General features: G+C 50.9%; 3 protein-coding genes across 3 annotated transcripts; 1 reads left to right on the top strand and 2 right to left on the bottom strand.

Annotated features, from left to right (window-relative positions):
- Positions 1 to 1,255: 1,255 nt before the first annotated feature.
- On the bottom strand, positions 1,256 to 6,093 carry LOC122384226. Its single transcript, XM_043371370.1, has 3 exons — positions 5,824 to 6,093; positions 5,026 to 5,141; positions 1,256 to 2,230 (listed from the first exon to the last, which is right to left on the bottom strand). Exons 1-3 carry the CDS (start codon positions 5,911 to 5,913, stop codon positions 1,795 to 1,797), a joined length of 642 nt encoding a protein of 213 aa, XP_043227305.1. The 5' UTR covers positions 5,914 to 6,093; the 3' UTR covers positions 1,256 to 1,794.
- Positions 6,094 to 31,310: 25,217 nt separating this feature from the next.
- LOC122384227 (flap endonuclease GEN homolog 1-like) lies at positions 31,311 to 34,887 on the bottom strand. Its single transcript, XM_043371371.1, has 3 exons — positions 34,837 to 34,887; positions 32,778 to 34,382; positions 31,311 to 32,177 (listed from the first exon to the last, which is right to left on the bottom strand). Exons 2-3 carry the CDS (start codon positions 34,324 to 34,326, stop codon positions 31,519 to 31,521), a joined length of 2,208 nt encoding a protein of 735 aa, XP_043227306.1. The 5' UTR covers positions 34,327 to 34,382; positions 34,837 to 34,887; the 3' UTR covers positions 31,311 to 31,518.
- A 4,189-nt stretch (positions 34,888 to 39,076) lies between these two features.
- On the top strand, positions 39,077 to 69,254 carry LOC122384225 (plectin-like; the record flags this gene model as incomplete). Its single annotated transcript, XM_043371369.1, has 11 exons — positions 39,077 to 39,183; positions 41,566 to 41,901; positions 44,291 to 44,434; positions 44,861 to 45,031; positions 45,424 to 45,582; positions 56,266 to 56,414; positions 56,719 to 61,537; positions 62,730 to 62,894; positions 67,508 to 67,633; positions 67,912 to 68,067; positions 69,128 to 69,254. Coding segments are annotated over exons 2-11 (6,277 nt in total), but the record flags the coding sequence as incomplete, so codon positions are not given.
- Positions 69,255 to 71,555: the final 2,301 nt, after the last annotated feature.

Genomic DNA, 71,555 nt, shown 5'->3' with positions numbered 1-71,555 from the left:
CATTCCCACCTGTCAGTTCATCGTCATATGCATTTTACGATAAAAAAATGGACCAACTCATGCAGCCTCAGAAATTACAAAAACACACTCAAATAACAGAATATCCGTCAAACAAATCTTATTTATGACGACACGAGCCAATGCTAACAACGCTTGCCAGTTGCGCTAGATATTTGAATGGAGACGTCAGAGAAAAAAAGTCTTTAGATAGATTTCTTCCATTTCCCCACGTAACGTTGAACGGCCGTTGCGGCCTTATCTGGCATGCGACGGCCTTATCTGGCATACAAAATGTCTCTAGAAGTCTCTAGCTAGTGTTAAAGCCTATGGACGTCTAGGGAAATGTATCCAAGTACTTGGTACTGCCTCCCCCAAGTACTGGCTGGCAGACGGATCAACTTTGGAGGCCCACCATTTGGAACTTAGGCAATTTTGAGACGAATGACTTTGGATTGGGGCCTCGGCCACCTTCTTCTACACGTTTTACTGAGTAACTCCGAAATTTCGGAAAAAAACCCTGATAATACCTTTAAAGCGTCACAGGTAGGTATATGGGTGTCTAAGCATTGGATAATTGATTCACAGCCTAAAGAAGGGCACCACTTAAGATACATTGAACTTTGAAGTCAGTCAAAGACCCGACTTTATTACTTCAGCAAAGGAATATCTGTATGACCTCAGCAAAAGTGACATCATTATTGCGTCTAACTTCTCGCTCTCGCTCAACAATTCCGTAACGAGCACAATTAAAAAATATTGACGGGGCGGTCCTCTCGATCTCGTCAACACTCCGCAGTAACGCCAACTGGTTCGACATTCGCAGTTGAAGGCCCACCTACGCAATAATCGCCCAAAAATAGGCACCGAGATCTGACGGCCACCTGTGTTTTGCTAGAGTTAGTTACCTGCTTTGATGATTTCATTGCTCGTTCCTTCTCAAACGTCTCACTTCAAAACATTCGCTGCAGTCAGACAAAGGTATGATGACATCTCGTCTGGCTGGGTTTCTCAATCGTAATGTCACATTGAAGCGGCCCTTGCAGAGGCTATTTATGACGCCGCATTGTTGGTGGCTAGCTGCTCCCCCTCTCGCTATCCTTGGCGTTGCCTGACCGGTTGTGGTGGTGGCGTTGTTTTTATTCAGTGTCCGGTTCAGTTGGCCAACCCACCCGCTCCCGTCCCGGCCGGCCTTTTTCGTTGTGGGCGGTGCCTCATTGTTTGGAAACCTCACCCGACAGTGAGGCAAACAACATGCTTTGCATACAACGGTTTATTATCAAACTCATCGCATCTACCAATAAATATGGTCAATAATCAATATACGGGTCCACCTTACCGCGCTACAAAATATACCACCAATCAGCTATCCCATACAGGCGTGACGCATCGTTCATCTTGGCGTTGCGACGCCGTCTCACGTTCGGACACTTTGGTAAAACAGTTATTCATATCGGGCAAGAAGCCCCGGCGGCGCGCCGCCCGAGGCCATTGGCGACCTAGCGAGGGCGTCAGACGCTTTGTGCACAATCATAGGACGGCGCCGGACGCCCCCTAAACACACAGGACATGTACGATTGTATGATGATCCGGTGCGCCAGTGTCGCACTGGCACTATCACAGTGGGGTGGACGCCGCGGCCGCCCCCGCCCCCGCCCCGTGGAGGAGGCGGCGGCGGCGGCGACCGGGCGTCCAGAACAACAGAGAACTGTCATGACCGCCTTGATGCGAGCACTCCCCGCCCGCGTAAACAGAATCCAGTGGCGTACACCCCCACCCCTCAGCGCGACGCGCCGCTCAGAAGCCCGAGTCGAGCTGCTGCTCGTAACGACTGGAGAGGAACGTGGCAGCCTCGGTCATCTGCGCCAGGCACTGGCTCAGCCCGCTCAGGTGCGCCTCGAATCGCGCGCGCACCGCCTCGCACGGCTCCTCGGCGCCGCACGCGTCTTCACTCTCGTGCCCCGAGTCGTCTGCGGCGGCGCCTCCGGAGCTGCTCTCCGAGGACAGCGAGCTCAGCGACTGGCTACTCATCATCGACGGCATGCGCTGCAGCGGCTTGCTCTCCGGCTCCGGCTCCTGGTCGTCGAGGCCGCAGCCGCCGCGACGCACCGTGCTGCGCACGGTCTTGAGCAGCCGGAACACGTCATAGGCGTCCGAGGACTGCAGCAGCGACGGCACCTGCTGGCGCGCCGGCTTGTCGCCGGATTCGTCACGCACGCTCATGTCCATCAGCCTGCCGAAGGAGGAGAAATCGGTCACCCTCGGATCACCGCAGCAGTGTGCGAGCACAGGAAGTGGAACACTGGTACCACTGGGACCACTTTCCCTGTGTGATAGTATCGACTAAACGCGTTAACAAGTGCACAGGTGGAGCTTCCTTTCATTCAATTCGAAGTAGCCGAGCCTGTTATATGAACGCTACTAGTGTCACCTCGTTACCTAAGCTAGTGCAAAGGAAAAACGATGGCCAGAGGGAAAGTGGCCAAACATCCCAGCTTTCTACTTGTTCATGTTCCAGACGGCACAAAGAATTACTACCTGCGCGGGATTAAAAGAATTAAGCACCTAACACATCATTATATAATTTCACTATCGTAAAAGGTGAGGATGATCACAAACCCCTTACTCCAAGACCGACCTCCCGTGAACCACAAGGTTCATCTTGGCGTCTCCGCTACCCTATCTGTCAGGCGGATGGAATTTGCACGCATAAATCTCGTGCAGAGGCCGGCCAAAGTCAGCCAGCGGCCTCCGAAGTCGCATAGCCGGCCGATGACATCTGAACAGTTCGTCGAAGGACGGCAAGGACGCTTATCGGGATTTGCCCTACCCCTGAACCGGCTTATACCGGATATAGTGGGATAAAGCCCCCCAGGTCTGGCTGTGTTTGCCTGCTGCTAGGTTCCGTCGTGCCCCCTGTTGGGATCGATTGCGCCCCTGTCCAGTTCGATCGGCCCTTCTCAGGCTCGCGAACATCACTGCACGCTCGGGTGCAGGCCAGCGACCTTGACCCAGTGGCTCGTGCCGCGGCACCGGCCGTGCCGGATGGAAAGCTCTGGCGACACTCGCATACCTGACCGGCGAGGTCACCGGTGGGCTGAGTCAGGTGCCAGGACGCCGACCGACTGAGCCGTGACCTAAGCAAACTTCGCAGCGGCTCTGAGGGATACCGGATCAATATTAAAAATCCCGGAGCGGTGATTGTCGGTATAGACGGCGGAATTTCCGAAATACTGATAAATTTAAATAAATCGGTTTTAGAAGCTTTGATTAACTTGAAACTCGACCAAACGAACTTGAAAACTGCATGGAATGTCGCACACGCTTCCCGGATTTGACTGTCCAAAATAAACAAACAGATCTGACAGCTTCCTCGAACTACGTCGCACCAGGCCGGCAGCATCCTAGCCTAGAACCAGATGTTGACTCCTGAGGCCAAACTCCACACATCTGTGGCACCGAACACCTGGCGTTTGACCGTCCGTCCTCTGCGCATACGCTAGAGGTCCTTCAGGGGTCAACGGGTCCACCGGCGGTCCACCCGGTCCGCACGAGCCCACTGCGTGTGATGAGCTCAGCTGACTGCGGCGGCGACCGAGCCCGAGCTGTCTGGGGCGGCCCGGGCCGCGGCTGACTGGCCCGCCGCCAGACTGGGGAGGGGCAGGGGCGGGATCACGCCAGCCCCGGCTGACGGCGGCAGAGGCCACGCACCCGTGCCGTGCTCCGATCAATAGAGTCCCGACGATTCGGCGACGCGGGGAGCGACGGAGACGACGGGGATGGAATTACTTCGATGGGAGGGGATGGAAGGGAATGAGGGAAAAATAATGAGTTTTTGCTGAACTGAGTGACCGTTGGCATTTGATCACGGGGTTACTCGTAAAAACGGACCGATTTCGAAGAATTGGCCGCGTGATTCATGGCTGACCAACTGTGGGGTATGTCACTACATTACACAACAGCTGTCATTTATCCATGCTCTTTTGAAGACAGACCAGTTTGGCGAGCGACTCGATATCATCTGCAAAACTTGTGCGGGGCGAGAACGGATAATACCTCGCTCTACCGGTAGTCGGCGTTCGAAAAGTGAAAACACCGAGTTACTCTCTGTGCTACCAGAGGGGAGGGTCGCCAGACTTGACCTAGCAGGCTTCACATCAAGGCACCCAATGCCGTTGGCTTTTTGTCGGCGCAGAGAAAGGCGGTCCACACGGGTCCCGCGCCGAGGCCTCCGATTTGTGCACGTGTCAAGGTGCACTGGTGCCAGACAGGAGTTTCGCCAGTGCCGTGGACGCCGTGCCGCCGCGGTTGGGTCATCGGTCCGCTTCGTCGGCAGGTCACGGGAGAATAGTGACGGGCCGTGACGGGCGACCGTGACTCTCCATCCACCGTGACGGTCTCGGTCGTGACTCGGGTCGCCGGACGTTCGTACTCTAAATAACTATGATTACGTGGACGGCCGGACGCTTATTCATAGACAAGCTAGCGCTTCACTTGCTACGAAGTCAACTCGGACTGAAATACCGTTTCATGTCTGATGCATATCCAATCCCAGCGAAACCGCAGGTGCATGAATTTCACCACCTTTCCTTCAGCAAGGGGAAGTCCCACCTCTCCCCGTAGTGCACCTCATTCCACCCATCACGGGAGTTCCTCCTCCAGCCGGGGGCAGAGGATGGCCTTGGCTGAGGCCAGCGAGCCCAGGCTAAGACCGCGTGGAACCGCGTGAGCTGGCAACCCCCGCCCCGCGGCGACCTCTCCCAGGATGTAGCAGGACGTGCCAGTGGTAATGTAACATGCCGTGGTAGGAAATCCCGCCAGATTATTTATCACTGCTCGCTCAAAGACTGCGAAAAGGCCACTACTGGACGAGCTGGGAGTGCATGCATGGAAGGATCACGGGTCATTTCAGCTTCCATAGACACGAGAAGAAGTGGAAGATTAAAGGATGAAGGACCAGCTCAGTGATGGCTGGGAGACTGGCTCTCTAACTCAGCGAAACTCCTGCTTTAAGAGTTGATAACTCACCTGGAAGGCACCAAGATGGTCTCCTCCATGTTTTGTACTGCACGGTCGAACTGCTGCATTCCGCAGAGCACAGAGTTGGCCGAAATGTCCGACATGTCCATGTCGACTGAGTTGATCTGCAACAGATAGTGCTCACCGTCAGCGATCGCAGCTCGATCACGACTGCCGCTGATGAAACACGGCTGTATCAGGACGCCGCCGGGCGATACAGGCCGCTGACGTCACAGGGGGGCCAGGGCGCCGCCGCGACCGGTCGCGCTCCAAAGAGTTCAATGCCATGTGCCAGGTAAACAGTGGTTTAGTGCGGGCGGCTGATGGGTTGCCCAACTCAAACTGGCGGTGCCTAGCAGAGCGAGCCGTGCCACGTCAACAGCTGGCGTTCCGACATCGCTCCGTGTGTTACGTGGCAATCGGCGTGACTCGCCCTTTGGGAGGCACAAAGAAACCAAACCATTTTTGTTTTAGCAGACAAACTCGAAAGCACTAATGTTATTTGAAACTTTTGAAATTTCGAAGTCCAACATGGAATTTCACTTTGGAACTTTTAAAATCAATTACCGTTTCATGTGGAGGAAAAAAACTTAGTACCTAAATGCGGCGAATAAGCATCAAATTCAGAAATAGCAAACAGTAACGACTGCAATTATTTAGCGACAGAATTCCACCCTCTCGCCGTGTTCGGAAGTTTCCACTGGGCGTCAGACACCGTTCATCGATCGCCTTTCGTTGGACAGGGGCGTCGGCCGGGCTCCCTCAGTTTCCCATCGACCGTTATTCCCTCAATTCCCCGGCACTCACCGACTGGCGTTTCAGCTTCTTCCTATCACCACTCCGTCCGCTCGTCTTCTCTCCCGCAGAATAGAATCGCTGCATGATATGCTGCTGCATTCGCACCTTCCGCTAGTCACTGCGACACCTCGCTCACACTTTAGCTCTGTCGTGGTTCGGCTCGACACCGCTCTCTCGCTGTCCGCACTAGGTCTGCTGGCTTCGGCGCGGCGCCGGGCGGTTTTATGCGCTGGGCTCGCCTGGGGCGGGGCGTACCGGCCGGTCGGCCCGGTGTGGGCACGCCGGTGGTCGTACCACGCCGGGGAGGGGGAGGGGGGGAGGAGCGTCCGTCGCAGCGCGTCCTGTGGTCGTCGCGTGATCGCGCGATGCTCGAGCGCTGATACCTCCGGCCGCGCGGTGGGACGGGGTGCGGTCAGCAAAATCCCCGGGGCAGACGGGTGAAACGGCCAGCCGCCGACAATTTTCAGAGGAACCCGAAAATCACACTCCGCTAAATGGTCAACTGCGTGCACGTTTGGAAGACAAGCACAGCTTATCAGCATGGTGAAATCATCATACTAATATGCGAGGTCACAATAGGTTCGCGAGTCGTAATTCATTCGGTAATGATAGCGGATCTGTGTCGAGCACTTACTGAGTTACGTTGGAAAAAGATTACAGCAGGGCAGAGCCTTGGCCTAAAGAGGATAGGCATGGTCCTTCTTGACCCAAAACAAAACCCATGTGCCCAGGTGAGCCGGGAGGATGAGTTATAAATTCGCGGTCCTGTGGGTGCAGTGATTGACTTCCTGTAGGCGCGCAGTTTATTCATGACTTCGTCAGCAAACGCCTAGTTTTACGGAAGAATATAAATTGTTGGCCTTTTCCATACAACCAGAGCTATATTATAGCAGCAGCTTGCATACGCTACTGATATAATCGCAATTTATAACACAATTTCCCCTCCTTATAACACTAATCTAAACTTCCTGTACGGACCTATAAGGTCAGGTTTGAGCTAGAACCTTGCATTGCCAATCGACAACTATAGTTCAAAACTGAAAATAAAAACTGAAGGATTGTAGGCATTGATTTCATGATTTGTGCTGATTTATTCCAAATTCGAAAGTAAAATGTGCACATTGAAACAAAACCTTACTGCATGGGACTGGATACTGCCCCATCGCCGCAGTCAACTGTGCAGGAAACCGTTTAAACGTTTTACGATCAGAGTTCATCGTGTCAATGCTCCGAAGGTCAAACTCATAGCCGGTGCCAGCGAAAGCCCCGTCCACCACCAATCACCTCCCCGGAGCTGCCTTGCAGGGTTTCCTATCCGGTCTGCTGTCTGCTGGATCGTCTGCCCTGTCCAGTTCCCTGCCCGGTGAGTACCGCGGCTGTCCGCCCGTCCGTCCGGCCTCGAACGAAGCTGCGGGGGCCCCGAGCAGGGCCTCAGGTGCTGCGAAAGGAGTTCTGCGAGGTGCGATCTGATAGGCCTCCCACCGCCGCGGCCCCAGCCCGACCCGTGCAGGACTCGCAGGACCTTCGGGCCGCGGTGGCTGATGCAATGGTTTTGCTCTTCGCTCCCACCGTCCTGACCTCATTTGCAGGAAAGGAGACGAGGCATAGTGATCGACGATCGTCCTACCGTGACCTTGTCACTGCAAGGTGGCGCACTTTGGAGTTGAGAGTTGGGCACGCTAACTATTACGAGTGTTTAATGAAACGGTGGATGGTGTGGAAGGTCTAGCATAGCTCTGGACTAACGGCCGAGCGAACTGAAACTATTGAAATAAGAGGAAGTAGACGTGTCACTCAGCTCGCCTCCTTCCAGTCTTGGACTTCCGTCACGGACCTCGATGGCGGGTGATTTATTCAAAGGGCAATGTTTAAGGAAACATGGACATTCAAACGAATGTTGTAGAAGAAACTGGACTATTCTTATTAATAAATATGCTTTAGCCAAACAGCTCGTGCATCCTCAGGCCAATGTAAGCTTGAATCTTGATTAGCATGCTGAAAACGGTCAACATGATGCAAGTAGGCCTGCATAATGTTTGAATGGTTGTCTGTTTATTTTGGAAGAGGTTGCACGTGGTACGGTCATGCCTCCTTTTCCAGATGCACAAACACACGCGAGGCAGGCGTGAGGCTCCTTCAGGGGGAGCATGTTTTGGTGGGCAGCATTCCGCTTCCTGCGGTATCCATAACACAGAATGGCGTGTTGTTTCATTTACTCGTGCAATTCTGTTTACATGGTCTTAACTGTTACTTTCGTTTATTTCTACGCCATGGGGCTTATGTAACAATTCCGAAATTATTAGTGGGGATGTGGCCCTACCAGCCAATATTTACACCAATGAACAAATTTGTCAAAGTTCTCAGCGAATGGCGCATGCAAGTAAATGAAATTCGAGTTGATTAAACGTAAAACGGTGGTAGTTGACAGTGACGATGCTACCATGATGAGCTGTTACAGCTTTCAGCCATCGTTTTTAGTTCCTTGACGGCCCTTTCGAGCACGCCGGTCCCGCCAGGCTGTTCCGTTCGAGCTTCTAAGCTATTGCAGTGGATTCGGCGACCTGACATGTCACACTCGCGCATTGTGACGTTATTTATCTCGCAAAACATTGCTTGCGCCTTCATATACCTACATACGGGTGCATCAGAAGTGGAAACGATCGAAATGTCTATCAACGTATTTCGCTATGTAAGTACCTTGTGCATTGTGCACTGCCATGCAGTTGAAGACCTTCAATCGAAACGCTAACAAATTCAGGTCACTTCCAGGTAAATGTATCTATTTGAAAAATGATAACGGGTATACCGAATGCACCCTCATTTTGAAAATGTGTCACCTGGTCAAATCATCTTCAAACACGACGTGTGCACTTGCATGCACATTAAAACACCTGTTAAAACATCCATGTCAACCAAAAATACCTATACGAGCTCGACATGAAGCCAACTGCCTGAGGGGGAGCGCGATCACGTGCGCCGTCTGCACGTGCGGTTTGACGGAGCGCCGCTGCGATCAGCCCTAGGGCGAGTGATCGTCGCGCTTTTTGTCTGCCCCAGACACACCGGCTCCACGACCTGACAGCCTGAGTTTGGCCCAGCAGCGGCTGAAAAACTCCGCCTGCTGCCTTTTGGCGAACGCTGGCTGCGGGCGGCGAGGGCCCGACAACAGCCGTGTTATGAGCTGTCGGTGGGTCAAAGGGGTCACAAGGTCACGACAGGGGACGCGCCGCCGCATAGCAACAGCGGCCGGCGCGGGCGGCCCGACTTGTGTGCCAAGGACTTGTTGCCATGAGCTGAGTTTAGAAGAGGAGAGAAAAAAAACACATGATGAGAGGAGAGATGATAGCGGCCTCTGTGAGTGTGGTCTGATAAGTTTGGCTGGTCGATTATTTCAAGACCGATTATTCCTCAGAAGAAAAAAGTCGCTATCGCATTGAACACTTAAACTGACTTTATTGATTACATGCCACAAAGTTAAGATTAAATGGATTGGACTTAACCTACATAGCTGGTAAATCGAAAAGTAAAACGAAAGCTGGTTTTGGTCATAGTCGGACGTTTATGTGCCTACTGCCTAGGGAAAAATTCAAACATTAGATAGTTCGTAACTAGGGTGACCCGCGTGCTCCGCAACGCGAAAAGGGATATTTTCGATCGGCGGGTGTTCGGTTGTTCTTGTGTCGGTTGGGTTATCTATCCATTTCGGTCGATTGCTTTTTGACGGCTAAACGTTTTGGTTTGTGGAAAAAATATCCACCGCATCGAGGTGCCCGTGTCTGATAAGCATGCTTTCCACTTCAGAATCTGTCAAATGTGCTTTATAATTTTGAGTCTCTGCGCAGGCGCAGAGCTGGACGGCTAGCTTTGCAGGTGCTCCGCGTTTTGCTTAATTATTCTTTATCAAGATGAGCTTTCCAAGATCATATGTACTTCTATAATCTCCAGTTTTTCAGCTCTTTACTTTAAGTGTAAATGTGGTACCTGGTTCTGACGGACTACCTACATTATTATCAGCAAGCCTTTTTGAAGGTACGTACAAAAACTTCGTTTCAAGATTGAATTAGATGCGTCATATCTGTCCGATTGTCTCACAAGAACTGCCCCATCCACGCAAAATTTCATTGAAAAATAACGTGACGTTGTGAGGCTACCACCCTCAATACGACGAAAATAAGAGGACTTCAGTCACTATCGCTTCTGGGTGTTCTACAGGGGCTCCTTTAAGTCCACGGACGTTTCAAAACAGACTGATAAGTCAGCAAGCTCTGCTTTTTCACAAAACAAAACACGTTTCTTCCGGCTTGAAGATGCGGCACACAATCAGCACAAGAATGAGACGCCTAATGCTGTTTTCAGCATTTTTACTCGTCCTGGCCGAACATGTTGCTTTGGACGTTATTTGGCAAACACCAATCCTTGGTGCCTGCTTTGCCACACCGCCAGTAACACAAGACCTCCGCAAGTGCTCTGATGACGTCTTTCCCCTTATCTTGCCCCGGGAGCGGAACAGGGAGCTCCCCACCATCCCGCTATTTCACCAGAAGCAGGTGACACGGACGGGTAAAGTCAAAACCCGCTACTTCAGGAGGCGCGTCGCATACAGCGCCAATTCAGACGCCACTCGCCAGATGGGCCGCTTAGCGTACGTCCCTCCAGTCCTACTCGCCGGCGATATCGAGCTCAACCCTGGCCCCACCTATGCAACTGAAGATTCACGGGATTGTTCAGAGTATTCAGTCAGCACATCCAGCCATGGGTCCTCTCAGCTCTCATGTGCTGGATGCCCCAGTCTCTCGACAAGGAAAGCCTCTATAACGTGCAATAACTGTGCGCTGCGTTGGCACACATCGTGTGCCAGACTCACACTGGCGTCTGGCCCAAGCACGCGTGCTTAACGTATGGCACTGCAGTAAATGTCGCCATAGTCAAACTACTCTCAGCGAGTCAAGATGCACTCCTGGTAAGATAACCCCGGTGACAGCGCCTACAACCACAACGCCTCTCTCTGAACGGTTAGCTGAGCTGCGAAACAACTGCACCGTCATCAAAAGGATTCCGAAGGCGGCGCGGGCTTCTGCTGCAGACTGCCTCTCCAAGCTCATTGATAAGGCGGTATGCGACTCGAGCTCTGAAGCATGGGAACGCTTCATGCTATTTGCGTATTTAGCTCTCCGCGCTCCAGTCAAGACCCCCGGTAGAAAAAATCAATCAGCCGCCTCAACTATCAAGCAGCAGGTAGCTAGCATGGATAATTTAACGAGTATCCAACCTATCTCAAGCCAACGAACAGTGACTAAAACCCGGTCTAAAAACCACATTGCCCACCGAGTTGCCTCAAAATGCGCTGATGGCGACATAAAGGGGGCCCTGAGGGCTCTTACCTCAAAGGAAGAGTACACCCAGCCTAGCTGTGATATAGTGAGTGCTCTCAGAAGTAAGCATCCTCCAGCTCCACCCGATGAAGCGCTGCCTTCTCCACCGGAGCCTCACGAATCCGGTCCACTCCAGGTAAACAATGAACAGGTCAGAGCAGCCATCGAGACAATGCCGACTGGGTCTTCAGCAGGGCTGGACGGAGTGAGGCCTCTCCACCTGCGGCAACTCATCTCCGCCGAAGCGTCAGAGCCTGGTCGACGTCTACTTAGGTCACTGACCTCACTCACCAACATGGCGCTGGACGGCCGGATCCCTGAGTGTGCCCGCCCCGCCTTCTTCGGGGCTGCTCTCTGTGCCCTCCGGAAGAAGGATGGAGGACTGCGCCCCATCGCCGTCGGCAGTGTTTATCGGCGGCTGCCCAGCCGCATCGCAGCACATCATGCAGCCGACCTCTTAGCCCCCGACTTCAGGCCAGTGCAGCTTGGAGTTGGCACCCGACTGGGTTGTGAGGCTGCTGTTCACGCTGCTCGTGAGTTTATATCGGATGCCTTGAAAAACCCTTCTCCAACAGCTTTTGTAAAGGTCGATATGCGCAACGCTTTTAACACGGTGAGACGCGACAAGCTGTTAAAAAGTATTCAAGCTCGCTGTCCAGAAATCTTCCGGCTGGCGTATCAGGCTTACAGCGCTCCGACACCTCTGCATATAGGAAGCTCCATTATTTCATCTTGCAGCGGGGTTCAGCAAGGCGACCCGCTCGGCCCAATAGCCTTCTCTTTGGCTATTGATGACTGTGCGCGCTCCATGAAATCGCCATTAAATATATGGTATTTGGACGACGCCACTGTAGCAGGCCCCGTATGCACGGTCGTCAATGATCTCGTCAAACTGCAAGACTTGCTGCCGGACCTCGGTCTGGAGCTTAATGGCTCTAAGTGCGAGTTCGCCGTTTTCGGCACAGCTCTTGACAGCGTCCACGCTTCAATTGTAGGAGAAATAAAGGCCGCTCTCCACGGGATAAGTGAGACGTCTCCCGCCGGTTTGACCTTACTGGGCTCACCTCTGACTGAAACAGGCATTCAAATTGCAACAGAGACCGCCACAGACACCGTCTCAACTCTTTGTGATCGTATTCGTGGATTGGATACGCACACGGCAATCTTCTTTCTTGCCCATTACATCTCTGCGCCTCGCCTGCAGTACCTGCTCCGTTCAAGCCCAATGTATACGAACAAAGCAGGCTTGCAGGCAATTGACAATGCGGTGAAATCTGCCCTTACCGATGTATGCAACGTTTCACTTACCGAAGGAGCCTGGACGCAAGCAAGTCTCCCCGTAAGACACGGTGGTCTCGGCGTTCGATCCGTCGAGAGACTCGCGCTTCCTTGCTACATTTCTTCAATCACGGCTGCGACTCCTCTCATAACTTCAATAATCCCATTCATTCTGGACAACACAGTGCCTTCCGCTTTGCAACCTGCCTTAGAATGTTTCGTCAAGGCAACAGCTAGCACGGAAGTTCCGGAACCCATGTTGGCATGCAAACAACGTACATGGGATGATATGGCGTCAAAAGCACTCAGAGACCACCTACTCAGTGACGCTGACCAAATGCACAGAGCTCGTCTTCTTGCCGCCAGTCAGGATCATACCGCCGCCTGGCTGCAAGCGATACCGGTCCCCAGCCTCGGCCTTCACCTAGACCCAGAGACTGTCAGAATTGCGGTCGCTCTTCGTCTGGGAGTCCAATTTGTGAGCCGCACACATGCCGTCTTTGCGGTCGCCAAGTTGGACGCCTGGGACATCACGCGCTTTCCTGTCAGAAGAGTGCCGGTCGATTCCCTCGACATGCCCACATAAACGACCTAATAAAACGCAGCCTCTCCGTCTCTGGCGTCCCATCCGTGCTGGAACCGGTGGGCCTCGACAGAGGGGACGGCAAGCGCCCGGACGGCCTAACAACTTTCCCATTCGCAAGTGGAAAATGTCTTGCATGGGACGCCACGTGCACGGACACTTTCTCCGAGACTGCTATGGTCGCTTGTGCCATCAACCCTGGTTCAGCAGCTAGCGCAGCGGAAAAACGCAAAATCCAGCGGTATTCATCCATTTCTGAGCAATACCTTTTCGTACCAGTGGCAGTTGAGACGCCTGGAGTTGTCGGCCCAGCTGCTTGTCGATTTTTCAAGGAGCTCGGCAGACGTATATCACAGTCAACCGGTGACCGACGAGAAACAGCTTGGTTATGGCAACGGTTGTCAATGGCCATCATACGTGGAAACGCAGCAGCAATCATAGGATCGACAACCCATTTCCCCATGAGTTCCGACACCGTTCAACATCAGGTACAATCATGGACCCCAGGACTACGGCAAACTCAAAAACGACAGACCCAAAATGGCACATGTTACAATCATGCCACCCCAGACCACATCCACTTGCCAACACATCAAGCCAACAATGCCATCACTGATATCACACAACCATCCTCAGCGCCTAGCATGAATTCTGACACAACACCATCACCCATCACTGCCGATAGCCACACTAATAGTCGCTCTCCACCATCTCCAGCAGTTGATAACCCCAACATATCCGCTCGTTTAGCACGCTACCGTGAACTGTTCCAACAAATAAAATCAGAATTCAGGGCGCAAGGATTCGAGGTCGAGACTAGCCGCGACTATATGGACGATCCAGAGCTGGCTTACTACTTTACACGCGGGGCAAACTAATGTTCCTGCGTGCCAGCTGTGTTAAGCTGTCAATGTCTCTGCTCTTTTGTAAAGTGTCTGTAATTTAACCATGTTTGAAGTGTACGATGAATATAAAAATTATTAGCAAAAAAAAAGCTGGCAAATAAATCAGAAAAAAATTTAGGGGCGTAGTTTTATGACAAATTAAAGGCGTAGATAATTTTCACTAAAAATCGTTTTGCAGAGGTTTGAAACATTTATATTTTTAAGAATACTGTTGCTTGTCATGCAAACGTGATGATTGGATCGTGGAGAGAATTGAATGCTCTTTCCAATGATAGCATTTTCAATTGTCAAACGTATCAGGTTAAGCAGCAAAATCCGTGTAATTATTTAGTGGCACATTTTGGATAAATACCATTTAATTCAGCGATTTTTTCCACATTGTTTTTGATCAATTAGCTTTTCACAATTTTTCCATGAGAGACGGTACATTTTTATTGCTAATAGGCACTGTTTCAACTCATTCAGTCTGACGATCACCTGAAATTAATATAAATTCCAAAATCCGTCCAAAACGTCCATTTTTCAAAAGAAAGTGTCCTCCCCGGTGCACGTGGCGCGTGCCAACCCCTGCACCGCACACCATTCGATAGCCCGTTCGGTTCTCTACACGATGCTGTTTTCCCCGTACCGGTCGGGCCCACGGTTACCGAGATATTGCACCGGGACCGGACCCGTGTCGGGCAAATTTGGCTGTTTTCGCCCGTTTTTGCCAGCCGATTAATACATGTAAAGTCTATGACGCGAATTTGCACTTTTTGGGCACGCGCCACGCGCTCGCTATCGATCCGATCGAGCTGAGACCCATCAAAGGCACGTTGTCCATATCCTTGTTCTATAAGTTGCGCAAATTTCAACGCGGTAGGTGCAACGGTGTGACCTGTAACCCGCGCTACGTAGCACCATGTCGCGACCTTCGTAATAGACAGAAACTACGTCACCACAAATAGTAATATAGACAAGCGGCTGCGCCACTTGCTTTGCTGCGTGGTAGGAAAAAATTGCGGCACCAGCCAATTTGCTTTCGAATGGTGTTCGATTCAAATCGATGTGTCGTCTAGAAGCATAGATATGGACGGAAATGTGAAGAGAATTTAAAAAAGAACTGTTCTGAGGCCTTTGTTGGATGAAATTGGCTGATACGGGGTCAAGACGGGTCAAAGGGGTCAGCCCCGGTCACTTTGGGTGAGGCCAGGTCACAAAGGTCACCTCGCGTCCGATGGGATCAGCCCGGGCCACTGTTCAACTTTTGCCTCCACCACTACCCCTTCCCCTACCACTACCCCTACCACTACCCCTACCACTACCACTACCACTACCCCTACCACTACTACTACCCACACTCCTACCCCTACCACTACCCCTACCACTACCCCTACCACTGCCCCTACCACTACCCCTACCACTGCATCTACCACTACCACTACCACTACCCCTACCCCTACCACTACTACTACCCATGTTCCTATCCATACCACTACCCCTACCACTACCCCTACTACTACCCCTACCACTACTACCCCTACCACTACCCCTACCCCTACCCCTACTACTACTCCTACCACTACCCCTACCCCTACCCCTACTACTACTCCTACCCCTACCCCTACCCCTACCTCCTAGCACTACTACTACCCCTACCACTACCACTACCTACCACTGGGTCATGTCAGGTCACATACTAATTGGATCCAATAAATGTTTTTAAAAAATCAGAATTTAAAAGATCTTCTAGCACCGCTCCTATTCGTTCCATTCCATTACCCTTAATCGATTTTGTCGGGAATAGCGCTTTGTGACAAATGTGGCGTGTTACGGCAAACGCGGTGCATATTCACCCGGTGATTGAGCATGCATCTTTGCACCAAATTACACCCATATCGGACCATATTTGACAAAACTGTGCGATTTGCGGCAAAAATGACGCCCTGAGATAATTGTTGCGCATTCCGGCAAACGCGGCGCATCTGTACCTGTTGGTTGAGCATGCATCCTGGCACCAAGTTGTACCCTTATTGCAGCATATTAGATAAAGTTGTGCAATTTGCGGCAAAAATGACGCCTTGTGACCAATGTGACGCATTGCGGCAAACGCGGTGCGTTTTTATTACGGAGCGAGCGAAGCGAGCGTAGTCTTTCCTTAGATTAACGGAAATTTCTGAGTATGAGCGGCCGGCCGGCCGGCCGGCCGTGGTCACGCTTTTGCGAGGCTTACTTCTACCAAGTATTGGACTATTCCCGATGCATGTGGGTGACCCCTTATGCACGTGCCACGTGCAAAACGAAGAGGTGTCAGTTTTGTAATTGTTGCAATATCTCGGTAACTACTTGGCCGATTGCGCTCAAAGTTGGCATGTAGGTAGGCACCCACTAGGCACTGCATATCCATGTGCCAGAGTTGGGGTGCTGCTGCACGTGCGCACGTGCAGGGGTCGTTTCCAGATCTCGAGAACGGCTCGACCGATTGCGCTCAAATTTGGTACACAGTTAGGGACCGGTTAGTAGGGTGCCGTGCACAAGTCAGTTGGGACCCATTTTGCACGTGCGCACGTGCAGGGTGCCGCTTCCAGATCTCGAGAACGGCTGGGCCGATTGTGCCCAAATTTGGCACATCGCTAGAGACCGGTTAGTAGGGTGCCGTGCACAAGTCAGTTGGAGGTACCCCTCGCAATTTCGCACGTGCAAGGCCCACCCTCTCGCTCGCTGCGTTAGTCGCCCCAAAAGGCGTTATACTGGTACTTGTATCACAAACTCTTCCCATTGAACGAAAATCAACACATTCTCTCGCCACTTTTTATTCAAATTAAAAACCTGCCCATCCGCCAATGAGAGGCACCCGCCACCGATCGGCATGCATTTAGCTCACAAAGTTTGTCGACCCCGGCTCTCAATGAAGATCTACGAAACGATCAAAATTTCATTGGCGTCCTTCCAGCGCGCCCCACGCGCGAACCGTGCACCCCAGCGAGTCGGAACCTATAGAAAAGGCGCTGACCCGTTCTGTCACCTATAAGGTGTGCAAATTTCAGCCCCCTACGTCGTACCGTCTGCCCTGTAGCCGTAACAAATTGAACCCACTACACGATGTGCGGACACACAAACAAACAGACAAACAGACAGACGGATTCTGTTGGAATAGTAAGTTAGATTCGTATTACACCTTCTTCCGAATAACGCCTTTGTATTTGTCCTCGTAGCATCTTACAGACGGCGCAAATAGAAATAAACAGCATTTGGTGATTTCCATTTTATACGCCTACAATTACAACTTCCGACATAAGCATTGTGTTAATGCCTCGTCTTATGATGTCAACTTTGAATAAAAAAGACAATTTCAATCAAAGGAGGGAGAATGTGAAACTAATGAGCAAAAAGGTTTCAGACAAATATTTCCATCTTTCTGACAGTCTTTGGGACATTTCTTCTGCTGTTTGCCATGCCCAATCTAGCTAACAGTTAATAAAATGTGGCATTCTGTAATACTGTAATATGCATGGTGTCTGGCGAAGAGTGAGCAATTTCGGCTGCTGGCAAAACAGAATGTTTGACGTCGGCGGGAACGATATTTCTGACGTTCCTATCTGCCGGTTTTCTCGTCACTGCCGAATCACGGGCCGATATAGTCCCGACTCATGGGGGTGACGTCATAGTATCAGTATGACGTAGTCAGTCTCTAACAAATCTACCATATCTTCAATCGTTCTACAGCCCACATGTGTGTGGCGAATGGCGGGTCTATTTGCTCTACATATGACGCGATTGGATTTTAGGTACACGGTTTGTGTACCTAAAATCCTTTCCTGCTCCTTTCTGCTAAAGACTCTATAGGTCTGTACAAACCGTGTACCTAAAATCCAATCGCGTCATAGAGCAAATAGACCCGCCATTCGCCACACACATGTGTGGGCTGTAGAACGACTGAAGATATGGTAGATTTGTTAGAGACTGACCACGTCATACTGATACTATGACTACGTCATTCTGGTACTATGACGTCACCCCCATGAGTCGGGACTCTATAGGCCAGTGATTCGGCGCTGGTATAGTGTCACGCGTCACGTACATGATTGTGTGTGGTACGTGGTCGTCGAGTGTCGTGCGGCTGTCATGGCGGAACTTCTGAACACGTGTGGTCGTGCGAGGGATAGAAAACACTTTGCTCCAGCGTGGGGTGGGGTGTCGGATCACGACTCAAGTTGTTTGAGTCGCCATGACTTGTTTCCGGAGTGCGGCACTTGCAGTCACCGTTTATCAGTTCTGAGCACTGCGCGACACTGAGTTATCGCAAAATCAACTGTTACGGTGAAACATGGTGATTGGACGTTCTGACATGAGCGGACATCGATATCTGAATTGTGCGAGAGTGAATGACAGGTGAATAACCCATGGGGTAAAGCACACAGCTCACTCTTAATACGCAGAAGATGAACAAATCACACGAGTGACTTGGGAGGGGCTGTGGTTTACGGTTCACCACAGAGCTTGCTTACATAGCTTTTCTCCGTTTTAAACGGGAGGTTCGTTTCTGCCCATGCGAACGGCATTCTTTGCAACCACATGCGAACGGCATTCTTTGAAACCAAGCCAACCCAAACCGCGCATTCAGACGGGATCTTTGAAGATGGCGAATTCAGTGGCACTGAAACAGCCCGCGCCCCACTTCGCTCACTTTTTATTTACTGAGTTGCACGTCCGCAATTTTTCGTCCATCAGTAGCGGCTTCAGTTGGATGCGATGAAACAGATATGGCAGTGGATGAACGTGCCAGGAAGCTGAAATATTGAGGTTATGCTGTACGCATATATCTATCCGCCAAATGCACACGGCGCGTTTAGAATGCGGATTTTCTGCCAGGCTTCCTCGATTTAATATTCATATCAGCGTTTACATCAATTCGCATTATATCAACATCTTATTTTGACGTGGAGCCAGCCCAGAGAGAAAATAACTTCCGCGTTAGTAGCCTTAAATCGTGCTGTATCAAGTCTGTCACAGACAGGTATAATTTTGCCGGACACCACTCCCTACATTTGTTTTTCTCGAATTATGTAATATGTAGGTACCAAGTATTTAACGGCTGGCCGAGTGACCACTCCTTAGGATATGCTACATATACATACAAAGCTCTCACTTATGTCATGTGATGACGGATTATAAGGATATTATGCAATTACATTCATATGATAATTAATTTTTGGTATGTTAAGGCTCTGTCGGATTACAAGCACACCTAGATTCTGGAAGAACGGGGTTCGTCTGAAACTATTGTTTGTCTGATGCATGTTATAACACTATCTAGTTTTACAAAGCCTTACATCTGGCTTATGCATATGGTCCAATCAGTTACATAATCACGTCTGGGGTCATAGAACGCTCTAGTTATTTCCCCATTCCTATTTATGCAAATTGCAAGTCAATTCCATACCAATTACCATTTTCATACCATACAAAAATGAAATCTTATTTTAAATCTCCCCATTTGACAGCCTTATGACCTAATTTACAACAAGACTACATATGCTGTATGAAAAAATACCAAGCAACTCAAAACGTCAGCAGCGAGGTGTATGTATGTAAGTAACGACATATACAGAAGTGAGACCGTCATTGAGCTGCTCCCGGACGCGCAGGTAACTAACGCCGCTGGCGACAGGAAGTTAAAGTTTGTCGATAAAATTTGGTCTACCATAAAATTTGTTTTAGTTCGATCTGACCATATGCTGCTTCATGCCATAGGCCTGACCAACAAAGAATTTATTGCATTATATATTACTGGCTATCGTGCGCTAAGACGACTTTTTAATGCAGAACATTCCAAATTTTCAGGCGTGTTGTGCGTCTGCCACCTATCTGAAATCTACAGACTTTGTCGCCGCGGGAAGGTCAGATTCGCCAGCCCCCAGGACTGCGTGTAAACAGTTCCTAGGCACAGAGACCACAGACCGCTGCGTGTAATTGTCTGGCTATGAATATGGCGAAATACTTCCTGGTCTACGGTACAGGGTCCGTATAAATGTGAGGATCTTTGGCCGGCGGTTCAGTTGACTTATGAAAGTTGACATGAGCGTCATACTGAAACTAGAACAGTGCTTTATATAATCGTTTAGCTATGAAGATGACCTGTTTTAAGACGAACGCCTCCGAATTCAGACCATAATATTTCAGCTTAAATTACCGTTGCTAACATGAGCCTTTGAGTTCAGGTATTCATGGCGAGCAGTGAGGTTAGAGGGATGGACTACCGCCCTTGCCAAATATCGAAACTGAAATTGATCAAAAACTTTACAAGAAGTGCAATAACTTCATTTAGCAAGTTAACCCTCGCCCGCACATGGGGGGGGGGGGTGGTTGCCACCCCCCCCCAGGTAGTCTTTCTGCTCTGCACTCAACATTTTTAGAGCTAGAAGGCTGATTTTTCGTATAGCTGCTCCTCTATCCTTTCTTGATGTCCACTGAAAGTTTCAAGTTTCTGTGATTTTTGGTTTCGGAGATATGACCTTGTTTTTCAGGTCATGTCATGACCCAAATGGCCAATTCTCAACATCTTGCGTTTGCCATGGGCCTTGTGAGCTTTTGACACCCTGATTTCGGCCTTTTTTGCCAGTCTTGCCTCCCACCTATCATGGAACATGTTGTTCGACGATGTACAGAGGTCAAGGTCAGGGTCAAGGTCAACCTAGGTCATCTAAGATAATTGCGTTTTAGGCAAGCTGAATTTACTTTTTGTGAAGTTTTTTTGACTGCATTTTTGGTAAAAGCTTCTCAGATCATGATTTCATGTAATATGAACCCAAAAACAATCGGTGCACACATCAGTATACACACAGACACACACAGACATACAAACACATATAATTGACCTTGACCTAACTTGACCTGAAATGACCTCAACAGCAAAAATCTGGTCGGGTAGTGTTACAAAGAGGCTCTAGCTGGCTTGGCACCAGAAAACAGCATCGTCATCGGTATTTGGTAAGCAGCGCACTTGATATCTAACGGTGACCCCAAAACAGCAACATTTCTTAGTTTGACCTGACCTGGAAGGTCAATGACTGACCTGAGAAGGTAAAACTGGGTATCGTTGGATTCGTCTCTTCCCAAAGAATCTTTTTGGTCTTTACTGCTAAGCTCTATCTCCAACAGGAACGAAATGGCGCGGGGGGGTGGCAACCACCCCCCCCCCCATGTGCGTTCTAGGATGGGAAAATGGCATGTGCGGGCGAGGGAAGCCTTTGTAGTACCCAACAATAGGTATTTAGGCATGCAAGTAAATGAGGACTCTACTCCACAAGAAATATTTCGGGTCGATGCTTTCAAATTGTGGGTACCTATTTCTAAGACTTCATCAGCTTGTCGTAACCGGGTTCCGGGTTATCGGTCGCAAAACTTTGCGATGCAATATAATACAACATGAAATGATTCCACTATCACTTTGGTGTTGGCGCTCAGCGATTAAAATGGGGATAAGATGGTAAATGCATGGGCATAAAAACGTGGATGAATGTGTTAATTAAAATGTAAGATCTATCCCATCCCACTCATGTTATGAAAATCGTCCATTAATTATTGTTTGGCACAAATATATACAATTAGATGTACCTGTGTCACAATCAGAAATTTCATTCTAGGAAACTTTAATTTTCAAATGCATAGTGGTTCGCCCACGCAAATAAGCAGAACACACATTCGTTGCTTTCCCAATGCTGAACCGTGAACGTTTGCTTTTGAAACATGCTCATTTGATAGTGACTCATGTTTAGCTAGAATCTCCGGTATATCCATTTTGAGCGACCCGATTTTTCTAGTTTGCATCATCCTCTCCTCGCGCCACGGACCAGTCCTTTTGCCCCGCGGGCCGCCGGTCCTGCACCCGGCTCGTGCTCTGATCAGGCGACTTTGGCGTGTCGACCGCTCCGGCACAGCGTGCACCAGAGCTGGAGGAGCACGACTCCATCTCGTGTCACTGTGCCCGCCTTCACAAGCGTCCAGTCAGCACAGAGCCACGGATATTTCACGTGCCGAACAGACTAGGCGGCGGGCGACAGCGGTGACAGACCAAAAAACGGCCACAAGAAAGGCAAAAAGTACGCCGAGTGAGCCTAGCGTTGCCACGAGCTTCTCCCAAACAGTTCACATGTTTTTGCACTGGCGAATGCATGTTTTTATTCCTTTCTGCTTAGCATTAGATTGTTGGTGGAACGCTCCAGAACGCTCATTAATTTGCTCAAAAAATTTCTCGGATGTATGCGTGGGTTCCTGTCTTTTTCTCTCTTGCATGGTTTCATTGTGCTTAATTGGTGCTTCTGTGATACTAGCAACGGTATCGGGGTGCACCAAAGTCAATAACAGTTCATACGAAACTTTATTTGTGCCGTTTTAGAAGATCAAGTCTGTAGCCAAAGGGAAGCACATAATGTCATAATTGTCAGGCTTAATTAGCGCCCTTTAGGTAAATTAGCGCTTTAGGCTTAGGTTTAGGCCCTTTTTAAAATGCCCCCATTAGGTAGGAAATATGTCGCCATTCTAGTCAGGGCTGCGGAGTCGATGGATTTTCGGCGACTCAGACTCCGGCTACGCCTTCCAGAAACCACCTGCGATTCCGACTCCGACTCTGGGCAGAACTGCCGACTCTGACTGACTCTAACTCCGACTCTGACTCCGCAGACGTGGCAGGACTGCGGATTGGATGGTTTTCGGTGACTCCGACTCCGACTACGGCTACGGTCCCTAAAATCGACTCCGACTCCGACTCCGTGAGAACTATCTATTCCGACCGACTCCGACTCCGACTCCGGCTTCGCAGCCGTGATTTTACTGGCTATCTAAATCACTGACCACTGTGACCTGGGATTTCTTGTGTGACCTTCTTCAGACGTTTGACTTTTAGTTTAACGATTTCGACCCGTTCTAAGTGTTTTAGACTTTTAAGTTTTTTTACCCGTTCCCTTTGGTGTCTAGCCTTTGGTGTCGGTGTCAAGCTATAAATAGTGACATTCTTTCTCACGTTGACAGTAACATTTGCACTTCTTTTAAAATAGATAATTTTTGGAATAAGACACCGAACGCCAAGGAGAATCACAAAAATTACAATTTTCCCACCCCTGACGCAATCTGTACGAGTACCGCTGACGAGGCAGACGACAGTGCGGCAAGGTAATGAAATACCGCAATAATTGAGCAAAATCGCAGCAAACCATGATAATAGGACACTATTATAGCGCGAATCATTTACTTTACATCACAAATCTACAAGCATTAAAGTATTAAACGGAATTTGTTAGGAAACAGAACGTTCCTGCCTCTTGATTATTTTTTTAGGCGCCATCATTGCATGATGTAATTTTATGTGCCTTTTTCACATTTGATGCGAAAAGCCCCTGACCTGTGCTTTTTATTTAGGTATTTGGTTAGGCATTTATTACGGCACAAAAAAAAATTATTTAGCATCTATTTTGGGCACTGCTAGTTCTTCAGGAGCCATCTTGCTTTCCATATAATTTTCTATGCATCATAACGATATAATTTCCAAATTTAAGGTTGGTGCAATGAGCAAGTGGACAAGACGGTAACAGCCTGGACTTAGCACTGGGACTTCGACGCAGTGACTTTGTATAGCCGTTGGTGGATATACAGTATACACAGCACGGATACAGTCACCAATTCGATGACTCCACATTACATCATCACTTCAGCGTGTGACCGACCGCCCAGAGACAGATCTGTCAGTTGACCGTCGCTTTAGGTCTGGCAACCCGCCGAGATTTCGCCCGGGCCTGGTAACAAACCAGACATAACCGGTGCTGTACTAAAACAGAGCGCTGGCGAACGGAACCAACCAAAACAGCGGCCATCACCCAGTTTAGTAGAAATGGTCCGACGCTCTGCAGCTAGCTGGTGTCATCACTGAACACTGGAGGATGTTCACAGGTAGCACGACCGTTACAAGGGATATATCATTTTTAAAGGGACATCGAAAAGGCGCTGGTCAGTGAAAAGGAGAGGGCAGGAAAGGGGATTGCCTGATGTATTCATACATAGACCGACACCGACAGCAAATGTTATTACCAGAGAAGCTGGCCCGTCAGCTTACAGCAAGCGTGTTTTTCTTTGGGGGGGGGGGGGGGGGGAGGGGACGTTCAGGATTTTTAGGGTTAGTTGGAATTTGGAAACCTAAGAGTTTATTTGTTTATTTGTTTATTTGTTTATTTATTGGCATAGCGTCCACAGGCAAAGCCCCACTTACGGATGCAGTCGCACACTGACAATAACAACCACTCACACACACTGGATGGAAATAAATATGAATGATAACACTGATCAAAATCCAAATAAATTAACAAGATGGCAAGAGCCTAAAAGTAAACCGACAGGCAACAGCCTAAGAATATAGAAGACATGAGCAAAAGCCTAAGAGAATATACAAGTATAGGTACCTGGCTAATGAGCGAGGCTAAAAGTATACTGACATGAGAAATCCCCTAAAAGTAAACAGCACAGGCAATAGCCTGAAATCCTAAAAGAGTCTAGGTATAAGCAAGAATGACAGTGGATGAAATAAAAAGACGAAAAAGACGAAAAATGAGCGTAGACAATGACAATGAGAATAAAACCGGTAATGGCTAGTTGCTACATGAGGAGCTACATCAGTGACCTTAGGCTAAGTATGTTCCCTGGTCGTCAGCAAATTTGGCTATCTCCGACCTTAGCCTGCAGCTAGGCATAAAGAAATCGGCGTCGGGGCTGCTGTGGACAAGCGAGTTCACGTGCTGGGGAAGACGAATCAGAAATCCTCGCTTCACAGTGTCCACTCTTCCGCGCGGCACATGAAAGAGCTCGGGACGGCGCGTGCGACGGCCGGGTGCCGATAGAGAAAACATGGCCAAGATGTCGGGACAGTCCAAGCGACCACTGAACACGGAGCGCATGTAGTTGATGTCACACTGTGTGAATCGTGACCTCACTGATTCGCAGCCGAACAGTTTAAGCAGCGATGCATAGTCGAGTGAAGGGCACCTCGCCTGTGTCCGGGCGCCCAGCCACATGAGAAAACGGTGCTGTAGTCGCTCTAATCGGCGCAGGTGGGTGACAGCGGCACCCGACCAGATAACACAGCCGTATTCCATTACGGAACGCACGTGAGCCTTGTAGGCGGTGAGGGCTGCGACACAGTCGAACTGCGCTCGATGCACCCGTGTCGAGACCTGCATGCTCCTCATCAGCAAGCCCAGCATGCGGTTCGACTTCGAGACTATAGCATCAACATGGTCTGCGAAGTTAAGCTTGCTATCTAAGATGATGCCAAGGTCACGCACGTTAACACACCTCTCGAGCTGGTGACCGTCGAGCGCGTATGAAGCGACATGAGGTGATGAGCGCAGAGTGAAGGTGATGGTCTTGCACTTGGCCGGGTTGAGCTTCAGGTGCCAGGTCCTTGACCACCGGCTGAGACGGTCCAAGTCAGCCTGAAGGGCGTGGGCATCCTCAGGAGAGGATACACGGTGAAAAATTTTGACGTCGTCAGCGTATGACAAGCAAGATGACCCGATGTGTTTAGGGAGGTCAGCGACAAAGCAGGTGAAGAGCAGGGGGCCCAAGATGCTGCCCTCCGGCACTCCGGAGATGACCGGAGTCCAGTCAGAGTGTTTTCCATCCAGCACTACACGCTGGGACCTCATGATGAGAGCTCATGATCCACGGGATCTGGTGATCAGGTTCATTCGTTAGAACGCCATTTCGCTACACTGAGTGCACGAGGATGTGCGGGAGGTGAAGGGGAACTTCCTTCGGGGCAGTTAGCTCGTAATGCTCCGAATGCGTAAAACTTGGCAACGTATGTAAGTCAAGAAGATGTTAAAATTATTCAGAGCCTGAATGAACATGGGTAAAATAAAATATGATATTTAAAGTAGCACTGTGCCACGGATGGTCAAATGGGTAACGAAGCAGGCTAAGGCACCCGTTTTTTATTTGTTTTTCTTACCTTTACATTGATACCTAAAATATAGGTATTGCTAATTTTGCACTTTATTATTATTCGTATATCCGCAGTATGTACTTGCAAGAGGGTCAAAAATAGTTAATCTTGAAACAGATTTACCTTTTTTCTTTATTAATTGTAACGTTAATTCAAAACGGTTTAAACTTATCTAAGTTTAAACTTCACTTTTGCTGTATGGAAAACTTTAATCGCATGAAATGAACCTTTGAATAATAGGTACCGTGACTTTAACAGCATTCTTTCAGATAAGTCACAAGGTCAGAGCTCCAAAGGAGTATGTGACCTGTGAGCACTGCGCAGCAAAACAACATTTCAGTCGGAAAACAAACAGGAAACAAATGTAAGTCTTTGCCATTTAAGCTGGCAAGGTGACATCCTAAGTCAAAGCTTACAAGTTAAACCATGCACAAAACAAAAGACATTGCTATCTTGGTAATTCATTTTGTCTGATCATAAAATAACGAGACAGCTTACTTTCATTAAGCTGATGCTGTATTATTTGTAAAGCCGGTCACAAGTCAACAACCCATTACATAAGAGGGAGTGCTGGGGATGCCGTGACCCGCCCGGTTCCCCTCCAGGAATCCAGCGTCTGATTCAGCATGTAAACAGGCTCTTATCTACGGTACACAAACCCCAATTCGGTGCTGTGAACCGTCAAAATACTCTGACAGGAAGACGGCAGTCACGAGGGAGACCTATGAACATTTGAAGAGCGACATGACATGATTCTCACCATGCACGTGCCTAAATTGGATCAGTTTATGAAGAAGACTTAGACGTGTTTATGAACAGCGTGATAAAAACACCTGGTTGGTTTACTTTTATTGTTTTTGAACCATTGCTTATGTAATGCCAAGTATAGGACTAAGGAATCGCGGCTAGAGCTCTCGGTGGCCGGTGCAATGCTCGGGGCCGGGATACCTAATATAATAAATTTCACTTTTTTCCAGACGAAAGCTGCCATTACAATGCCAGATCCCTGATGTTTTCAATTAAATCGTGATAAGTTGCAGGCATAGGAAATAAAACCTCCAACAACCCAAATCCCTCTTATTGCCTCCTAGTTGATCATGGTTAGGCCTAGGGCCTTGGTTAGGCCTATACTGGCTAGTAGCCTAGTATGTGCAGGTTAGGTATAGGGTAGACCGGGGCAAGTAGCCCCGCCGAGGTAAAACGCCTCACCGATGTTTCTCGGAACTGGCAAGGTTCTGGGGAAACATCCTCTCTTCTATCAAACGTGCACTATATGATAATTATATGAGCAGACTGGAAAGAAATTGTGATAACTCTTTAGGGAGATATATAGCCAAAAATTTGTTTTTGGAGTGATTTTTATGTTTTGTAGTCAGATTCTGCATCATGGCGTTCTTTTATGGTCCACAACAGATTAACGACTTTTATGTATTTTGAACAACTATTGTCTAACGCTTATAATGCTGGGTTGGTCCGTTTTAAATTATGTCTTGCTGGAGTGCAAGGCGTTGTTCTCTGCCCGAACTACGTGATGGGGTAAAACGCCCCAGTAGGTCGCGGGGCAAAAAGCCCCATGGGACGTTTTACCTCATGTGTTGTTCCGACTACCCACTTCCTAATGTTCGGTAGCTGGCGAACAGTAAGTTTCTATGCAATTTTATGTACTTTTCTCAGCAAATTAATGGTAAAGGAAGTATTTTGTTAACATTTGCATTACAACAATTTATTATTTGGCCTTTTGAGGCAGGTGAAAAACCTGTACATACAATAGTGTCATAGCTGAACACCTGACAGGATGGAAGGTGCTAACTTCAGTGCCGTGCCTCCCGAGGTCTAATGTAGCATGTTTAATCTGTAACCTAGAGTATGGGGCTTCTTGCCCCAGGCCGTGGGGCGTTTTGCCCTGGGGTTGGGGCAAAAGGCCCCATTTGCAGTTGCTTCACAAATCACTTCCTAGCTGCGAGTCCGATCATAAGTGAATGAATTCGAAGGGTGGAATTTAAAGTAAAATGTCCATAGAACGCATTGAGCACAAATTTGGCCTTCCAGGTGATGTGGGACAAAAGTTATGTAGCAAAATAAATTATCTGGGGCGTCTTGCCCCAGGCTACCCTACGCATGTTTACAGGCAAGTGTTTGAAGCATCTGGCCTGAGCTAGTTAACAATGCCTTTTACGTGCTTTTTACATTGAACCACCAAAATATTGTAGCACAATTGTGAATTGGATAACACCTTGTTTTACATAATACACCTCTGCACCCGAGCTACAGAAGTTTAACTTCATATCGCTAGATGTCGCTAGTGGTACGCGCCTGAATGCATGCTGCGCCGCATAACACCTCAAATGAGAACCGTGCAACTTACTTATAGGTGTAGTTACAGAATACAGACGCAAGGGCGCAGCCTCCTACACAGTTGGTGGCCGTGGGGCGACTGCCCCACCAACTTGCCATTTCACCCCACCAACTTTAGCCGATTTGTAGGACTTTATTGCTTTGCAAATCAATCGTTTTCGCGTTAAGGAGCTTTGAAATGCATGTTTAATGCAAAATATTATAGATCTGTAATAATAGGCATTGATTCAGTGTGACATTTTTTCAACTTCATAATCGGACATTGTGGGTTTGACGACTTTCTGCCAAACCAACTTCCCTGGAAAAGCTCCACCCATTGTTACTCGTTATTGTTCTTACTCGTAGGGCTAGGCAGTTCCAGAAAGGCGGTCTCGGACGCTGCTGGGGAGGCATACCTATCCCCGAAAAAGCTTCCCCAAATTCTAAAAACTTCCCGGATTTCGATTCCGCATGCACTGCTGTGCAGTTTACAGCGAACGTTTTTTAAAGTTCAGTTTTCCTTGTATAAAATATTCTACAAAAAAAACGACAAAATTTTATCGATTTTGGGCACCAGGGTTTCTATTTACGTATCGTTCACATCATGAATGAAGTGAGACTGAACGTGAGAGGAAAAGTGGACATTTATTTACGGCGAACTTTTTAATAAGTTCAGTTTTCCTTCCATTCTACAAAAACGACGAATTTTCATCGATTTCGGGCGCCTAGGTATCGTACACATCATGATTGAAGTGAAATTGAACGTGAGAGGAAAAGTGGGCATTTATTCCTTACTGCCGCCTTCTTGTCCTGATTCCTGCGATTATGTTCCTCGTTTTATCACTTTGCCCACCGGGCATGATCGTAGCGAAGTTGGGAGGTTTGCAAAACGCCCATTATGCATTCTCTAGCAGTTTCTCATGATGCCGTGTAACTTTTGCGTAGCCCGAGCGCAGTCAACTAACTGAACTCAACCTTCCAAACAAGATCATTTTACTTTTAGCTTTAAGCGGCAAGTGAAGCGAGATATCTGATAAGATCGACAAACATGAAACACTCAAATCGCACTGCTCTTGGTGAGGAATGAGCTAGTCTTATTTACCGAAGAAGCTCAGATCCAGGTGACAAATGAGCGATGAATTTATGTCGTTACTATGACTGATTTCAATCTAAGAAATCACAGAAAATCATGTTTTGGCTAAAAATCGACCCCGGATGAAAACGGCGACCGATGCGGTGGCAGGGAGTGTCCCTCTTTCCCGACACAAACAAGGCGTGAAGGCATCCACGTCCTGTGAGACTCCACCGGCACGTATGCAGTTCTGCGGCACGTTCCACAGCCTCCCCGGCTCTCGCCTGTACCCGGATTCTACCGTGGCGACCTCTATAAACGACAACGATCCCGTCCGGGACAAGCGACCCAGGGCCGTGCTTTAGCGAGAGGAAGGCACGAGGACGTGCGACTCTGGGCCGTGCTTTAGCGGGGGGGGGGGGGGGAAGGTGCGAGGGCGTGAGACACCGAGTCGTGCTTTAGCGGGGGGGGGAGGCATGAAGACACTAAGCCGTGCTTTAGCGAAAGAGAGGGGAGTCAGGCGATCCATGGTATGCATTCGGCTGAGAAGAAAACCGTATCAGAACATCAGGCACGCCCGAACGTGACAGAAATAATCCATAAGAGCGGGTAGCAGTGACGCCTATCTTTCGAGCCGCACAATCACCAGTCCTTCGGGAACATCACAATCTGAACGCTACCATCACACCTATCACAATAGGAGCGCTACCGTCACACTTATCAGAGTACCTACTAATCCCACCCTCTGCCATGGCGAGTGTAGGTCAAAGTCCACTACCCTCCCGTCCACTATCAGAAATGTAGCCAGCGGCAGCTAACGCAGCGCTCCCTCAAACACAGCCACATATCCCCAGTATTACATATACACATTATGCAATATACATTTATAGACCGACTGAGCCTGCACCCCAGAGACCAGCCAGTCCCAGGGGCCGAGTTAGCCCAGGTCAGTCTCTAACTGCGCCAGGGGTCCAGTGACGATAGACTATGAACCCCGCCCCCTGTCACGAGTGGCGAAGCCGAAGGACCCTGCCCCCCCCCCCGCAGGACAGCTGATGTAAGGCAGCAGCGACATAGCGCGAGCCGCGTGCATTACGGATTATTGCCGGTCAAAGGTTACGAAGACGACCGAGAAAAAATATGCCTGATGGAGTGCTCCACGAATACACAGTTTAAAGTCGGGTGGATTTCTGTACTCAACTGATATGAAGCGAGGAAAATTCAGATAGTCGCCCTAGGATGTTTATAATTCGCTGTGGACTCGGGGGGGGGGGGGGGGGTGGAGGGGGGAGAGGGTGACTACTTAAAATAGACAATTTATTCTTATTTTCGAGCAAAGTTCAGTTGAATGTCTTGTGACTGCGCCATATCGACACCAATGACAAAAGTGACAACGCATTTGATGACTATTAGTTGAAAAATGTTTTGCCTTCAAGCCTTGTAATATTAAATCGGTACTTTCACATATTTTTTAAACGAGTTTCCAGCTGTACACATTGTACCAATGGGGAACATTATACTGAGTCCAAGTGATACACGAGGTGCGACAATGTCTGTAGACGGAGGAAAAGTCAACTAGGTTACTTGGTTGGTTGGATGTGGTGCCTGGTTAACTATGGTTCCCTATAGGTTTCTGCCACTGACACGGTATCAAGAGAAGGTAGGTTCACCAAGACGATTCCAACCGGTTTCTTACTTAAGTCCGACTCGGTTCATGAGCTGTCTAGGGTTGGAATATGTGGTGGGCTTAGGGCTATTACAATCGCACCACACACCAACTTTTACAAGTTCCATTAAATTCAGAAGGCCGGTCACTGCAAAGCATATTTGGGCACGATTCGGTCAACCTCTTCGCAATCTTGCTGGCCGAATGTGCACTGTGCACTTGAGTGTGCGCCGCGCGGCCGATATTTTACAATAGGTATAAGACAAATTGGTGAATAGGTAGGTACGTGGGCCCAGATAAGTCATACGAAATAAACTATACAAATCACATTTGTATTGCATGCAATCACATAGCATGATCAGACAGCTCTGTACTGATGGAGAAGATGATAAATTATGATATAGAACAAACGAAAAGAAGATGATTCGATTCGATAATGTGCCAAAGTGGGCATCAAGGTATGACTACGCATAGCATGTATGATGTACAGCAGGCATGAATGAGAATAAGCATAGACTTCCGGCTACGCCAGCGCGAGTCTTCTGAACAAAGGCACATACTCCGTATCACTATCTGAATCTGACACGGTCTCTGTGTTTGCGACAGACGGAGACACAGTACTGCTAACCGGGGAGGCAGGACTCAACACCCCCTCACTCGAGGCATTCGAGCTCTGTCCATCCCTAAACCTCCTCTCCGCCCTTCCTCCACCAGGCCCACTAGTGGGACACGCTGTCTTAGAGATCCGGGACACCACGGCACTACCGTTACTCGTCAGCCTACAGCGTGGATCATTGAGGCTAGGAGCCGCCTTCCCACTAATGTCACCAATAGAGGAGGCCTCGGGTTCGACTCGGTTGGCCGTCCCCAGCTCGGCAGGGTCCCGCGCGCGACTTTGGGAGGTCGGCACACATTCACTGACCTCCAGGACATCGTCATCATCGTCACTGATGACAATGACGGCGTCATCAGCGATGTGTGTCCGGGTGATGGCGTCGATGATGGCGGACAAGTCGGCGATGCTGCCGTCAGAGTCGAGCTCCTCGCTCGGGCGGCTGGAGTCGTCGGAGTCGGTCGAGGCCGGAGAGTCTCCGGCTCGACCGCGTCTCGGCAAGTCGGGCGACTCCGGAGACATGGCATGACGCGCGCCGGCGGCTCGGCGTCTCGGAGCAGTCGAGGGATCTGAGAAGGCGTCGGGAAGGAAAAGGTTCGGAGCTATGTGAGCGTACACAGGACCAGATGCAGAGTCTGAACGGTAAACTGAGCGGTTACCAAGTCTGAGCAGTAAACCAAGCTGATACAATCACACCAAGCGGGGCAGAGGGTCAAACGGACACACAGTGCAATGTTGAAGCATAAGTGCCGTTACAGTAAAATCCTTGTGTAAAGCATTAAAGCTGGGCTAAAATAAAAGATAAATATTCATCCCATCTAACAATAAGAATACAGCTACCAAAAACACCACATTAAAGATCCAACTTAACAACCACATTAGTGCATTGCAAACAATAAAAGTTAGCCATTAAAGCTCACACCAATCTAGCACAGCCGATCTCAGCTTCACAAGACTTGCGAAGAAAATAAGTAAAATCGTAATTACTCCAAATAGCCGTATACATATAAGATGTATGCAGTCTTAATGTAACGTTGAGCGTGCAATACGAGGTGTAAAAATCGGGAGAAACATATTCAAAACAAATTATAGACAGGGGATATGCCACCCGTGATATATATATGACCCGTGATTTGGGAACTAGGAGATGTCCATGAAAGGAATCTCACCAGGATTAGGCGTAGTTCCGCCAGCTGATGATGATGCCGCCGCCTCTGAGGGAGATATCCCCTTCCCCACCACCGGCGCCGCCTTCTTCCTGATCGGGAAGAAGTCGGTGATGAGTTTAGACGGACTGCCGGTAGCGACTTTGGCCTGGGGTCCAGCCCCTGCAGCCGCCTTCGTCTTCCGTGGCCGCCGAGGCGCTGCCTTCTTCGGCTTTTTGGTCTCGAGGAAGGCATCGATGAGCGGTTTGAGCGCGGCCTCCACAAGGGGCCGCGGCTCGTGGGTTTCCAGTTCCTCCGGGCAGCCGTCCAGCCGCCAGCGCACCAGGTAGCAGTCGATGTGGTGGTGCTTGGAAAAGCGCACCACTTGGATGGCTCGCAGAGGGCTCGTCTCGCCGCCACCTCCTCCATGCCGCAGCTGCCAGCGGGCCAGCAGCGGCGCGGCCACCTTCCGACTCTGCTCCTCCGTCCAGCCGAGCTCCTCACCGGCCAGGGTGGTGAACTGGGCCAGGTCGGGCCGTCTCCAGGTGATGTCACACTCCGGTAGCGGCGCCGAGCGCTTCAGCTCGCTCTCCGCTGCGGCAGCGGCAGCTTCGTACTCCGGACAGCGGCGCGCGCAGTCCCGCGCCTTCAGCTCGGCAGAGTACTTCTCGGCGTTGCGCCGCTGCCGGTGCCACTCGCACGGGCAGACGGCCGACTCGGCGGCGGCCGTGCAGCCGTCCACAGTGTCGCAGAGCGCGCAGCTGTCGCGCCGGTGACGTGTCTCCGTGCCCGGGTGGCCGCAGCGCACGCAGTGGCTCGGAGCGCGGCCCAGCTCGCCCACTGCCGGCATGGTGCTGAGCGGGGGCTGCCGCAGCCAGTCTGAGAGCTGTGGCAGCAGCGGGCGGCCGTCCAGCCGGCGCACCAGCTGCTGGGAGACCTGCAGGCCCAGGCCCGGCAGGCCGGCCGGCAGGAAGTCGCAGCCCAGCAGCAGCGCCAGCTCGCGGAGATGCTGGCAGTCCAGGCCGAGCTCGTCGCGGACCCGCTGCAGCGAGTAGCGCGTCGCCTCTCCGCCCGTTTTGCCAGCGTTCAGACGGCGGTACAGAGTGCGTGCGCCGAACAGTGCCGCGTCCACGTCGTCGCTCACCACGCCATCGACACGGCCGCTGGCGTCGAGCCGCGCGCACAGCGCCTCTGCCTCGCCGTCGCTGGTGACGTGTGGCACGCCCAGAGCGTCCAGAAGGCGGGCGCAGCGCCGCAGGCGGCCGCGCAGCTGCTGACGACCACCGCCAGTGGCCGCGCCGCCCTGCCGCCGAGCCATCTCCGCTAGTTTCAGGGTGGGTGCCGCTCCGTCCAGCACAAACACAGGCAGTGTGTGCTGCAGGAGCAGTGCAGTGGTGCGGTACACCAGGTTACGCAGGTATGGTTGGTTGACAGCGCCTGCCAATGCCTTGGCTGTCTCAGCTTCTACCACCCAGCCGCTGAGGTCCACGGCCACTGTGCGCTCAGCCAGTTCTGACAGCGGGCATGGTTCGCCCACAGACTCAAGCACAGACCACAGGCCCTTGACACCCATTGCGGCAGCAGCGGCAGGCCAGCTACTTCAATGCCAGATTGATGGCATAACTTAAACTGAAATGAAATTGGACACATTGAGAATCAAATGATGTACAAGTGGGTAACTAAATTTCAAGACAACTTAAAGCCTCCTTCCTTGTTCTTGGAAAGATAGGTACCTACCAACCACGGGGGGTTCAAGGGGCAGGGAGGCAATTGCACATTTTGAGGGCACGTTTCCGCAGTGCCCAAAATTGATAGTTGGTTGTTTTCTTAGAGCACCTACCTAATAATACTAAAAAACTCAACATTTATTAGGAAATGGCTTTAAAACAAAGGCATCAATTACATCTCAATCTGTAAATTGAAATAATGGGATCCATTGTAAACATTGTATTAAGGTACGAAGCTACCACCTAGCATTATTAAACATACAATATTTTATTGAAGCACTATTTTTGTCTACAAAACCTGCCGAAAATAATTTTAAAACGGGAATGATTTTAAATAAAAATCCGTATTAACGTACCGTGAAAATCCTCGGCTTGGGCTACGGCATGCTGTTTCGCTCAAATTGTTTACAGTTTACATCTTTCAGCGCAAGAAATACATAGATGCTGTTCACTAGCAGGTTAAGCGCTACTTTGATACCGAAAAACACAATAAACCGCAGGTTGCTCAGGCAACAGCGGAAATTTTAAGCCAAAAGATCACGCATAACCGCCAGTTGCCTGGGCAACGAGCTCTCAACAAGAACTTCATGAACACTACTTGGAAGCACAGACTCTGCCGCGTTGGCGGGCTTTGGTTGTTGACTGTTGTGGGTGCGGTCAGTGCGGTGCTTTCGGGGCCTTGGTAACAACTGGATTTCCATTACGTCATGGGTGATGATGTCACACCACGGGTGACGTTTCATTGCTGCTGCTGCTGTCCACGGAGGGCAGCGTTTGTGAGTGGAAAACAGTAGCAACATTGTAAATGAAGGCAGTATTGGCGCTTATGCTACATATGAAATTTATAACAACATATTGATATTAGTGAATGTTTATTTTTGTTGCTTTTCATAAACCCTCCATTTCAGGGTCTGCATGCTAAATTTCTGTTATTTTAGAGTCAAGCTATTGTACTAAGGGATTTATTTTGGCAATTTAGTCATTTGTTAGGTTATAAGGCTGCAGAAACTTTTAGTTGAGGTTGGTATCCACTATCCAGTTGCAGCTATAATTGTGTCATATTTTGTATCATTTTCTGAACATCAACATGTAAACACCTACCTATATGAATTCAAATTTTGTGATTGTAGAAAAGCAGTTACCCTCACATTGCAGCGGGGATTAGAACAATTAACCACACTTGTTATACAAAAAGCCTGTTTGCCATCAATTTTGGGAATCCAAATTGGGTATTGGTAAGGTAGATGTAGCACAAGCTGCCCGATGCACGAGAATGGGTCTTTCTAACCAAACCTTACCTGACCTGACCTACAACATACAGCCTTAAACCTAAAATTTACAACCTACGACCTAGTCCTACGGTATGACATATCACAACAGCTTGTGCTACGTCTGCTACCATGACCCAACTTTGTGCCAATTCATACCAACTTGGGATGACAGTCACTGCAGATGTGTGCTGACCATGCAGGTCTTTGTTACAATTGCAATTCTATTGTGTTACAGGTTCGGCGTTCTACAGCTGCGACCCGCCATGGCTGGGCCACCGCGGCGGCATCACCTTCAGGGTGGACCTGCCCGTGGCCACCTGCCGGTCGGACCCGCCTGCAGTCCGCAGGGAAGCTGCCCTGCGAGCCATTGCAGAGCTCCCGCACCCGGACGTCACTATCTGGTCGGACGGCTCGGCTCGCGGCGGACGGAACAGGGCGGCGCAGGCGCTGATCCAGTTCCACCACCTCAACAGAGAAGGGACCGTGCGCGCTCCTGCAGGGGCGGTCTGCTCCAGCCTAAGAGCAGAACTGACCGCCATGCGCGAGGCGTTCGCGGCTGTGGCCGGCCTGGGGGACGGGGAGTTGGCATCGACCAAGTCGGTCCGCCTCCTCACCGACTCAAGGTCTGGGCTCCAACTACTCGGCCGCGGCCCAGCTAACCAGACCATGGCCCTGGCCGCCGAGGTGTGGAGGCTGCTGAGTGCTGAGCACCCTCGCCGAGAACGGCACCGAGACGGTGCTCCAGTGGGTGCCAGGCCATGCCGGGCTGGACGGCAACGAAACCGCCGACCGCCTGGCTGGCGAGGCCACGGCGGGCGACCAAGACAGCGCACCGATCGACCTGTCGAGTGCGCGGGCCGCCGTCACGCGCCATGTCCGAGAGCTGTCGCGACAGAGGGCAACTGCTGCCCACCCGCACCCGGACCCCACGCCTGGCCACGACTCCCTGGCGCGCTGGGGTCGGTGACGCTGTCCCAGCTGAGGACCGGCACATCACCGCTGACCCGTGACACGCTCCACAAGATTGGCCCGGAAGCCGACGACGAATGCCCCGCGTGCGGGGAGCCCGACAGCGCGGCGCACCTACTGACCGATTGTCCGGCCTATGAGGCGGCCCGCCGCCGCCGCTGGGGTGTCGACCCTCGCCTGGTCGACGTCCTCGGCGGCCCGGCGACGAAGGTCGTCACCTTCATCGAGGATGTTGGGCGGACCGAGCCGCCGCTCGACCCGCCTGCGCCGCCGCCCCCCTGAGCGAGTTGGCGATGGGATGCAGAAGAAGAAGAAGAAGCAACTGCCAGCGCGCCACGGCGGCGAAGCCGAGTTCCGCCGCTGGACCGCCCGCGCAATGGCCAGCACAGACAAGAGACAACCGAATCACAACACCTACAATTACGTTATTGTTATGGTATTGACATTGTTACAATTAACCCTGCTCTTTCGAGCGTGGATGCACGCTGAAATTGTCGCATAATTCCATGCAGCTTCCACCCTTCTGCAATACAAAGTTTGAATACAATGTAGTCTTACAATAGGTTTAGAACTTATGTGCAGATTGTCGATGCTGGTTGACTTGATGATTGGAATTGTGTTTATCTGTTTCATCTGTTTTGACTTAAATATATGGCCATGGACTATGGCCTACCTTGGGAAGTGTCTCTGATTTCAACAAAACATTTTTCATCAGGATACGCTACAGGGTACATAGTACATGCGTAGTGAAAATTTTGAGCATGTATGGGTGCGCATGTGGAGATGTAGACTGCGAATGAGACGGACTACGACGGTTTTTGAACCAATTAAATCTGATTGACAACGTAATGTAGGACTAAAAACTGACTGTCAGAAGAATATTCACAGAATATTCACTTCACCCGTTACAACGAAAAGGGAAAGTCAGGGAACAGAGGCAGGGTACATCTCGAAGATCAATCAAATTGCAGGTGCCGATTGGTTATGGATCATCGTAGCTCAATGTACTGCCTTGTGCTGCTTTATTGATTGAAATTGCTTCCAGCTTGTATTAAAAGAAGTCATTATGTAAGATTTTAAAAAGGTTCTTGAAAAATTTAAATACTTTGAATTGATATTTCTGCAGAATAATACACCCGTATCATTCTTTACATGTCAATATTTGTATATTATCTAGCAGGTAAGAAAATAGTGGCCTCAAGTTTCTAGAAAATATCTGATTTTGCTCTCTGGGCCACTGCAGATCCCTAAAAAGTTAGGAGCCGTCTTCATTATTTAATGTATAAAACCAAATAAATTATCACTGCTCAAAAGTGGAAGAAATGACAAATGAAAAAAAAAGTTTTCCTACAGCGTTGCAATCCAGATTTCAAGATAGTGATGGGCGCACTAGAAAGCAAGTAAAAGTACTCCACAAGGTAAAAGTAAGGAACAAGAATATCCTTATACTGTTTCAGAATTCGGTAACAAACATTTTTTGTGTGTTTTAAATACCCGAACGAATCGATTCCAGAATCAGTCTTGATGATACTATTTGGTTTTTGTATGGTGTTGGTGGTACTTGAATGACCAAAGTCAGTACATGTCCATCACCTTTCGATATTTCCGTGGTGCTCGCTCCCATTTCATAGCTGCTCACGGTGTTTTCTGCTGACGTCATATGGTGCTGCTCCACTAGCGCCACCATACGGCGTCAGCTGGCGAATTATCCAGAGGGGTGTTCACGGGCACCGCACACTGCTGTCTCCACTATCTATCAACACCCGTCTCCCACCAACACAAGCACGGAATATGCTGGAATATCCTTCGGAATATAAGGAATAGAACTAACCAAGAGGCAAGAACTAACACAAGACTGAAAAACAACTGAGAAAAAAGGAGAAGCTTGTTTGAAACCGTTGCCTAGGAACGAAGGAGCACCAGCCAATTACGAAACAATATTGTGCTTGGTTTGATAAATATTAAGGCTTGTTTCCTCATTTGATGTTGTATCATAGTTCTGTTCATCTTTATATATAATATTGATTGAAAATTACTCCTTCTTATTTTTAGTTTCCAGCAGAGGGGTGTTCACGGGCACCGCACACTGCTGCGTGCGCTGTGTGCGGTGCGTCCAGCAGGCGTGGGGGTAGGGGATGGGTAGGCGGCTCTGACGTCACGGCTGCGTGCGGTGGACGGTCCGCTGTGGCCAGTCCCGACCGGCCACAGCGGTCGCTGTGTGCGGTGACGCAAGGCTGACGTAGGGACGCAGTGGGCGGAGCTTGGAGGCTGTGTGCGGTCCGACCGCACACAGGGTCCGTGAACAGCCCTCCGACCGGCCACAGCGGTCGCTGTGTGCGGTGACGCAAGGCTGACGTAGGGACGCAGTGGGCGGAGCTTGGAGGCTGTGTGCGGTCCGACCGCACACAGGGTCCGTGAACAGCCCTCAGTTAATACCAGAGCCCTGCTTTCGCGGTCGTGGTGGTATGTTGGATGAATTTGTGAATTTATTTGACCTATGGCTCGGTCGACCTTAGATGACGGTGATCATTCTATAAATTAGACGGTTAAAACAACGAGAAGCAAGTTGCATTTGGCCTTTTTTATATCAATATCTTGAAGCTTGCAAGAATTTGCATGCCAGGCTGAGGCAGACTCAGTCGGGGAAACTATGGTAAAATCTGCTATTTTTAGCAGTCTGCTATTTTTAGCAGAAATCTGCTAAAAATGGGTACGCATGTGACGTCATCGTACCCAAATATAGCAGATTTGGATACGGCCCCATACAAAAGCAGATCTGCACCCTAATTGAAGCAAATGCGCATCAAATGCCTGGCAGATTCACGATGAGAATAGTGCTGAGAGTGTTCTCTGCTATTTTTGTTCAGATCCGACTATTTTCAAATTCATTATTTGAAAATAGTCGGATCTGAACAAAAATATCAGAGGACATTCGCAGCACTATTCTAATCATGAATCTGCCAGGCATTTGATGCGCATTTGCTTCAATTAGGGCGCAGATCTGCTTTTGTATGGGGCCGTACCCAAATCTGCTATATTTGGGTACGATGACGTCACATGCGTACCCATTTTTAGCAGATTTCTGCTAAAAATAGCAGACTGCTAAAAATAGCAGATTTTACCATAGTTTCCCCGACTGGACTGGTTAAAAAATCCAAATACTTTGCCCAAGGCCACTTTGCCGGGCGCCTCGGATTTCTTATGCGCCGAAATTCGGCGTAAGCGGTTTTGCGGCAAAATTTAACACGATTTGCGTAGAAAGTTACGTGATTATCATGTCTGAGTATTACTGGTACCTTCTCACGTAATTCATGCACATATTCGCCCCAATAATGCACTTGCCTCTTTATACAACAAAGCTGTTGGTGATGTGGGATGCTTGCCCCATTGATACCAAAAGTTTGATGGCAAATCAAGACTGGATTAAAGGCAGGTTGAACAATAATGCTTTTTGGCCATGAGTTCAGAGTTCGGTACTCTTAGCAGACGTTGCCCTTGCTGCCATATCAGTATTTACATCTCACGTGCACTGCAATTGTCTTTTCACAGTCAAATGTATCACAAAACATAATCTAACCTGACCTAACCTTACCTCACACCTACAACCTGACCTACCTAGACCTACAACCTACCAACCTACAACCTACCAACCTACGACCTACCTAACTTGAACTAGATATGGCAGGAAGGGTGACGTCTGCTAAGAGAATACCTACCTTCCAAACTGAAACCTCGACTCGCTCCAAACTCCAAAGTGGCAGCTTCCACTCGTTTGACCAGCGGACGAGGGCGTCGATGTTGGCATGGAACTCGGCAGGGTCTCCAGTCACATGGGCACATGGCGGTGCAGTTTGGTATCGTCGGCAAACAGCTTGATGCGGCCGGAGACCTGACCGGGCATGTCGTTCATAAATATGTTGAATTGGATTGGTTTTCTCTTGATCAGACGACTCAGTGAGCAAACTATCTCCGGAATGTAGTCACACACTACCTAGTACCTACGTTACACTACAGGGCATGGGCAGGTTCCTCGGCCCTAGCAATCCGATCAGTCCTCCTGAGCCCTGTGAAACCCACGCCAGTCGCCTCATCCGGGTACAGTCCACTCCAGACGCAACTTCAGTGGTTAGGAGCTCGAAGACCAACAAGCCGAGTGACGCCCTAGTCCCAATCATCTGGGGACTGAAAAAAAAAACAATAAAACCAAGAGGACTTTCAATGGACTTGATTGTTGCAAATGTCAACCAAGGGGGTTGAGTCTGGGACGGGTGGCCTCGTATGACCATTACATACCCGTCATCGACACGGGGCATGATTCAAATGTAGAGTATAGCGAGTGAAGTTGAAGTGAGCTGAGTTTAGATCTTGTCGTTGTTTGCTGAAATTTCTTAAAACTTCCGTTAGCGCCAAAATTTCGGCTCCATCGCCTAGACCGTTACGCCTAGACATATCAACGGTAACATATATTTTTCCAGTCTGATTTGCTAGAGATGAAGTACGTATAAAAGAAAAGAGCACTATCATGGGCTGAGACAACTGCGAGGTATTGCATGAATATTAACAATATTTTGAACATCAAGCAATTATGAGATGCTACCACCCATGCTGCCGACCAACTTGGTACCTAACTAGGTACATACATATTTGTAATGCCTGCCCAGTGCTCGGTCACCTGCTGTATTGTTGCAGCACAAAAGGAGTACCAACTTTGCAACTTTGGTCCCAAGGATCAGGGGTTAGCTTTGGCCCATGCCTAAAACAATATATTTCTTGTGAATTTCCATATTAATATATCAGTTGATGTGATTCGTAAACTTATGTCGTTTAATCATTGTTCTTTTACAGGTGTCCATTTGAGGTATGCATCTTCAAGGAAGGCATCTGATACAAATACGTTAGTGGCATGCTGTCGTGTTTGCGATGGAGGAGGTGAACCAGAGACTGCAGGAGTACCAGGAGGCGATCCAGAAGCGCGATGACTACATCTCGCGCCTGTCGTCGAGCCTGCAGTCGACCATCCAGCAGCGCGACCAGCTACAGCAGTCGGCGCACCAGGAGGCGCAGAAGCTCGCTCAGGAGATCACTGTTCTTCAGCAGCAGCTCCAACAGACCTCAGCCTTCCTCAGGGACAAGGATTTCTCGGGCATCAATGCCGCCGAGTTCGTCACTCTGAAAAATCAGGTATGTTTAGTAGTTATAGCCAGGGTTGTGCTTGACTCATGAGTCGAGTCAGAAATTTGACTCAACTCTAACTCAAATGAGTCAGATTTGAGTCGAGTCGGTTAAAATGTTGAGCTGTTGAGTTGAGTCAGAGTTGAGTCGGACAAAAATATTAAGGTGTTGAGTTGAGTCAGAGTTGAGTCAGTAAAATAACTTTTGACATTGAGTTGAGTCAAGAACATTTAGGAACATGAGTCAGCTGACTCAACTTTTTAGAAACAATATACAGTATTATAAGTTTTTCATTCTCCCCCCGGTTAATAACTTAGGCCTGGCCCTGCTGCCGGATTTTTTCACCCCCCCCCCGCTCAACAACTTTTTTATCTGAGTCAATTTTGAGTCAACACACTTGACTCAACGAAAAATTTGAGTCAAGTTTGAGTCAACTCATATTTTCATTGAGCCGCTTGAGTCATGAGTCGAATCAAGGAAAAATATCAGCTCCTTGTTTGAGTCAGAGTTGAGTCAGGGCATTCTGAAGTTGAATGATGAGTCGAGTCGGCAATTTTTTTTTTGAGTCGAGCACAACCCTGGTTATAGCGTTTGGGGATTTTGATCGTGGCCTTAATTTGTGTCAAGTTGTGCAATAGTGTGTTGGCTTATGTCAGTGTGAGTGTATGAGTGTTTGGCCCCGTGTCTCGGCTGGGCTGGAGGGATGGGAAAGGTCTCGAAGTGAGGAGGTGGGGGAGATGGCTAAGCTTTGACTCGACTGCCGTCTGCCGGAAGAGAGCGTGGCGAGACGCGGTAACGTACATCGAACCGGCTTACGATCCATTTTGACTGCATGCTCACGAGTTGCAATCACGATATATTTCGACCCTTCATTATTGCGACTTCCGCGGACTGCGCCGTTAACTATCTGAAACTGCATCCATCGATTCTGGCAATGCAATAGATAAAGGTAACAACTAACGATTACGATCAATGACCCTGAGTGAAGCATTGGTGTCGGTTTTGGTGTCGCTTAAGATCGGACTTATTGTCGATGATCTCTAACTAAAGAAGCCCATCGATTGTCATAGAGGGTTTTAGAAAATATCCAGGAAGATAGTTGGTAACCGGTCGGTTTTGTTTGGGACTTGAGCGTATAAGGAACCGGGAAGGTAATCTTACCAAATAACATAAAGCGTTTGTGCAAACATATGCGGAAAGCTGAGCCAGCGAGCGGGGCAACGACTGGTAGGTAACGGACGGAGTCGCTTGTTGATGCCGGACATGTCATGAAGCGTTTCAGTCGGCGCGGTCTGTGATTTTATGGCTGCAAGCAGCCCATGCGCGCAGTCATCGCTCTCATTGTCACCTGTATCAAGTGAAGGACGTGGTGAGCCACATCGGGCTCGAGATACCGGTCTAGAAACCGTCACTCCTAAAAAATAAAACAATGCTGTACGGTCATGTCACGGGAGGCTATTCATCCGTTTGCCGGTACCGGCGGGCAACGTGTCATGGCCGCGTCACTCAATGAACCAATTATAAATTATTACGTAGCCCATAGGTAGCGATTAACGTTTATTGAAATTATTATATTGTGAGTTAGTCCGCTGTGCTAAAGCTTTCGATTCTAATGCCTGGTTTAATTTTTGATATATTAAAATTCTTGTATGGCGTTTGATGTTATTGCCCACCTGTGTGTCATGTGTGCCCGTAAGGACCATATTGTCTTGTCTATGAGCTGCGCAACGCGACTGATCTCTAGAGACTCGTCCGTTCGTCGCCCGGGGCGCTACCTGACCCGGGCACGAGGTCAGCCTGGCGCACACCTGCCAGTTGGCGTGAGCGCTCGAAGAGGGACGGATGGTGGGTGCGGGTTGGGGAAGGCGAGAGCGCGTCGGACATTGGTGATCTGTTCATTTATTTATTTATTTATTTATTTATTTATTTATTTATTTATTTATTTATTTATTTATTTATTTATTTATTTATTTTACTGACAGGTTCTGTTGTCATTATGTGCTGACTACGCGAGTCACCTGCCAAACCGGATTTAGAGTCGTTTGTTGGTCATTCTAAGCCAAATATGTAAAAAGGGAAGAAATAAAAAAACACTAACTGTGAAACGAAGTGTTGGTTGCGTTATGGTGCTGTGCCAGACAATGCGTGGTGTGCTTTTTACCGCTGTGATTTTTGTGTGGTTTCCCTTTTTAGCTGAATCGCAAACAACTGGCGCTGAAACCCCCTTTCTTGGTCGTTCCTGTACAACTTTGCATGCTATTTTATAACGAGTGCTCGTAGTATGCTAACATTAGAGGACCGATAGTCGTGTTTTTATAGCACTGCTGGCACGCTGTGTTTGACATTTGCATTGTAGAATTTAACATTATATTGTGCATGTGTTTTTGTGTGATTACAGTTGATAGCTCTAAACGCCACAAATGCTAACCAGCTGGATGAAATCGCCGGACTGAAGGCGGACCTGAGTGCGAAGACCAAGGCGCTAGCGACCGCCGAGTCATCGGCTGCGCAGCTTCTCTCCACACAGAAACAGAACGATGAGGTAGCATATACTTCGGTCAACAATGATATACTGATTTTCTGACAAACACAGGAGCGCCATTTAACTTTTCCATTGTGGCGCATCTACCAACACAAGCTATCCTTGTCAGTCAAATAGCATGAGATGCTGCAGGTTTTGGAGCCGAGATATCATTTTTTTTTTTTAGGGCGAAGGGGCGTAAAAATAACTGGGAAAATTGTAGGATAACCCTTATTCTTGCTGGGTGAGACTACCGACTACCTTAGGTTCAATCATTTTAAGTTCTAATTACTTATCTGTTGCTTTCATCCATTACTCTTCGGTGAATTTACCACCCGTTGAGATAAGCCAGATTGTACGGTCATTCGCCCATTGCCGTAACCTCTCCTATATTTGTATCTACACCGTTCGAGTCCCGGTCTGACCCGCTGCCGTCCTGTCGTCCAGGAGCTGCGGGTCGCCCGCGCTCAGGCTGAGGAGGAGCGGCGGCGCCGCACTCAGCTGGAGACCCAGCTGGAGAGCCTGCAGCAGCAGTTGCGGCAGGCGCAGCGGGACAGGACAGCGCTGGAGGAGAGCTTCGGCAAGGAGAGGGCACAGCTCACCAGCCGCGTGGAGACGGTGAGGCTTGACTCGCATTTTTAAAAGAATAAATCCGCATTTGCTCTGCCCCTCATCAGTCGTGAGCGTCGGTGATTTCAAAACTGAAACCGTTCCAACTTATCTTTGTTCTCATAAGGTTGTGGTCTTGCTTAGGAATCCCATTTTCGTGTGCGATAATGAAAGGTAGTAAGTTGTTTGATTTTGGAGAAGCCGCACGTTTGTCTCAAATCGGTGAATACTCTTGACTTGTATTCGTGAGAGCTTGTGTAAACTCTCACGAGCTTATACAAATAGTTAAACTCGTGTTGTATAAGGCAAGCTTATAGTTACAAATCATTAATGACTCAGAACCCCTTTTATTGGACGTGACTGATAACGGTATTACTTACTTCATCCCCCGTCCCCCGCAGTACACCAGCCAGCTGTCGGACCAGAGCTCCCTCAACGAGAGTCTCACTGTGACCCAGAGCCGGGTCAGCGAACTGACCTCGCAACTCGAGGCGGCCGCTCGCAGCCTGGATGAGGTCACAGGCTCGGCTGCGCGCACAGAGGCCCAACTTCGTGAGAAGGTGAGATTCATCTCCATGAGAACTGGTATCTAAGCTCGATGAGGTGTGATTCAATTCTGCCCTGTGGCTAGACACTCTCTCGTTGATTACGAGCGAGCGAGCGCAGCGAGCGAAGCGAAGTCTTTTCAATATAACGGAAAAATCTCAGTATGAGCGGCCCGGCCCGGCCCGGCCTGTAACGCTTTTGAGAGGCTTATATCTCAGCAACCGCTGGACCGATTGGCCTGCGGTCTTTTTTGCTGGGTAGCCCCATCCCTTCTACCCCGTAATTGACTACTTTTGATACATCTCAGTGACCGTCGTGGCACGTGCCACGTGAAAAGTCAAGGGTGTTCAAGCAGTTTTGCAAAAGTAATGATTTTGAGAGGCCCATATCTCAGCAACGGCTAGAGCGATTGTCTTGCGGTCATTTTTATAGGGTAGCTGCATCCAGGGTTGTGCTCGACTCAAAAAAAATTACCAACTCGACTTATCATTCAACTTCAGAAAGCCCTGACTCAACTCTGACTCAAACAAGGAGCTGATTTTTTCCTTGACTCGACTCATGACTCAAGCGGCTCAATGAAAATATGAGTCGACTCAAACTTGACTCAATTTTTTTTTGTTGAGTCAAGTGAGTTGACTCAAAATTGACTCAGATAAAAAAGTTGTTGAGCGGGGGCGGGGTGAAAAAAAAATCCGGCAGCAGGGCCAGGGCGAAGTTGTTAAGCGGGGGGGGGGGGATCAAAAGCTTGTTTCTAGAAAGTTGAGTCAGCTGACTCATGTTCCTAAATGTTTGACTCAACTCAATGTCAAAAGCTATTTTACTGACTCAACTCTGACTCAACTCAACGCCTTAATATTTTTGTCTGACTCAACTCTGACTCAACTCAACAGCTCAACATTTTATCCGACTCGACTCAAAGCTGACTCATTTGAGTCACAGTTGAGTCAAATTTCTGACTCGACTCATGAGTCAGGCACAACCCTGGCTGCATCCTTTCTACCATCCTTACTACGATTACAGTCCAGAGTCTGAGTCGGGCACAAACAAAAACATGCGGGGACAAGAAACACAGGCATACAGATTCAATCGCTGGACATTCGCTCTCTCTATATACAAACGGACGATTCAAGACAGCACACCGCACACGGATGTCGCACCTCCTTCCCCTGACACGGGTCATCGTCGGGCGGTCGCCATCGCCGGACAGGCTGCAGCCTTGGCCGCACGGGCGAATTGGGCGGGGCGCTGTTCGATGACACCGGGAGGCAGACTGTTGAGCAGCGCCGCGGCCCGGTAGCCGAATCGTCGCTTGCCAGTCTCGAGCCGCGAGCGTGGAAGGTGGAAAAGGTGGTCCTGTCGAGTGGATCTCTCTCGCGCGTCACTGTTATTCGTGAAGATGGCAGCTAGTGCTTCGGGCTCGCCGTTGCTTATTATTTTCTGCGCAGTTACCATGGTTTTAACATCGGCCATAGCTTTCGGAGGCATCCATCCGAGTGAATCGCGGAGGCCAGAGACGTGATCGAATTTCCGGCGGCCGAATATGACCCGTGCTGCAAAGTTTAGAATTTTTTGGAGTCGGTCGAAGTTTTTCTGGGAGCCATTTCCATATACAGTGAGGCAGTACTGGACGCGCGAGATGACGAGTGCAGTCACGATCGTTTTGAGGATACCGTCTGGGAGGCAGTGTCGTGCGTGGGAGAGGCCGATCAGTACGCCCATGCAGCGACGGCTCAGCTCGGCCAAGTGTGCTTCCCAGGTGAGTGCGCCGTCGAATACAACACCCAGGTTTCCCACCTGCGCGCACGGCAGGAGCTCAGCGTCACGGAAAGAGATTTTGAAGCGAGGCAGGTTACGTAGGTTTTGTCGGCTACCGAATACCATCAGTTGAGTTTTAGAAGCGTTGACTTTCAGGGCGTGTGCGCAGAACCATGCGTTAAGTGACTCTAGCGATGCCTCCATGCGCGAGATGAGACTCCTGATGTCGTTGCGTGGGCCGCTCACCAATATCTGGGTGTCGTCTGCGTACTGATAAGCGGTGGCGTCTCCGGCAAATAGTGAGAGGTCGTTGGAGAATATAGTGAAGAGGAGGGGACCCAAAGCCGAACCCTGGAAAACTCCTACGGTGTTTGGGAGCGGTCGAGAGGTTATCTTACGGCCGGTTTTGTCTTTCAGGGATACACTCTGCGTGTGTCCCTGAAGATAAGCGGAAAACCAGGAGGTCTCAATACCGTAGATTTGGAGCTTTTTGACAAGGAGTTCATGGTCAATGACGTCAAAACATTTGCTAAGGTCTATGAGGCATAGCATTGAGATCTCACCCCTATCGGTGGCGGCAAGGATGCTATCTGTGACTGACAGCAGTGCAGTCTCAGTGGAGTGTCGGGGGCGGAATCCGTGTTGGGTAGACGAAAGAAGGTGGTTATGGGTGAGATAGTGATAGAGCTGCTGATGGATTACACGCTCGATGATTTTCATGATTACGGGAACTAGGGAGATCGGTCTGAAATTGCTGGGGTCAGATGGGTTGCCAGACTTGAAGATCGGTTGAACGATAGAGTGTTTCCAGGGGTCAGGAATGTCGGAACGGGTGATCGAGACATTAATGATGTGTAAAATGATGTCGCCAATAGTTTGGAAGCATACTTTTAACATGCGGATGCATATACCGTCAGTGCCACGCGCGGCAGAGTTTCGCATGCTGAACACTGTGAGTCCGAGTTCCCCGAGAGTGATGGCCCTCGGCCTAAAGCTGCATGCGCCGACACGGGGTAGACGTACATTTAGATCAGTATCGTTGTTTTGGGTACTCAGTTCGGCGGCAATGCGGGGCCCGACAGACGAAGAAGGAGTTCAGATCGTCGGGAGATAGATCGGGCTGAATATTTGGACCATCTTTCTTTCCAGCGATCACTGATTTGATGCTTTGCCAGACTTTGTTTACCCCACGCTCGCTGATCTCGTTTTGGAGGACGTGACGGCGGTCTCGGCGTAAGGCGGCACGGACGGAGCGGTTAAGAGCCTTATACTCGGGAGACTCGCGGCCTAGCCGACGTAACGCGGAGCGACGCCTGGACATAATGTCGCGGGTGGCGGCAGATACAGGGGGCGCTGTAGGATTTCTTATCAGCACATTTTTGAGGGGGGCATGGTCGTCGAAGACAGGTAGAAAGTTGTCTAAAAAGACCTGCCACTTGTCAGCAACAGACGTCGAGTTATAAACTTCCTGCCAATCGACACTCAGCAGCTCTTGGTTGATAGAGTGAACGTCCACTTGGTTAAGTGATCTAGATTGGATGACAGTTGGTTTTAGGCGCTGCTTAGGCACGTCGACGGTCACGTGGATGAGTTTGTGTGGGCTGAAATGGCAATGGACTACGCTATAAGAACGCACAAATTTTCGGTTTTGTACAATACACTCGTCCAAGAGAGAACCGGTAGTGAATGTTGATGTCACGAGTTGATCCAGAGAGTAGTCAGAGAGGAACTCGCTGATGTGTTGACGGGCGGGAGAGCTAGCGCTCTTTAACAAGTCACAATTCAGATCGCCGCATATAACAAACGGGACGTTGGGGTGGTCGATAAGGACACGCTGAAGCTGGGTTTCCAAGTCTGTAAAATCCGCACGCAGTGCGGTCGCGGAATAACGCGGCGGTCGGTACACCGAGCAGACAATTAGATTGCGATTTTTTGGTAACTTCAACAATGCCCACTGCGATTCCAGAAGACTGTTCCCGGGCACTGCGAGCTTGGTGGCTTCAGTGCTACAGGCGTAAGGTCCGCTTTGGTGATGATGGCGACGCCGCCAAAGCCTCGGCCGTCAGGTCGGTCCACCCGGCTGATGGAGTAGCCAGGGATGACCAGGAGGCGATTGGGTGTGCTCGGTCGTAGCCAAGTTTCGGACAGGAGCGTGACGTCGAGATCTTGGCGGTTAAGTTCGTCCGACAGCTCCAGCAGTTTGGGCTTGAGGCTCTGGACATTGAGGGCTCCGATTTGCAGTCCGGTGCCGGGACGATGAGCGGTGGGCGCGTATGGACTGTAATCGCCACGCCCCGCGTGGATTGTCCATGAAGGTAATACAATACAATACAATACAAAGGTCGGATACTCTTCATCTATGTGAGTGACCCCCACTGCACGTGCAAAATACAACAATAAGAGGTGCCAAATTTGTTCCCATTTCAGTAACTCGGTAATTATTGGGGCGATTTCGGTGAAACTTGGCATACAGGTAGGCACCCACCAGGCAATGCATTCCCATGTGTTGCGGTTAGGGTGCTACTGCACGTGCGCACGTGCAGGGGGCGTTTCCAGATCTCGAGAACGGCTGGGCCGATTGCGCTCAAATTTGGTACACGGTCGGTTAGTGTGATGTTCAGTTCAAAGCATGTATTCGGCCCAGATACAGGTCTGCCGGGGAAGGATAACACACAGTCACAACATGCACAGGACACATTCGTCACATTCCTCCCCGCCATACACCGCCATGTAACATCGTGCGTAGGAACACATGAAGTTAACTAAACAGCCATTCTCCATAAAGCTTTGGGGCGGATCTTTTTCTTTTACTTCGTCTGACAGCGTTAGTCCCAGTATCCCCATCACCTCCTGTCGTCAGCCTGTCATCACCATCAGCCACACTATCCGTGACAACAACGCAAGCACCGTCCCTCGAGTCTACATCGGGCACAGTTCCTCCATCAGCGCTGTGCAGCACACTCGTATCCCCCTCGGCACCAACAGAAGCTTCCTGATCCGTAGCATCTGCGACTGTACTAGAGGATAGCAACGGTGCTTCTACGTTAGCATGCTCCGGACCACTTAGGACGTCCGCTCTGTGATCGATACACACATCGGGTGCGCAATGTTGAGACAGATATGGTACATAGTCATCATCGTCTTCCTCTACCACTTCACCAGCATCAACAGACTCAGACTGAGATCCATGATCATCCTCATCCTGTTCATCCTGGCTACCTTTGCGCGCATACTCCTCACGTTCTACATACGGTTTCAGGTGATCATGATGTACTACCACCTTCCTACCGTTCTTTAACCTCAAACGATAGTTCTGCGGCGACAGCACCTCAATGATATCAAAGGGGCCCGACCAGGGACTCTGCAGCTTGGGGGAAAGTCCCTTTCGCCCGACCGCTCTGTGCAGCCACACCCGGTCACCCACCTGATGCTGCATCTGGTTCACAACCTGACGCTGACGCCGTTTGGCAGCTGCTTCCTCGATAGCAGCAGCCACCTTCCGACGGACCTCCTCAAGCTCTCGAGGGGAGCAGATCCTGTCTGCCGGACAGTCACCACCACCACAAGTGACGTCGAGAGGGAGTCTGGCCGGGCGACCATGAAATATCTCGAAAGGAGAAACACCGGTAGTCTCATGCTTGCTCGTGTTGTAAGCAAAAACAACTTTTGGGACCACCGTGTCCCAATCCCTTTGATTGTCTGAAACGAAAGCAGCCATCATGGAGCACAGGGTTTTGTTGAAACGTTCCATCTGTCCGTTTCCGGATGGATGGTAACCCGTCGTGCGTGTTTTGTCGATATCCAGATGTCGACAGACTTCCTTAAACAATCGGCTCTCGAAATTGCGACCCTGGTCTGAGTGGATAACGCGTGGACACCCATACCTGCAGAAGAGCTCCCTAACCAGGATCCTAGCAACCGTTTCCGCCTCCTGGTTGGGAATGGGAAATGCCTCGACCCACTTCGAAAATCCGCAGACTACTACCAGGATGTATCGGTTACCAGAGTCTGTCAACGGAAAGGGTCCCGTAATGTCTGTGGAGACCCATTCCCAAGGTCGGGCTGGAAGAGGCATCTTCCCGAACTCCGCCCTGAGGGGATGGCAAGGGCTTTTCTTCTTGGAACATGGAGAGCAAGATTTGACGAAGTTGGCTACGTCAATGGTCATTCGGGGCCAATAGAAACGGCACTTCAGCTTCTCAGTAGTCTTTGAAATTCCCAAATGACCCGCCCAGCGACTGTCGTGGGACTCTGAGAGTATCTCATCGACCATGGAAGCTGGAACGACAAGACGCCTGTGGTTGTCCGCGTGAATGTATAACAACCCCGAAGAGCTGTCCACTTCCAAAGCCTCTTTCACTGACAAATAGTGTCGTACGACAGACGACTGACTAGATACATTTGGCAAACCATGCAAAAGACTGACGACAACCAGCAATATATCTGGATCGCTGCGCTGGGCCAGAAGGATACGGTGTTCATCAGACTTGAGATCAATGTGACCAACCACACCTCCCGACACCGCCCTTGACAGCGCATCAGCATGTGGGATGGACCGTCCTGGACGGTACTGCATTATGTACGGAAATTGTTCCAGCTCAAGGATCCACCGAGCCAGCCGTCCCCTCGGGTCCTTGCACGAACGCAAGTACGTCAACGGGCAGTGATCTGTCTGGAGTGCGAATGGTCTACCCTGCAGGTATACAGCAAAGTGGCGAACCGCCCAGACCACTGCCAAGCACTCCCGCTCGGTGGCGCTGTATCGGGCCTCGATTTTGGACAGACAGCGGCTCGCAAACGCCACCACTTTTTCAGAACCGTCAACCCGCTGGGTAAGTATTGCACCCAGACCGATGCCGCTGGCATCGGTAGTGAGAATAAACTCTTTCTCGAAATCGGGGAAAGCCAGAACTGGCGCCTCCGTCAGCAGACGCTTCAAACTTTGAAAGGCGGACTCGCACATGTCATCCCAAAGAAATTTCGCACGATCCTCGGTCAGCTTAAGCAATGGCTTAGCCACTGTAGAAAAGTTTGGTATGAACTTTCTGAAATAACTAGCTAAACCAATGAATCTACGCACATCATGGACGTTTTTAGGACGTTCGTAGTCGACAACCGCCGAGACCTTCGAAGGATCCACGGAAATGCCCTCACCGCTAATGACATGACCTAAAAACTTCACCTCCTCCTTAAAAAAACTACATTTCCTCAGGTTAAGTCTCAGATTGGCCTCCTTTACGGCACACAGAACGTGATCCAGGTGACCCAAAGCTTCATCAAACGACTTACCGAATACGATCACATCATCTAGGTAAACCAGGCACTCCCGCCAGGTTAACCCAGCAAGAACAGCCATCATGAGACGCTGGAATGAGGCCGGGGCTCCCTTCAGTCCAAACGGCATCCTCGAAAATTCCCAGAGTCCCGTGTGGGTAGAGAAGGCTGTCTTTTCCTTATCTGAGTCCTTTACCTCCTGCTGCCAATATCCCGACTGAAGATCCAAGACGCTGAACCAAGATGACCCGGAAAGAGCATCCAAACAGTCCTCCACCCTGGGTAAGGGGTGAGAATCACCATGCGTTAGGTCGTTAAGACGACGGTAATCAATGCAGAGTCGCAACGAGCCATCTCGTTTCCGAACTGGCACCACCGGGGAGCTCCACGGCGAGCAGCTGGGACGAATGATACCATCTCGCTGCATTTTCAGGATAGCCGCGTCAACATCATCCCTGTCAATTACGTTAATCCTTCGCGGAGGCTGAGAAACGGGGCGGGCTCCCTCTACGAGCGGGATCGAATGTTTCACGATACCACACTGTCCCAGCTCACCATCTAACGAGAATGCTTGTTTGTGCTTACTCAAAAGATCGGAGAGGGCAGTTTTCTGTGCATCATCACTGAGGTCAGAACCCTCGACCAGAGCGTTCACCCAAGCATCATCAATCTCACATTCATCCCCAGAGTCACCATCAGCAATCTTTGAGTGATCCATCAGACGGGCCACCACAGAGCGAGCGGGCAAAGTGACACCCCGGCCTGACGGGTTCAAAACTCTTACGGGTATCATACCTCCCTTGGACACTGTCGCCACAGATCTAGCCGCCAAGAGTGAATGTTTATCAGAAAGAAGGCTACTCGACTCAACAACGACCACCCCCGAAACATCATCTGGAACAGAACACATCACAATACTTTGGTGCTTCGGAGGGATGTTAACGGTGTCCGAGGACCGCACGCAGTCTGCTGCCTCGGTAACAGTACACCCCCGAACACTCACTGTGTGGGCGGCAAAGTCTATAGAAACAGCCGATCCCATCTTTTTCAGCAAATCAGTGCCCAGTATGCAAGAGGGAGACAGGCCACGCACCACAAACAGGGGCTGATCTCGCAGTGTCTTATCTCCGATACTAACATCACACACAACTACGCATTCTAAATCTAATGCGTTTCCATCAACAGTGACGGGCTGCCTCAGAGCGGGGATCCTCTGGACATCCATATCCCCAATGACATCTGACGAAACAACACTACATTGTGCCCCAGTATCTAGCAACCAGTCCACTCTCTTATGCTGAACGTATCCCGAGACAAAGACTTCCGCATCATTATAACCCCCCACTCGGGCGGCTGCTACATGACTGCGCTGTCCACACACAACCCGACCTGCCCGAGCCAGCACACCCCCAGCCACAGTGGCACGCAACACTCCAGCCCCCCGAACTCCGGGACCGGGTTTGTCCTTACCACTGCAACTCGATCGTGGTGACTCCGCCGTCAGTGCCTCACCAGTGGGTGCGCTCGGCACTCGAACGCCCGCCGCGGTGGCCCCCTGTAGGCCAGAACGCTCATCCACGTCAGACAAGCCTATCGCATCGGGCTCGACGGCTGACGGACTCATCACAGCATCCGCCTCTAAACATTCAGCGAACCTTGCCACATCCACAGAGCCCGGCCGGGAGGACACACAGCCGGCCGAATCGTCAGTGTCAACACACACAGGCTCAACAGCCGGCGAAATCGACTCACCCTGCGCGCCCGACTCCGGCGCGGCACGACACCCGGCCTCCAATGGAAGGCCTCCACCGGGAGGCGTGCGCCGCGCCGCAGAAACCCCAGTCACACTCGACTCCGAACACGGTACCTCCCCCGACGCTGAAGAGGGCTCCGCCTGGCCCGGCTGCAGCGCGCCGTCCGAGCACGGCGCCGGAAAGGGCGCCGCCAAGCCCAGCTGCGGCGCGCCGGCCGACCACGGCGCCGAAAAGGGCGCCGCCAAGCCCAGCTGCGACGCTGAAGGTGGCGCCACCTGCCCACTGGGCCACCGGAAACAGTGCGGCGCCGGCGCCCCCATGGGCCACCAGTCCTGCCGCGCCACTCCCCAGTTTAACTGTCTCGGGGCCACACCCCTCACGGGTACATCAGACGCCGCGACCACGCGCCCCTGCCGAATCGCGGCTACTCGAAATTTGCACAGCCTCTGGCCATATGTCCTGGCTGCTTGCAGCGAAAACAGATAACAGGCTTCCTCTTCTCCTTCTGAGCCCCAGGCTCTGAGGGTTTAGCTGTGACTTGCTGCGTCTGATCAAACCGCCTTCTCTGTCCAAATCTGCTCTTGGGTATTGACAGCGCATCAACTTTCTGCTCCAGTGCTGATACAACACCTGCCAGTCTTTGGATTTCACCCCTCAGCTCATCCTGTTCCAACGGCACGCGTCGGACTGCAGCTGGGGCAAACACCTGCTCAAGCCGTCTTGCCCTCGAGATGAGGTCTCTGTATGATTCTGATTGGTCACCACCAAGGAGAAGCTGGGCTCGCAGAGTGTCAGCCAACCCTCCATTGATGAAGTGGGTTTTGCACAGACTTTCGAGCTGAATCTCAGTAAAAGATGGATACGCCTTCCGCGCCAGCGTCTTCAGAGCATCACCAAACTCTGGGAGGGGCTCCCCTGCCAACCGCCTCCGAGATACAAACAGAAGAGCATAGTCCGACTCCAAGGCAGTTGCAGAGTATTCCTTTCGCAGGGCATCCTGCAGTGCTCTTACAGTGGTTTTCTCCTCAATGGGTAGACGGCGGAAAAAATCAAAAGCTGGTCCACAAAGTGCAGTAGGAAGCTGCAGAGCCTGAGTTTCTGGGCTCCAACCATTTGCCCTGGACACTACATCAAAATGATCCAGGAAACGTTCAACATTTCCCTGGCCATCAAACTTATCAATTTTGGCATGACCACCAACAGCCCCAAGTAGCTCAGGCTTAGTCTCCACCATACTTCTTGGCTTCAGATAGTACACACAGTCCGAGCTCCCAGGACATGCAGCATGCAAAGCTCACTTCATGCAACCAGATCATGCATGGCCATCAAGCGTGGGTTCATCTGGGCCGAATCAATCAGCTGCCACCAGTGTGATGTTCAGTTCAAAGCATGTATTCGGCCCAGATACAGGTCTGCCGGGGAAGGATAACACACAGTCACAACATGCACAGGACACATTCGTCACAGTAGGGTGCCGTGCAAAAGTCATTTTGGACCTCGTTTGCACGTGCGCACGTGCAGAATGCCGCTTCCAGATCTCAGGAACGGCTGGGCCGATTGCCTTCAAATTTGGCACACCGCTAGCGACCGGTTAGAAGGGTGCTTTGCACAAGCCCGTTGGAAGTACCCTCTCGCCCTTCCGCACGTGCAGGGCTCACTATCTCGCTCGCTCGTTCTTCGCCCAAAAGGCGTTTTACTGGTAAAATAAAGTGCTGCTTGATTAGCTGATGTGGTTATGTTCCGTGAAAATGTGAGATTCCGTTCTCCGGTTCAGAGAAATTCGGTGTTGACTGACTGCTAGGTGCAAGGTTATTGTCAACTCTTTTGAGCTTTTTATTAAAGCGAGACTCGACTCCGTTACCTACCGGCGACTTTTTACGCGTATTTTGTCTGACCTGGTCTCTCTGACGGCAGATCGGCCAGCTGGAGCAGCAGCTGCGCGAGCGGTCAGCCGCTGCCGACCGGCTGCAGTCGAGCGCTCAGACGGCAGCTGCTGAGCAGCTGACGGCGCAGCTAGAGGAGCGGTTCGGGCAGCAGCTGTCGCAAATCACCGGCGAACTCAGGTGAGAAATTCAGTGTGATGGTGCGAGAGTAAGAGATAAGCTGGTAATGCTTTTCTGTGGCGCTTTGTATGATGCCCACGGGATAGATCGACTTGTGGGGGAAATCTGATGTCAACACACGCCATGTCTGTCCTGTAGGGCTATAAGCGATCCGATCTCATTCGTTATTAAGTTCTCGGGCGGATCATTTTTGATTGTTTATGTTCAAACTAGAGTCACATGACGTCTGTCCGTCCGTGCTAATTTGTCATTAGGTGCAGGCTGACCAGTGAGGACTCCGCCTAACCGACTCCCTGATCTCCAGGTCCTCTCACGCTGCGGAACTGGCTGCGCTGAGGGAGCGCCATCAGACAGAGCTGTCTGACCTCCGCGCCGAGCACGAGGCGCGGCTAGGACAGCTGAGCTCCAAACCTCCCACCCCACCGCCCGCCGGAGCCGCCGCCGAGCTGACTGAGCTGCGGCGCTGTCGGGAGCAGAACCGTCTCCTCGTGAAGAGTCTGCGGGTTCAGCTAGCGACGGCTACCGAGCAGCGTCAGGCGGCGGAACAGCGGCTGGTCCGCCTGGAGGCCGAGAGCGCAGCGCTGGCCCAGCAGGCGAGCGTGGCCGCCGCGGCGAGGGACGCGCTGACGGATCAGCTGAAGGCGGTGACTGAGGAGAAGCTTGTCCTACAGCAGCGGCTGGACAGTGTTGGCGAGGAGCGAGGTCAGATCGATCAGAGGACGGCCGAGGAGAAGACGGCGCTCTCGGAGAGACTGAAGACAGTCACTGATGAAAGGGATGAGCTCTCCGACCAGCTGAGAGCCTCTATTGACGAGAGGAGCTCTCTGAGCCAGCAGCTGCAGGCAGCGGCCGAGGAGCGGGAGACGCTGAGACAGCAGCTGCAGCTGGTGAACCAGCTGCAGGCGGACACGGGCGCGCAGCTGGCGGAGGCTAACCAGCAGCGAGATCAGCTCTGTCGTGCACTGGCGGCCACCAACCAGCAGCGGGAGGAGCTCAGCCAACAGCTCACTTCAGTCAATAGACAACGAGAGGAGCTCAGCCAACAGTTAGCTTCAGTCAATAGACAACGAGAGAAGCTCAGCCAACAGTTAGCTTCAGTCAGTCAACAGCGAGACGAACTCAGCCAACAGGTGACCTCTGCCAATAAACAGCGCGAGGAACTCGACCAGCAACTGGCTGTAACTAGTCAACAGCGAGAGGAACTCAGTAAACAAGTACCTTCAGTCAACCAACAGCTAGAAGAACTAAGGAATCAGCTGGCCTCGTCCAGTCAGAAGCAAGAGGAGCTCAGCAACCATCTCGCCTCAGCCAACAAGCAGCGGTCTGATGCCGAGGAACAACTGCACGCCCTGACTGAGCAGCACAGCGCGACCATCCGTCAGCTGGAGGAGGCCGTCTCTGCCCGTGACGCCGCTCACCAGCAGCTGAGCTCAGTCACCGATCAGCGGGACCAGCTGAGCGTGCAGCTGGCGGCGCTGGGCCAGCAGCAGGCGCAGCTGGTGGAACAGCTGGCCGTGGCGAGCCGGCAGCCGGACATTCAGGACGTGCTGCAGAGGGTGACGGCAGAGGTGGCAGAGCTACAACAGAAGCTTCAGCAGGCTGTCGCCGAGCGAGAGCTGGCGGAACGTGAAACTCAGAAGGCGAATGAACAGATTGACGTTTTAAAGAAGGAACTAGTCACAGTTACTGATAACAGAGACAACATGCGGTTGGAGATTACTAGAATCACTGAGCTGCGAGATGTCTTGCAGACGGATTTAGCGAATGTGACAGAACACAACGGCAACCTTTCGCGGGAGCGGGATGAAGCTCGCCAGCAGGTCGAAAGCCTAAACCAGCTGCTGTCTGAAGCTACCGAGCAGCGTGCTGAGTTTGAAAGACAGCTTCAGACTTGGACAGAAGAGAGACAGAAATTTGAAAAAGACTTACAAGTGGTGAGCGACGGGCGTGATAGTTTGATGCAAGAGCTACAAAACACCTCCAAACGGGCCGATAAGTTGGCGCAGGACCTCCAGGAAACGGAACAACAGCTAAACTCTGCCAAGCAGGCGTTGGATAAGATCTCCCAGGAGAGAGACGAAGCGAACCAGCAGAACAGTGACCTCCAGCAGCAGCTGAGCGCTCATCTGCAGCAGGAAACCTCCCTGACTGAGCAGCTGCTGGCGGTGACTCAGCAGCGCGACTCGCTGACTCAGCAGCGCGACTCGCTTACTCAGCAGCGTGACTCGCTGACTCAGCAGCTGGCGACAGCCGGACAACATACTAGCGAAGTGAGCGGTGTGGTAGAACAGTGGAGCTCTGAGTTGGAACGACACACGGCAGCTGTCGCGCGACTACAGCAGGCTCTGGAGGCTAGTAAAGCCGAGCAGGAACGGCTGGAGGCGGAGCTGGAGAGAGTGGTACAGGAGAGGGATGGGCTGCAGGCAGAGCTAGAGAGAGCGGGAGAGGAGAGGGACGGACTGCGAGCGGAGTTGGCGTCTGAACGAGAGCGCTGGACCGCCGGCGATGCGGAGCTGAGAGGCCGTATCGCTGAGAGTGATTCAACGGTGTCGCAACTCCGAAAGAAACTCGCAGAGGTCGAACTGAGCCGGCAGCGAGACTCCGAGGAACTATCTCGTGTCAGAGCTGACGGGGAGACTGCTCTATCCGTGCTGCGCTCCAAGCTCTCTGCCGCCGAGGCAGCGCGGCAACAGACCGAATCCGAACTGACTGCCGCCCGCGCAGAGCTGGCTGAGCTTGCCGCCAGTCAAGCAGCACTGCGCGACGACCGAGCCGTGGCGAAGGACGCCAGCAACACTGCCATCAAGCTGAGGGCGCGGGTGGAGACGCTGACACGGAGGCTGGAAGAGACTGAGAGACGAGTGTCGGACCTCGAGCAGGAGAGGACAATGCTGCAGCAGACGCACCAGAAGTACATAGCAGAGACGGCCGGCCAGCTGCTCGCGGCGCAGGCGGAGGCCGAAAAACTGCGCGCGTGTCTTCTGGTGCAGAGTGTAACATCTCCGAGAAAAGAGTCGAGGGGCGTGATGTCGCCGTACGGGGAAGGAAGTCTAACGCCTAGGAGGGGAAGCTTAACTCCCAAGAGAGAATGTATGCGATCTCCAAAGATAAGCGCGACGGCTGGGGAAAAGACCGAAGTGGAAAACCTGAGCGTATTGATGAGGGAGTTTGATGGTTTTCGCTCTCCGAGGAGGGAGGCTTTGGCTGTGACTGTGTCTGGTGGCGAGCTGCGTGCGGTGGACTCCGCTCGGAGGGTATTGCAGTACGGTGCGCCGGCGTCTGAGGCGTCTGCCGGGAGGGCGAGTCTCACCTCGCCCCATACTCCGCCTAGCGCGGCCGACTCGGGTCTTACCGCTGGCTCAGGCTCGGCAGAGCTCAGCGATCGCCAGCTCTCTAGGCTGGAGAGTCTGGTGCTTGTGGGAAGTTCGCGAACGGATACTGCCAGTGGGGATATTGTGGAGGCGCCGGCGACGGCGGGGAAGGTTTCAAAGGCAGAGTGTGTTGAAGAGGAGAGAGCTGACGGTGGTACGCCAGTAGTGGAACTCCCCGACTCCAGTGCAGTCACTCGGCTACTGCGTCGGTTGTACGCGCGAATGGCGGCGGCGCAGAGAGACAAACAACTACTGGAGCGGCGGCTGCACCGGCGTGGTGTCCACCCTTCTCTCTCTGACCGTCAAAACGAACAAGAACAGCCGGCGGGACTACCGGCGGCTGGCGACGGCTCACCTAACCAACAGCGCTCCCCTGATGAGAGTCCCGTACATACCGCCCGCTCCGTCCTCACCGCCTCTCCGTCCGTCAGCCTGGGCGTGCCTCTAACCGACCGGACCGAGGACGCCCACAGTCCCGTCCCGGGCACTGGACGATCAGCCGGTCCCTCCTCAGTAGACTGTGCTCTGGAGGCTGCCGAGGCCGTCCGTGCTGCTCTCGCAGCGTCAGAAAGACAGCAGGATGAGCTTCTACAGCTCGAGACGCGGGTTTCCTCCGAGCTCGCCGAGCTACAGAAGGGTCTGAAGTCGGTGATGGAGCAGGGTGCTGATACGTCAGCGGCTATCGTCTTGATTGATGCCTCCTATGAGGTGAGGCTGCTGAAGAGCAAGCTGGCTGCCTGTACTAGCATCAATTCTGCTCTGCACGAACAGCTGCGAGTCCACCGTCGGGTAGTGACCGGATTTCAGAGACTGTTCGCGCGGATTGCGGAGGAGGGACGATTCAGCGGCGTGGCAGAGGGAGGACTGAGTCCAGCGGGGTCGCTCCGATCGGCGCGGAGTGGCTCGTTGTCAGGAAGTCCCTCCTCCAGTGGAGAGAGGAAGGCGGCGGCATCTGGTGGACAGGGGACCTCTCCTTCGGCCAGTCCTCGTTTGAGAGACGCCCCTGCTAGTGAACCCTGTCTAACCCAGGCGGATGATAGTGAAGCGTGGCTGAGAGAAGCGGGGCTCACGGACGTCCAACTAATGCAGCTCTCCGCTGACGACCAGCCCAGCACGGATGTCAGCGTGCCAGCACCGGCTGAGATTAGCGACCCGAAACCAGCTACCAGCGGCCCGCAGCTGGTGCCCGAGCCAGTCCCCCGGCCCCAGACACCCGAGGTACCGCCGTTTGATCTCAGACTGCTAGGAGATGCGTCACTCTCTGATGACGACCCGTTCGTCGGGGCTGCTTCCGGCGCCAACACTGGAGAGAAAACCTCTGGGAAGGGTGCTACACGACCAATGAAATCATCTGAAGACCGGGACCGGGCTGATGGTGATAGACGTGATGATGCTACATTGCGGAGTAGTGATAAAGACAGACACAGAACTGGACCCTCTGGTGATGGAAAAGCGTTGGAAGGCGGTGACGTGCCTGCTGAGACGCTCTCTGGAGACGGAGACGGAGACGGTTTTACAGAGGAGACACTGCTCTCCGATCTGGAGCTCCTTGAGCGTCTGGTTCGAGAAAACGGGACCCTACGGCGGGCTCTGCTACTGGAGAAGGGCCGCGGCCAGCGCCTCCTGGCGGTTGGTGATCGTCTGAGAGGGCGCCACCAGCGCGCAGAGATGGCGCTGGCGGAGGCCGACCGGCGACAGGTGCTTCTGGTGGACTGCGTGCAGCGACAACAGGAGACCATCGATAGACTGCAGGTAAGGAAAAGGACCATTCATTTTGGGTTTATGACTTCCGTCTGATGTTAGCCCTATGATTCGGAAATTATTGACCAATCAAAATCATCGGGGTGGATGGAGATGGGATGAGGGAAAGGAGCGAACAATAACACTGCCCTTAGCAAATAGTCTTGGTCCACCTATCCGTGCTTCTATCCCCAGGAAACTGAAATCCTTCTCCTCCACGCCGCAACCCCCCTCCGGGCTGGACAGGCAACTTTATCTCATGCGGGCTGCTCCCTTGGAGCGGCACCGCTGCTCCCGAGGGAGCGCAACCCGTAGCCGGGTGCAGTGAGTGCCTTGGGGCTGGGTGGCCTGTCTTCGGACGGGCTCAGCCCCGGCGACTCACTAGGGTGCCTGCCCAGACCAATGTCTCCCCCTAATTCCTATTATCCTTCCGGCTCTGCAATGGTCTTGTCGACCGAAAGGGCCTAACCCAACAAAACAAACAAAATAGTCTTGGTTACCCGATGAGATGCTGGCGTCACCTTGATGTCGGCAGCGGTAGGTGGCAGAAGTAAAGGGACAGTCTGAACACCTCTCAGCACTCCCCAACAGTGCTCGCTGACAGTAACTGGCGGCGTGTAACGTGTAAGCCTTTGATGAACGTCGGTCTTGCTTATATATATTGCAAGGTGTCCAGTCTGGCCCGCCTTGATCTTCTCATCCGTACTCGTAGTTCGTTCCTACTTGATAATTTATTGGTGAAGTTCAGCTTAGTTTGAAGGCGGAGGGTGGTTCGCCCCAGTCCCAACTTTGGTGACCGGTCCATTACAATGGGTATCATTTGACCGTTACCATTAGCGTTACTACTAACTGGAGACACCTCCTGTTGCAACAGATATTACCGACGCCTTGTAAGAGCTCGTTAATTATACTACTTGATATGCTGTAACCGATGAGGTCCAAGGAGCTGATTTTATAACATCACGGCTGCAATTTTTCACTAGGACGCTCATTAATGAAGTGGATTAAATATTTTCGACCGTTGTCTTCATATTCCACGCGTTCTTTATCTGGTTTCTCTAATTCTAATATAATCTAGCTGACATCCTGACTGACTCTAACGAGCTAGAGTTGGTGACATTGTTGCTCTGTTTACCAGTGACCAGTTTGAACTTTGACGTATACTCGCTCACTATGTGCGTTTGCGTTTCTTTGTGTATTGCAGCGAGCGGTAGTGGAGGGCGGTCCGGCGCCAGCCGCACCGGACCTGACCCCGCTCCTCCGCGAGTGTGGAGACTCCCTGAGGGCGCGCGTCTCTGCCAAGGAGGAGGGCAAGGAAGGCGAGTCGTGCGGGGAGGAGACGGCGTCACAGCCGACAGCCACACTGCAGGTAAGGGCGCAGGGACGGAGCGGGCGGGTCTGGAGGTTCTTCACTTTCCAATATTTCTTGCTTCAATCGTGCTCTAATTTCGAGAATAACCTTGCATTTGTGCTCGAACGTTTCTGATCTGGATATCTTCATACGTTTGGGAATCTGTTACTGGATACCATGGTCAGTGGCATTTGCATTTTGTTTATGAACTGCTCCAAACTATCTGAGTTATATTGTCTTCCAACTATAAGTTTTCTTAAACATGCACTGCTCAGAGCGTTGACTATTCAGCAATCTACTTGTGATGTAAATGTATACTAAACAAACAGGAAAACTTGAACACTGTTGAAGGGAGTTAGATTGACTTCCTAGCGCCGCCAGGCTGATTTCTTAGCAGAAATTCGAAATCGTGAACGCATCAAGGAACACAATATCCCTGGAACTGCATAATAAGGACATTCGTGATTTCTGTTAGATGTTCGCCATGGTTACAAAATGTGCGAACCACACCATTGTTATCCATCCCTGCGTTAACCCAGTATAAACTTGTGGAAACGAAATGACAAAATGAATGATGGGTTTGGTATGATAGGCAATGATGGGGCAGATGTGGTGATTCTCTCGGTCCTGTATCCACCATCGTTCGCTCCCCCGCGGTTTGCGGGAGCGGACTGTCATTGATGCGTGTCGTTTGTCGTGCGTGTTTAAATCGTCTGACTTTTGACTGCTGATTCAATTCGCCCACTATCCTGTGAACCCATAGCTCTTTATGATCTCTGGAAGACGCTACACAGGTCTCTGATCTATAGTGCTGGGCCCAGCTTCCGACGGTGTTTCTCAAATCGACCGACCCGGTCGAGAAAATGGAACCTATTTATACTCGACCGGCGTGCGTTTTCTTTTCGAAGTGACCGTCGCCCCGCGGGTATCGACCTGGTGTCATTTGGGCACACCTGGGATTGATTTATCAGCTTGTTTACCGAGGGCTTTGCCGGTGGCCGTTTTTGTGAACGGAGAGCCGCTGCCGCCCCGCGAGACTCATCATTTCTCGGCCCTTTGGACGCGAGCTGTGATTGGGCCACCCGTTACGGGATTGGATTTTATAAAAAGAAATATCGACGTTATGGCTGTAATATTGAAAGTTTTAGGTTTCCTTTGCTTGGTCTCTTACTTCACCTGACGCTGATTTTCTGTCTCCCCACTGCACGTAATGCGTCTTTCTCTTACTGAGATTACCTCTAACGTCTAACCCACCTAAGACCCGAAGCCCGACGCCGGGTGCGCGGTACGGCTGGACTGACGTAGGGTGTGGTACACCGCTGTAAAGATGTCCACCTGCGTGGCGTATCGACCTCAGGGATACGTGTTCGAGAGTTATTCATGACCCGACCCGGCGGGACAGCCGTGTCCGGGCGCTGAGTCGATTAACTGACATGCTTGTCGGACGTGGGGAGGTGAGGGTCAAGAGCGACGCACCGGGCTGGGCACTGGACGGTAGGGAACGCTCAGGGACGCATACCTGGGTAGTGGGTATTTCCTGGGAGGAGTTATGTTCAGAGTATGGCGAAGAGCGTGTCGATGGGTGCGGTGGTCAGTATTGGTGTTGGTGGATGCTCGGTGGGTTGAGAACATGGGTGAGTTGAGACCGATCTTTTTCTTGATTGGCCTTGCCTCTCGACCCGAAGAATCGAATCTACATGTTTCGTAGGATACATTTTTTCTTTATTCCCAGCCATGCTTTATTTAGTCTACTCCGTGTATAGCATGCTTGGCTATCCATGAACTATCGCAAGTTTCAATCCATCCATACTAGGAGTGGCGATTAATAACTCCTTATATAAATACCCCAACTAAATTCCAGGCGTGGTCGTATTTATATCGCTGTCATCTATTTGGGCGGATCATAACGTGATCTGCGCGTGTGCTTATGCCATATGATACATGCCTTTGCTACTACGACACTCCTCAACCCAAACCATCATCATTTTTCTATGTCGTTATGGGCGGAACAGCAGTTTATCATTTTCCCTCGTCTTGAGGCAAACTGGTCTGAAATGCTCAGCTACTAAGCTATTTGCGCGATGTTTTACATCGCCATAACATGAACATACAACTGCCCTTATTGGCCCATTCATTGCTTGAAATGAACTCGGCTAAAATGGTGTTATACTAGGGCATACTCTTTACCTCGGCAGCGCCAGTGGGAGTATAATAACCTAAATAGACCATATGGCCATTTGTGAATGTAATAGTCGGTAAAGCGATCCGGCTGAATGATATCTACAATTAACATTGATTGTCTTCATACCATTGGGGTCTCCTTCACGTTTCATTTCGACAGCGTGTGCTGAATTTCACCTCACGGCGATGTGGGGGCGCTCTGGCGTCATTGGCTATGCATACGCCACGGTCGGGTGCTGAGTTGAGCTGACGGCCGGCGCGGCAGTGCGGGCTGCCCGGGCCGGGCTCTGTGGGTATGACCGAGGGGCCGGCCGGCGGCTGACGTATTACTCTGCATTAGTAGATTGGCTGGAGTACGGCGCCGCTCCGGCAGGCTGCCGCACGGAACGGACGGTCCAACCCGGCGGTGTGACGGGACAGGGCGACTCTAACCGGACAGTCAGACCGGACAGCACAGCTCTAACCCGGACAGTCCGGCAGGATACTGCACGGAAAGGGCGGTCCAACCCGTCAGTCTAACCCTCCAGTCGGACCAGACAGCACGGCTCTAACCCGACAGTCCGGACCTCACCCGACAATCTCTAACCCAACAACCGTAATCCGACAGTACGATTTTATCCAGGCAGCCCAGCAGTCCCCGACCAGAAAATCTTTCTATCCGATAGGTCAGGTGTATGTCGACAGCTGGACAGTTATATCCGACAGCCCGACAGTCCGACAGTTCGATTCTCCCGATGGTCCTAATCCGACAGTCCGGTCAGGACCAGACGATGCTGCTATTGCTATGTAAACGTGCCAGCTGTGATCGGTGGCCCTGATCTATGCTCGTCCCAATCCAACCTTGGTGGCTACTGCCGCGGCTGGATTTATTCGCAGCTGCTGCCTGCTGGGTTAATATTTTTGTTTTTGCGTTGTAGTAGCACGTTAACTAGAAGCGACAATTTGGAAGCTTGGTGTCAGTGGCTGTGTGAAAATTGCCGTGAAAATGAATCATTTTCATCAAAGCTAAATATTTTTATCAGCTAGTCGCTCCGTAAGCAACTGGCGATCAACGGCTGTGATGCCGCTTTGATGACTAAAAGCAAGCATTTCTCGCAGAAATAACACGATTAGGTCAGCGTCAGACTACATTTCTGCGGCTCCTTTCAACCCTAATTATCACCATCATATAATGTTAAGATGCGGCTGCTGATGCGGCTGGTGAGCGTTGACGAGCCAGATCACTAATCCGACATTTCGGTTCTATTTGAATCGCCCCTGTATCATCAATGAGTAAATGCGTGCCGTTCCATCTGGTAGGCGTTCGATCCGTTCACTGATGCCAGTCTATTCAGGAAACATGAACACGTTGAACAGCGCTGACCCACAGTTGTAGCTTGCTTTTCACACGGTCAACGTTATGGAAAAGATAAATAGTGTTTCGGACAATAGAAATCGCACGGTAATAGGTACTGCTTGAAAATGGTGAACTATCATTCTGTGGACGTTTACGAAATGCCCAACTGCCAGATTTAAAGTTTCCTCCCTACATCTTCATGTGTGTGCTTGTGTAACTAATATTTGAGATTCACTGTGGATGAGATTAACGGTTTGCCTCGATTTCCACTGTTCTATTTCTCATCAAGCAATTATGTTCGGTATTGCGGGACCGGAATTGCGTCGATAACTCATTTCACGATGAACGCGATACGGTAAAATACCTCCGTAAACTCCCTGACCTAGCGACACGGAAGAGGTGGAGCGGACGCCGTTCGTTAGCGGGTCTCGATCGCTCGATAGTTCCGCTACTGAGGGCCGTCGCCAGCCGGTCATCCGAGCACGAGGACCGCCGAACTGCCTGATATTGGCACAGAAGTGGCTCCTGGTCAGGGGGTCATCAGTGGACTGCCGCATTCTACTGGGGTGGGCTTATTCGAAATGAGACTCTTGAGTCTTGATTAGTTGACTTCTTAGTTTCTTAGTTTTTTTTTTGTATCAGAGTTACATTGTGTTCTTGCATTTTTAATAGACGATATTGTGGCGATGAGCTAGGAAAAATGAAACCACATACATCCAATTGTGTGGAACCGACATAAGTCGATGCGTCGCTTACCTCAGCTGATCGGTTGTCCGTCGAAACCTTGGCAATGAAGATAGTTGGTGGACATTTGTACCCTCACTGTCATTCCACGCTTATTTCTTTTGATTGCCGGACAAATGATCTGACGCGCCGGTCTGTTTTTATGGGTGCGAGACTCCGGCCTAGTGAGATTCCGGTCGAACTATACCACGCCAAAGCCCAGAATCAGCAGCTGTTTCAGGCGGACTCTTCCAGTCAATACAGTCAGTTGAACTCCATCGACCATGGCTCCATTTTCCCTGGCGTAAACCTGCAGGGGCGGGCCCCGAGTTCGACCTCCATCTCCGTCCGTCGGTCACTCGTGATGACCTCTCGTCTGTGACCGTTTCAGGCGGTCTCTGAGCGACTGGAAGCGGTCGAGCAGGACCTGACCAGGAGGAAACTGGACCTGGATGAGGCCAACCAGCTGCTGCAGCTCCGGGACCGAGAACTGGAGAGGATGAGAGCTAATGCACAGGTGAGGTAACCTTGACTCCATAATGAGAATTTATGGATCGATTGAGGGGGATTGTGGGTCCGTCAATGATGTAAAACTCTGTGGAAAGGCGAAGCGATGATAGGCTAAGTTTATTGGTTCGACTTTGGAGAGACATTACAGATAAGCGTCGCTTTGTGTCTTCCGAGCAAAAGCAAATCTGACACCCCCGTGTCTGTGTCTGTGAAGGAGCCACTCTTGATACCCGCCCGTCTGTCAATAATCCAACCTGACACCCCCGGCGTGTCTGTCCGTCACAGAGTGTGTCTGGCGATTGTGACCGACTGCGCCGCTCCAACCGAGACCTATCCAACCGTCTGAGGCGGGCAGCAGACACTGTGCGGCGACTGCACGGTCTCAAATGGGCCTCTGAGCGGCTGTGCCGCCGGCTACAGGCCGACGTGGCGAGGTCTGAGGTAAGAGGAGGGAGGAGGGGACGGGAGAGAGGGAGGGAGGGAGGGAGAGGGAGAGGGAAGGAGGAGGGGGAGAGAGGGAGAAAGAAAGAGAGAGAGAGAGAGAGAGAGAGAGAGAGAGAGAGAGAGAGAGAGAGAGAGAGAGAGAGAGAGAGAGAGAGAGAGAGAGAGAGAGAGAGAGAGAGAGAGAGAGAGAGAGAGAGAGAGAGAGAGAGAGAGAGAGAGAGAGAGAGAGAGAGAGAGAGAGAGAGAGAGAGAGAGAGAGAGAGAGAGAGAGAGAGAGAGAGAGAGAGAGAGAGAGAGAGAGAGAGAGAGAGAGAGAGAGAGAGAGAGAGAGAGAGAGAGAGAGAGAGAGAGAGAGAGAGAGAGAGAGAGAGAGACCAGAGAGACAGATAGACAGACAAATGAGAGATGAGAGAAAGAAGACTTGCAACAGACAACTGAAAATTTTGGCGTTGAAACTGAGAAGGAAACTGACACCGAAAATAGCAGGTTAGACGAAATCAAGATCTCCCAGTAACTGAGTGATATGATAACTGGCTTGGCCCTGCACCAGTCCCCGCACGGTACTCGGCCTGGTCTGTCCACTGCTGCCAACCATTCCCCAACCGACTGAGTGCCGCCATCCCCAACTTCGCCACTTGACTCCGTCTCGGCCGCTCGACAAACTTGGCAGCGCAGCTCGGTAAATCAACATCATATTAGCGCACTTTGCAGCACGTCGACGGCTGTAGTTATCAGTTTGTCAGAAACAGGACCAACTTCAAAGTCCGATGGTCGTTCTTAGTCCCGCTCCGCCAACCAATTCAAACTAACGAGCGGCGGTGAAAATGATGTTTTTTGCTTATATAACATTGAAAAAGGACTTGCTGATGCGTTATTTCAATGCTCGAATAATGGAAAATATCCCGTGTTCACAGCAGAACAAAAATACGCAATCTCTGGCAGTTAGCACGCTGTGTAAGTTTTTGCAGTGTTTGAGATCTTAGCTGGCCTGGCTGTCAGAGGTGTGAGGTCCGTCATGCCGTTCTCTGCGCTGACACGTTGTGCTGTCTCTCTACAGCTGGTGGTGGACCTTGAGCGGGCACTCTGGGAGGTGGAGTCGCGACGCCAGCTGATGGAGCACGAGCAGAGGCTCTACCAGCACTTCCTGCCATCACTGCCGACAACCCCGGGTCCCACGGACACAGGTAAGGTCCCGCAAAGGCTCTACCAGCACTTCCTGCCGTCACTGCCAACAACTCCCGATCCCACGGACACGGGTAAGGTCCCGCAGAGGCTCTACCAGCACTTTTTGCCTTCACTGCCAACAACTCCCGATCCTGCAGACACAGGTAAGGTCCCGCAGAGGCTCCATCAGCACTTCCTGCCTTCACTGCCGACCACTCCCGATCCTACAGACACAGGTAAGGTCCCGCAGAGGCTCTATCAGCACTTCCTGCCGTCACTGCCGACAACCCCGGATCCCACGGACACAGGTAAGGTCCCGCAGAGGCTCTACAAGCACTTCCTGCCGTCACTGCCGACAACTATCAACCCCATGGACACAGCACATGTGTGCTATCTGCCGTACGGGCACATGCCATTCAGAGAACGAAACTGGTTAAACGCTCTTCGAAAAGAGGTCAACACGTGTGCAGATTCGACTTAATGTCTGGAGAACCAAGCAAGCGATTGGGACGGGACCATCACCCATTAGCACATGCTCAGCGATCGGTGGTAAGAGTGACTTCCGTATACTTATTTTGACGCAACTCAGTCTCGACTCCTTTCACGCCCTCTGTCGATCGGTGTTCTGTATAGGGTCAGTACCATGGTTCCGCGCTGAAAGGATAATTGAATCACCTTTATTTTATCGCTCCTTTGTGCCGCGAAACGATCAATCAATCAATCAATCAATCAAATCAATCAAACGATACTACGCATTCGCTTGTAAACGGGTTATAGTGCTATCGGTTAGATGCCTTTCACTTTTTCGTGAGTCTTTCTTGACTTTCCTGGCTAAAACAACGGAAGCGCTCAATTTCTAGAATGCGTAATGCGTATGATGTGCCTAGGAAAGTTATTTGTAAGGATTGTCATTTCACTTCATTATCGCCTTCAATCCCGTTCTATTTTAGCTCGTTCATTTTTCAACTCGATTGTTAATGAATCATTTACCGTCTTTATCTAAAAATGCCAAGGCGCTTCGATTTTTCTTCTTCTGGCAGGCTCTTTCGCCTGAAAGCTTGCCCGAATTCTCCGAATGAAGGTTAACCATGCTAATAAATGGAGCATCGCATTGGTTTTATCCCCACCGTGAATGCCATCGATCTTGTGATGGAATATCTCTATTCTTAGCTTCTTTTCTCGCATTTCTGTTTTCATTTCCGATAAATTCTCTGGCGGGCTCAGTTTTAATTCGCCGCGCCGGAACGTCTGGATCCGGTGGGCTTCATTCGAGCCCCATTATCTGTCTATGAAGCGATCGAGCGGTCTGGCTGGGTACAGTGTGGTCCACCCAACCCGCCCGGGCCGGCCGGGAAATGTCTGATAGCGGGCAGATGTCCCGGCAGACGCCCCCGATCGGATTTTGATCACAGGCGGGCTGCGAACGCTGGATGGTTTTACGAACATGGGGTGCGGCACAAGATATCCTGGTGGAATCGGTCTTTTAGGTGAAGTTTCGTTGTCTATTATTTTTTTTTTCGGTGAACAATTCATAACAACACATAAGCTGCAGCAACCTTATCGTCCTTTTTGCACTCTTTCACTTCTATTTCTCCGAGACGGCTCGCGCCGAGATGCCCATGGTATGGTCACTACTGCGTTAGTGCGTATTCCAGTAGTATCTATCTCGTATTTCCGTGCACCAACACAGCACATTATTCATTCGACTGGGTCGGCGGCAGCTTGGGCGGCAGCCGTTCCGTCCGTCCCGTGCAGTCGCTGTGCCGGACAGACGTCACTCGTCGGGGGCGGCTGGTGTGCCCGCCGCGCTGGCTGCCGGCCCATGTCCGATATATGCCCTGCCGCTCCTGCTGCCTCCCGTTCTGTACTCTACCTTAGTGCGGACGGCTCTCTGTCAATGTATATCTCCCTATTCTTCCCCCTACCTGTCTTTCTACCTCGTCCTTTCATTCTCCCTCTCCCATTCTCACTTTCTTTCCCTGTCAATCTTTTGTCCATTCTCTCTCTCTCTCTCTCTCCCTCTCTCTCTCTCTCTCTCTCTCTCCTCTCTCTCTCTCTCTCTCTCTCTCCTCTCCTCCTCTCTCTCTCTTCCTCATTGACCCTTCCTCTCCCTTTTCCTCTCCCTTCTTATCCCTCCTCTATCCCTCTCTCCCTTTCTCTCTCCTCCTCCCTCGCATTTCCCCTCCTGATACCCCTCTCTCCCCTCTGCCCACCCCCTTCCCTTCCTCTGCCGCGTTACAAAGTAGACGTGTAGCGGCCAGCCACACAGTCTAACCGCCATAATATCCCTGCACCACCCGCGAATCCACTCGGACCACATC

Source organism: Amphibalanus amphitrite, unplaced genomic scaffold (assembly GCF_019059575.1).
Source record: "Amphibalanus amphitrite isolate SeventyFive unplaced genomic scaffold, NRLGWU_Aamphi_draft 000184F_arrow, whole genome shotgun sequence".
NCBI lineage: Eukaryota > Metazoa > Arthropoda > Thecostraca > Balanomorpha > Balanidae > Amphibalanus > Amphibalanus amphitrite.
This window is presented reverse-complemented; position numbering and strand designations above follow the sequence as displayed.

Excerpts from the sequence above, each read along its gene's own strand:
- LOC122384226 (XM_043371370.1), bottom strand. The coding sequence starts at position 5,913 with ATGCAGCAGCATATCATGCAGCGATTCTATTCTGCGGGAGAGAAGACG. Across the intron at positions 5,142-5,823 it reads AGAAGCTGAAACGCCAGTCG|ATCAACTCAGTCGACATGGA; the intron begins GTGAGTGCCGGG and ends TATCTGTTGCAG. Across the intron at positions 2,231-5,025 it reads ACCATCTTGGTGCCTTCCAG|GCTGATGGACATGAGCGTGC; the intron begins GTGAGTTATCAA and ends CTCCTTCGGCAG.
- LOC122384227 (XM_043371371.1), bottom strand. The coding sequence starts at position 34,326 with ATGGGTGTCAAGGGCCTGTGGTCTGTGCTTGAGTCTGTGGGCGAACCA. Across the intron at positions 32,178-32,777 it reads CGGAACTACGCCTAATCCTG|ATCCCTCGACTGCTCCGAGA; the intron begins GTGAGATTCCTT and ends ACGCCTTCTCAG.